Genomic DNA, 72089 nt, shown 5'->3' with positions numbered 1-72089 from the left:
TATTCACTAAAGGTCGAAAGCACATCCATACTGCTTGATTGTCCTTCACCGAGGAGGGGGCAGTGAAACAGTCACCTTTATACAGGAGTCTGTGGGAGGGGCTACAGGTGCAGCCAGCCGTTGGGTGTGCCCAACCAGACAAATACATACAACAGTGGTTTACCGCATTGTGGTGATGAACTAAGTAAGAAAACAGAAAGCATATCACCTGAAAACCCCACCAATCTCAGCTGTTGTTTTGTGCTCTTTATAATTTAATTCTTCATGTTTCTTCCAATCATTCTACAATACTCTGGACAAAGCCTTAGGTAGAAATGTCAGATACTAAAAGCATTATTATTTTCAAAACCGTTTCTTTGTTCAGTATTAACACAAGCATCTTTCCAATTCAGAAAGGTAGTTCACAATTCAAAGTTAAATAGGTTTTTTTTCTCTATTCATTTTGACTGATCTGCCATCTACTTCCATTATTTTCTATTTTTATTGCTACATTTCCAAATACCACTTAGGTAAATTAAAATATCCACTAAACCAGAAAACAATATACTGAACGTTGAATTCAGCTAAATAACATCAACATATATTTATTGTACTCAATTTTACACGTGTTTCATTATGAAGTAATTTTGCATAGACTTTATGCAACTTTAAATAAGTTTACAGCAAAACAGCAAACAGGGAGATGGATTTTGGATCAGTCCATTAATAATTGTTTCAATCTAATTGGTTCTGCTCAGCATTCATTCAACACAATTTGAGAAGTTACAGGTGGAGTTTGCATGGGGAAATTTTTTGTTGTTAAAATAACATGCAAAAAATGCAAGGTGCAACTTATCCAGCAATTTACCATCAAGAATAATCCATTTTAAATTTATTTTTTTTTTTTTTCATTTCCTCTTATTTTTCTTTCTGTAACACCTCAACTATTTCCTATCCCTTTTTACTGTACTTGATTCAACCCAATAATTCAATTTTCATGAACTTTCCTCTGTTTAATCATCAATGCTTTGAACTCATTAGTTAAGGCACTTTTTCCCATTTGATTTCCATGGTCCTTGATGGCCTGATGCCTTCACCCTATTATCACCTCAGCCGGAAAAATATAAAACATAACGGGCATAAATACTCTCCAGTTGCTAAGATGGATAGCATTCAAAAAGATCAACAACATTCAGGAAAAGTAATGCAGCTCAATGCATTGGAATTTCATCCACCACCTCAAAGTGTTCACTCCTTTCCCCACCAAAATACTGAGATTACAATGCGTATCAAGGACAAGAAGCATTCAAAACTAAATTTATGACCTTAACCTACAATAAGGACAAGGGCATGAGAATCCTTACCTGCAAGTACAGTCATTTACTTAACATTGTATTCCAACTGTAAATGACATTTGGGAGCAGGGGCATAGAGTAGCTGGTGGGAAGAATGCTGGTTTTGGGAAGTGCCACAGTAAGCTTCATTGTATATAGAAGATCCTAAGAACAGGATATTCAATAAATCTTAATGCCCATCCTTACTGCGGACATGATGTGATTAATGTCAAGGAAAGAGGAGAAACAAAATGTGATGTCTGAATCTGCTGGCTACACATTCCTAAAATCTGACCATCAAACTTCAGATTTCAGCGTACACAGGTTGAATTGAAATGCAATGGTACTCTAAATTTTGCACAGAAAAAAAAACTGGCAAATTAAAACATATTATAGCTAATAATGATGAAATCCTTCAACTTTCTCCAACTGTCAGGGCAAATATGAAAGTCAAAACATGGTCAATTATCTAGTTTGTAGTCGATTGTCAGATCATCAATCCAACACTGAATAAGTTTGGACTGTTCTCTGAAAACAAGAGGGCATAGTAACTGACGGTGTCTGTTGAGAAGTAACAGGGGAGTTATGACAGGAAAGCAGAGAGCACAACATAAACCTCACTATCCCGACGATGATCATAGCTCCAGGATATTTCAGGAGGGAGACACATTGGAAAGTCAGGTAAGAAGGAAATAGTTTCAAATCTGCGTCAGGAGTCAGAGGAAGTGACTCAGTCCATATGCAAAGTTCCAACCTGAAATGACAACCATCTTTTTGCCTCCGCTGCTTGACCTGCTGAGCATTTTACATTTTCAGCATCTTCAGTTTAATTGAAATTGGTGTTGGTAGAGATTATACGAGGTGTATATCGTCAGGTGCAAAACCAATCTCAGCCAGAGGTTGATGGTTTAAGCAGTTTAAGGTCTGTGATAATATTTGACCTGAACTTCAGGATTTCTCCAACAGGTAAAGGGAAGTGTAGTCTTACTAACACACCAAGTTCTACACCAGAAGCAGGATCGCTCATGGCAAAACATGATGACCAGGCTGACCCCTTCTAAATTAACTGATTTGAAAATTTAATGTCACACCTTGCTCCACAGATGCTATTTGACAAGCTGAGGTCTTCCTGCATTGCTGTTTTTCCTTCAGATTCCACTAAAAGGTTTACTTTTTAAATAAAAAGATACTGCAGAACCTACAGAGTATTCCAGCATTTTGGTTCTGTGCAGAAATTGGATTGATGTCTTCCATTATGGCCTGGTCACAGTATTCAATGTTTCATTCTTACCTCTGCCACTTTGTGCTCTGGGCCCCAGTAACTTTATTTCTGACCTCCTTTCCAGCTCTACAATTGAGAGAACAATTTTGACATGGCCATGTGCTTTTACTGACATGAACAGCAGCCAGAGTTCTTACATAGCAACCTGTACATCATTGATTCCTTGTGAAGAAAACCAGCAAATGACTGTGTGCGATTCCCTGCTACTGATCAATGAGATTGTGACCAAATGCAAGTGTCGGAATCACACTTGTGGAAATGAGGTAGTGCACTTTAACCACAAAACCATTCAATGCCCTCTGAGAGAAGGTATATATCTGGTGTTACTGCTGTCACACTGTTTGTTTCATCACATGGGCAATCTGATCCACATTTGATCCATGGAACTCATTGGCCTAATTGGTATCAAGGAGACCATCACAATTTCTCTCAAAGGAACTGGTTATATATAGATTTCTAGAAGAGGCATGGAGTTCACTCCCCAGTCTGTATCAACATTAATGAGGTGGAAATGTAGATATGTCTAAGTTCCGAGGAGTAAACATCTCCAGTGAAATATCCTGGTCCTGCCACACCAATGCAACAGCCAAGAAAGTGCACTAGTCTCTCCATTTCCTCAGATCCCAGAGGAAACTTGGCATGAATCCCTCAACAACTTCTGCAGGAGCGCCATTGAGAGTATCCTATCAGGCTATATCACTGTGTGGTACAGAAAGTGCTCTGCCCAAGACTGCAAGAAACTAAAGAGGGATGTAAACATGGCTCAGTCTGTCACGTTTACTGAGTCTAACTATTATTCCTGCTACCTTAGAAAAGCAACCAACATATTAAAAGACTCAGCCGCGCCCCCCCCCCCCGCCCCATAGCCAAATTCATCCACCCCTACCCCTACCTGCCTCCTGTGGGGAAGAAGATTCACAACCACCACTGGATTTGTGACTCCTGAAAGTAACTTACAATAGGTGAATAGTGGTTTTCTCTACATAGAAGAGACTGGATGCAGACTAAAAGATTGGAAGGTGCTTGATTGAACATCTTCGCTCTGACTGCTGCAATAGTAGAAATCTCCCAGTGTCAACCCATTACAATTTGCTGCTCCTTTCCCATGAGGAAATGTCTGTCTGTGGTCTCATGCACTGCCAGACTGAGACCAACCACAAAGTGGAGGCTCAACACCTCACATTCTGTCTTGGCACCCCCCCCCCCCCCAAGCAGATGGCATTAACTTTGATTTTTGGAGTTTTTCTCCCTTTCCCTCAATCTCCTTTTATCCACCTCTACATTCACAGAGCTACCCCTTCCCCAATCAAGTTCTAAACTTTCCTCTCCTGGCCTCCTATCCATGTCCAATTATAATATGTTGTCTGTTGGCCTGTGCTGGTCCCCCTGCCCCTTCCTCCCTCCTCCCCCAACCTTTTAATTCAGGTGCTTGCCTGCTTTTTTGCTTATACCTTGAAGGGCTGAGGCCCAAATGTTGTTAATATATCTTTACCTCCTATGGATGCTACAAGACCTGCTGCATTTTTACTATGTTCATGTGGTCTACAGCCTTTCAAGTTTGATGCACCATCAAGTGCCACAAAAGACTGAGGTTGTGAAACTGATAGGCTTTTACTGACTATAGAATGGAGCAGCCATCAACCTCATCGACTGATCATGACAGGAAGTGTGGGGAGAATGCAAAGGGGTAATGGGTAGGTTTGGTTTTGGGAGGCACATCCAGCCAATCACAGTATAACATTGGTGTACCACATTCACCCCTCCTTTTTAAGAGATCTACAGGATGGGAGAAAAAAAACCAATGCAAATATATACCCATAGACATATTTTACAAGGGTCAAGTCTGTCAAGTGTCTTCTCTGCTGCAGCAAATGACGTGGTAATGATTGGGGCACCACCGTGGCCCCCTGGACATTGTGTGGCTGGTATGTCATCACCAGTAACAGTTTGCCGGGGTGGGGGAAGGGACAGGTGAAGGGAAAAGGGAGTGTGGTGCTGTAGCATCATGGGAAACAACAGTTGCTGGGTGTGGAGTGTGGTCAGTAGCAGGTTCAGGGTCCCTCAAGATTGCGGGGAGTGGAGAGCGTCTATAGGGGATTGATCGCAGATGGAAGGGCGCCCAATGGTGCCAAATTCCAGATGGAGACAGTGTCCTCTCAACTATCGGGGAAGCATACTGGAAATTTGTGTGGCGGTGGTGGACCCTCTCAATGAGTGGATCAATCTTAGATTGCCTGGTATGCTTCTGAAACAGGACCAGTCCCGGAGAGGTCAGCCAGTGTAGTCCCTGACATAGACTTCCTAGGGAAGGCAAACATATGTGCATGAGGCAAATTGTTAGTGGCCATACATGGGAGCACTCATATGGACTAGAGTGTTTCTGGGAAGAACTCTTGCCATTGGGAGATAGGGAGGTCCCAAGACCTCAGGACCAGCAGGATGGTTTTCCAGACCATGGCATTTTCCATTTCCACCTGTCCATTCCCTCTGTTGTACCTGGTGGCCTTGCTCATTGAAATGCCCCTAGACAGTAGGTACCACCGCAGCTCATTGCTCATAAATGAGGTCCCCTGGTCACTATGGATGAAGCAGGGATTCCCAAAGAACATGATGATATTGTGGAGGGCCTTGATGACTGTAGTCAGGGTCATGTCCAGGCAGGAGAGTAGTGGGAGAAGGCGGCAACGGATCTGTCCCCTTGCTTGAGTGTGGCAGCCAGGGTGAAGATGGACACATCGCTCTTCACCTGTCCATCAGGAAAGGCATGGACTTATCTATCATGTGCATTGCCACCTTGGAGATAACATCCTTGATACAGCTGAAGGTTGCATGGGCCTCTGCTGACAAGGGAAAATAGGTGGCTTTTACTAATGGGTGAACCTTGTCCACAAGTTGGGCCCCATTGAACAAAGTATAAGAAGAAACCCAGGCATCTCTTCAGGGCTCTGAATGTGTGGGGGAGGGGCAGCACTATTAGGTGGCACATATGGTTGGGGTCAGGGCCAATGATGCTATTACTGACCAAGCTGCCAAGAATGGCTAATCGAGTTGTCCGGAACACACATTTCTGACTGTTATAAGTAAGGTTCAGGAAATTCGCGACCCGGAGGAAATTTCGATGGTTGGTGTCATGGTCGTACAGGTCATGGCCGCAGATGGTCACATTGTCAAGATAGGGAAAAGTGGCCTGAAGTTTATAGTGGACCACCATATGGTCCATCTCCCACTGGAAAACGGAGACCCAGTTGGTGTCGCCGAAGGGGACCCAGAAAAAGTGGTAGAGACAGCCATCTACCTCGATGGCAGTATACTGGTGGGCCTCTGGGGGGATTGGGAGCTAGTGACAGGCCAATTTGAGATCGATCGTGGAGAATACCCAATATTGTGCAATCTGGTTAACCATTTTGGATATGCGGGGGAGGGGGTATGCGTCGAGCTGCATACCCACATCTAGCATATACTGCCTCCTTGGCAGGACAATGTTTCCTCAGGAGCTTGCCCTGCCCACAGAAGTAGCATTTGGGGTGATCACTCGTCAAGGCAGCCAAGGTCAGGTCGCGAGAGGAGTGTGATGATATCTGTGACCAATTGCTCATGGTGCAAGACACTCCCCTGTCCCAAGATAGTGATCCCCGCAGTGGCCAAGTAGTCATCCAAGCTTTAGAGGCCACCTCTAGCGTTTCTGTTAATTCAACCGCCTCTTGCAGGTTGAGTACCTTCTGCTCCAGGAGTCGCTGTCTTATGCATCTGGACAGATGTCGGCCGCATAGGCGTCCTGGATGAGGTCCTCCATATTCTGAGTGACTGTTACAGGTTTGCAGTTGCACACCCTACAGAGGCCCCAGAGGGCTCATAGGTACTCAGCGCTCGACTCACCGGGTCACTGCCTCCTGGTGGCCAGGAGATGCAATGCATAGACCTCATTCATCCTTCTGAGATACTGGACCTTCAGTGCACTCATGGCCTCCACATATGATTTGGTGTCATTGATCATTGGGAAGACCAAGGGGCTGACTTATGAGAAGAAGAGTTTCAGTCTGTTCTTGTCCACTTTAACAACATTCACGGTTGCCCTCAGGAAGTCCTCAAAGCAGTGCACCCAGAGTTCAAACGTGTATGGGGCATCAGATGATCAAGGGTCTGATTAATCTTTCTGGTTTCAGGCATTGCTCCATTTTCATTGAAAAAATAGTCAATAAAATTGATGTCTCTTCCATTACCACAATAGACTGAGGTTGTGAAACTGACAGGCTTTTATTGACTATACACTGGAGCAACAACCAACCTCATCGACTGTTCATGGAAGAAAGAATGGGGAGCACGCAGGGGCAAAGAATAAGATTGGTCTTGGTAGGCATGCTCAGCCAGCAAGTAGCCAATCACAGTATAACAGTGGTTTATCACAATGTTGCCTTTACTCTGTACAAACTGATCTCTCTTCAACTCTGCACTTCTATGTACACTTTTGCTGTACAAGTTCAGCTTAATTTCTCACATAGCAAACTATCACTGAAACTTAGTACACGTGACAATAAGCTTGAATTAACAATGAACTGTGCCATTAACCACAATGAAGATTATTGCTGTCAGTCTCAGAAGTCAATTCAAATTTGTCAGCCCAATCGTGAGGTTCTCTGGTTCTGGACCACGTAATTGGCTAAAATCTAACTTTTGATGTGGGCCAAGATATCAGAAAATCCTATTATGATGGACCACAAATTAATATGATGGGCCTACCAATTCCCACTGTAATATTGAATAGGTCTTGAGGCCTCAGGACTTTGGGTTGAGGTAAAACTATTTTCATGCTTTCAGTGTTAAAAATGTACTGTTTGGTGCAACTTCCAAGAAGAGTCAGTGTTTGTAGAACCAACTAGAGAAGCAGCATCAATGTAAGTGGTAGCTGTGGAAGTGTGGCATCGTGCACTGGTCAGAAGCCCAAGAGGGCCTCCACTGAAGTTAGAATCGAGGTTTTTATGGCAATTTTGGTCACAGGCACTCTTTGAGTGACCACCGCCTCAGGGATAATGGACATGACTGGGGGAGATTGGTGAGAATGTGGAACGGGCTGCCAGCTGAAGTGGTGAATGTTGGCTCAATTTTAACTTAAGAAAAATTTGGACAGGTATATGGATGGGAAAGCTACATCCAGGTGCTGATCATTTAGACAAGGCAGAATAACAGTTAGGCACAGACTAGATGAGCCAAAGGGCGTGTTTCTTTGCTGTAGTTGTTAAAGGCACACTTCCTGTCAAGTTACAAAAAATACCACAAAACCACAAAGTAGCAAACATAGATTTTATTGAGTCATGCCAGCGGGAATGAGCAGTATTAAAAGACAGGTAGACAAGGTCACTTCACTAATACTGTTGAACCTTATTCAAAGAATCCAGTCAAGAATCCATTCTTGCATACAAATTAGAGTTATCCCTTTGAAAATAGTATTACAAATTAAGGCATTACAGTCAGTATTTGCCCATTTCTAAAGACAGAAAAATAGTTGACGTCAATTTTGCTTTTTATATGTACATGTTATAATTAAAAGATATTAATTTGTAGCATATACAATGGAAGTAGTCTGGAAAGCTGCTTGCAATATATAGTGATTTCCTTGCTCTATGTGCCTTAGCTCCTGTTGGCACTTTCAATGTGACTATACTCATCCTACAGCTTTTGACATCCAGATCACATCTGACAAGTAGTAGAGTTAATCAGCTGCATTTGAGTGGGAAGCCAATTTATGAATGGGGTCTGTTTGACAAGTAGTGACATTGGTCGGCAAGGCATTTAGCGCCTTTGTTCTACAGACATTATAGAGCCCAGGGGTACAGTGATTATTTGTGATATGATCAGGGCAAAAGAGATAATCAAATCTAATTTCCTCTCAGGAATGTTCATTGACTTGCAACTTATCTTTTCCTTTCAGCCTGTTCTCTGGAAGTCTGTGACTTTATTTCTGTATCAGAGGAAAATCTGTGCTGGTTTTCTCATTATTGATATTTCTAGATATCCTATAAACTCAAATTTCTACATAGTCTTCTCTGGGTCTATGGGAGGGGTGGTGTGTTGAGAAGAAACAAGAATCAGTGGAGGGATCAAAGTGACAGCGGTTCAAAGGGAATGTTGCAAATGAATTCACATCACTGAAGTACAGTGATCTCTTGATCCTTACAAGTATCCTATGAAATTAGAAATACCTGCTCAAATTTCAGGAAATATAAAAAGTACTAAAAAAGTTTGAAATACTTCATTCCAATATTTCTCAAGACTCAGATGTCCAGAACTTACAAATTAATGAAGCATCTCTGTTGTTCCATTTATCACAATGAGGAGATACATTCGCATAAAAATGAGATCATTTGACTTTGGACATGTGATCCCTAAGGACTATTGTAATTGTAGGTGAGAGTGGCAGGCACTCTCATAAAGTACATAAAGAAGAGGCATTAACCAATTTGAAAATTATATTCTAAGCTTCTTCAGAAATTAAAAGCTGTGCCCAGGCTTTTTTTGAATTTTATCTGAGGAAGCCTCCCTTATTCCATTATAGAAAGGTTGCAAATTAAAAATTACATCAATTAAATTTTTATCAGTCCTCTTAGGAAATGTATGTAATGGAGGTCATAAAAACTCTCCAATTTGCAGATAACAAAAAATGCGTATTTGGTAGACTATTTCATTGAAAGTTGTTTAAAGGAAGTAAAACTTCCCTCAACAAATAACTCTTTAAAACATTTAATGGCCAATCTATACCATTCTTTAAAAGTTTAATCAATCATGTGATGTTTAAAGAAATAAATAGAAAAAATAGGACAAGAGAGAGAAAATATCATTAAACCAAAATGTTTTCTAAATTGTATCCATATCCTCAAGGTATGTTTTACCATCGGATTATTAGATAATTTATTTAGAGATACAGGAAGTGAGGATCCAAAAGAGAGATGAGAGAAAATTTTGTAACAGAATTAGATACCAAAGGGACTCATATTGGACAGTCTTCACAGTTAATATAGTATAATCAACACATAAGGTACCGTATATTGACTGCCCAATAATAAAATAAAGTTTGGCAAGGCTAAACCTCCATTCTTTTCAAGTTTTTGTAAATGGACTTTAATTAGGCAAGGATGTTTATTCTTCCATATACAAGATTGAGTCAAGGGAATAAAAAAATAAGACAGGAATATAAACAGGCAAAGCCTGAAAAAGGTACAAAAATTTAGGCAATATATGCATTTTAATAGAGTTGATTTATCCAGTTTCATAGCACCCCTTTTGCGTGTTTGATTATGGTGAGAAAATTTTATCTGAAGAAGTTTTTATGGTTTTTAGTCTTTGTTACACTTAAATAGGAAAATTGATTTCTTACAATTTTAAAAAGTTAGTATTTATTGGTGCCAAATTGTTCAAAGGAAAATGTTCACTCTTATGAAGATTATAATCTGAAAATTAAAGAAAGCATAGAAGGCAATGAAGTCTGAGGATTAGAAATATAAAGTAATAAATCATTATCATAAAGTGAAACTTTGTGGACTGTGCCCTTCCTTAAAATACCAGTAATATAAATAGATTCTTGAAGAACAATAGCTAATTGTTCTAAAGCCAGGTTAAAAACAAGCAATGGACTTGGAAGGCATCCTTGTCTGGTTCCACGCTGAAGCCCAAATGGTTTAGAAATCTGAAAATTAAGAAGAACACAGAGAGAAGGGATAAATACAAAAACTTAAGTTAATTTTAAACCTAATCCCTTAACTGCTTTATTTGGTATTGTTGGAGAGAGTAATAATGTTAACAACATTTGAGCTACATGTATTTGCTTTTATTTCTAATGGCTGGGTGGGTAGTGTTGCACAGATGAAAGGATGTTACACCACCTAATCATGCTCACTGGCTGGGTGACGTCATATTTAAACTTAGAGAAGATTACATGCTCAATTTCTGATTTGAATGTAAATTTTCAAACACTGTGGGGTCCTTTTTGAGTTACTTTCATAATCTTTGATTTGTTATGAATGTAGAAATGTTCACTAATGAGATAATTTATCTCTCTGATAAGAATTCGGTCTTTTTTAGACCAAACAACTTCTTTCTTGGCAGTAGGTTTGTTTTCCCTTTTATATGATAAAATAAGGAAATGTCAATACAATATAATCTGTTTGATTAAAATGTGGAGTAACTTGGATGAAATTATATGACATAAGTGTCATGTAACTTTTTGAATTTTAGCACACATATGTACTCTGTATTTTTGGATGTGAAATTTCAATGTTAATAAAAATACTAAAAAAAGAAAGAAATTTCAGGAAAGATATGGTGACAGGATTGAATAAATAGAACATAGCCCCCAATGTTGTGTCGAACTATATATTCATACCAAAAAACCTTCCTTCTTTATAACCCTTTATTGTTCATTCATCCATGTGCCCCTAATGTGTCAGCCTTCACCCCCACCTCTGGCAAAGCATTCTAAGCATTCACAACTCTGTGTAAGAAACGTACCTCTGATGTCTCCCCTAAACTTGACTCCTTTCACTTTGTACAGCTGTCCTCTGGTGTTTGCTATTCCTGTCTGGGGTGGGGGGGGGGGGTGGGGGAGGCGCTGGCTGTCCATTTTATCTATGGCTCTCAGGCCTCACGTTTAGTTTCACTTTTTACTAGAACTCTCATTACAACATCCCCACCATAAGAATGACTATGCTTCACTTCATTCTGGATAAATTCCAGTAAGTTGCACAAAGTAATTGTTCAACATTCAGTACACCTTTTAATATTATTTTAAAATACTTTTGCAAGTGAAGGAAAGGTACTCATTAATATGATCCCTGGTACTTGTAACAATGACCAGGAATTATCAAGACAAATAAAATAAATTTGGAAATGAGTGCATGAAGGTGTCATCCTGAGGCACTTCTAACTGCTTCAATTAAGTTCCAACGTTCATACAGTTACAGGATTAATTTTGAACATGATAATTATATCACATTATGGTATAAATTATTTTTGACTATTCTGAAAGAACTACAAAAGTGCATCCATAGTCAGGCTGTTTTATTCATTTCGAGTAAGTATATGAAAATGGCAAGGCCTAAATTTATTGCTGGCCCACATCTGCCCCTGAAGTATATAGCTAGCTGAGCATTTTAAAGAGCAGTTTAGAGTCCACCACATTGGTGGACGTGGAGGTGCCAAAAGGGTAGACCTGAAATGTTGGTAGATTTCCTCCCCTGGATGGCAAGAATAATCATGAGAAATAATAATCAGTAAAAATCCAGTGTTTTCAATATTCCTGGCTTTTTACTTCCAAACAAGTTCAATTTGATCTCCCCAAATGGCGGATTGACACTCGTCTCTCCCGGTCCATAGTCCATGCCTCTGGATACTAGACCAACAACTTAACCACAATACTACCCTCTCATCAGCTGAACAGATGACTAGAGCAGTTTAGGAGTCAGTTGTTCTCACAATCAAGTAAGCTTTTGTCACAGTTATGATGTCCAGTTAAAAGGGAAAGACAACATCATTTTACCACCATCCACAAGCTGAAGAATATCAAACAGACTTGATGAACCATCACACTCAAAATCACTGCATCTCAAGTTCAAGTTCAAATTATCCAAGAATGCATACTGTGACATTTGAACAAAACTGGTCAATCTGATAAAATACATGCTTTATTAGAAACATCCTGAACAAGCTTATCCCACAGACATTTCAACAGATAGCAAAGCTGTCTATTCCTGTGTCAGATTAATTAGAAATCTCTAAGAACATTGTTCATTGTCCCAGTTCAAATGTGAACTATTCAGGACAGACTATGAAGCAAATTGTGAATACCGTTGCAATCTTACTCAAAATGTCCATTCACTGAGAGTGGAATGAATCCCTGTTTATCTATCCACAGTTACGATGGTCAAATAAATCTCCATGTTCGAGGGTAGTGGATTTCATTATGATTTTAGCATTGGTAGAATCTGTCCTTCCTCTGTGCCACAGGAAGAATTTACTCTGCTTTTACTAGTCAATCTGTTATGAGATGAATTTGTTAATTATTTTATTGAGAATTTAAGACTTCATTCTGGCAACATGCAATTTTTATTAGTCCAGATTTCAGTGGTAAGCATTAATTGAATTTTCACCATTTATCCAGGGTCAACTTGTCACACATAGACCTTTTGGTTCAAAATGAGGGACCCTTAACATTCACATTAGGGAAAGCCATTGTGCAGGTGTGCTAATCTTGGAGTTGTTAAAAGAGCGAGCAAGACCCCAGACCCAAATCTAATGTCAAACCAACCAAGGATTAAGAATGTTTTTTTTATGTTTGCTGACTTCTAAACAATCAAAGAATTTAAAACATTTAAAATGATGAAGAAATAATTTTTTTAAAATGCAACACTCAAAATACATTATAAACCATTAAAAGTTAATTATTTTAAAAATAAGAAGAATCATGAACATGGATGAGTTGTTTTTTTTTGCTCTAAAATGAATAGCCTGTCAGCTTCTGTGTGGGGTGAGTCATAGTGATGGACAATTATGATGCGACCAATGTCAGAGTGCAGTCGGAGAAGCCAAGAGGAGCCGCAAGTTCAGGTCTCAGATCAGGCAGAGAACTGGAAACATTACCCACTTGCAGATCACTTGTGTATTGTTATTTGAACACTAGATGTCTCCCCTGAGGTGTAATCATTTTTAGCAATCATGCTTCAAAGATTTCTCTTTCATTGCTTTTGTTATTCTTTGTCAGATCATTCCAGTGGGCCTGTTGATAAGAATAGTAATGTGAGTATTCATTCAGATATGACAATGTCATCTATCTGCAGTATTATTAATAATAACAATATTTCTTCTGAGAAGGAGCAACAAAAGATTTCTTCCCACTTCCCCATCCCAATGCTTCCCACCAACTCCACCTGGTATATAATTGGACTACTGCATACCATAGTCTCAAGGTCAAGAGTTCCTACCTATAGTTGCAGTGTGGTGAAGTTGGAATCTTATATCATTATTCATGTGATTCTGTCTGCTGTTTAGATTTTTTCAGTTCAGAAAGAGGTCCTTCAGCACACTACATCCATTTTGCTTATTTGCCTATTTGCATGTCTGTCTAAGTGGTTCTGAAACATAACACAGTAAAATCTTCATTATCTGGAATTCAAGGAACCAGCAGCCTCAAGCAACCACTACAAAAAAATAATTTAAAAAATTTAAAAAATTTTAAAAATCACAGAAAATAAATAGGTAAAAATACAAACATTTGTGATTGGTGACCCTAGCAGCCAGTTCACCAATCCAAGCAACACACAGTCTCAAGCAACTGGCAAATTCACTTATTCAGCATCTACCAATCGCCATAGATGTTGGATACTGCGGGCTTTTACTGCAATTGGATCTGAGTCCATCACCTCCTCTTGCAGTGTAACCAACAACTTTCCATGTGAAAAATAATCTTACCCCAGATCTCCTCTGAAACTCTTTTCTATTACCTTAAACCTCTCGTTCATGATACTCTGACTACATGAAAATATATTTTCACCATCTCTGCCTCTCATAAATATAAATAATATATCCCCTTTCCCACTAGCCAAACAAGCCCAGCCTATCCAATCTCCTCCATGGCCAAAGCTCTTCAGTCCAGGCCAAATTCCAGTGAATCTCCTCCACACTCTTTCCAGCAGCATTTGAAACAGCGGAGTCTCACAAATCAAAGAACAGGAGAAACATTCGGTGAATACATTATCACACACCTGTTTTGAAATTCCTGATACTCTTGAGAGATTATTACTGCAGAACTGAGATAAGTGCCAGTAAAAGGAGAATGAAACACACAGCTGAGCCCCAGCAGAGCTGAGCCTCAGGGCATATTTTAAGTGAGAGGTGAGAGGCAGAACAAAATTGCTGCTCAAGCACAGATGGGATATCCACGTATATAATCGTGTAAAAGTTGATCTCATATAAAAGTCAACTCCCTATTTTTGGCCCAAAATGTTTCCATACATTTTGGAGAAAGGTTTACCCTAATCTCCACCTCAGCCCCGGCCACCCACAGGCCGGAGCACCCGAGTTCTTGGTCACAAACTCCTACCTCAGCCATCCAGCCATTGGAGCTCCCGACTCCAGTCTCAGCCCCGGCGGTCCGCCCATCAGTGCTGCTGCCACTCCGAATGTGGACTCTCACCTTGGCCCCGTCCTCCCGTTCATTGGAACTCCTGACACCTTCGATAACGCAGGTTCAGACTGTGGTCCTGTCCTCACCCATGGGTAGGATGTGTGTTTTGATATGCAGACTCCATATTATTACTTTAATTCATTGTGTCTTTGTTCTTTATTCATTTAGAAATCATTAGGACTTCTGCTACTGACATTGTACTTTGGATTCTAGCCCCACAAAATGAGTATGCATATAATAGTTAATCCCATACATTTAAGATTAAAAATGTCTAAAAAATTTGACATTTAGAAGAGTACACAATGAAGCATGAGAATTTTTTTCTCAGTTCACAAGTGGAGAATGAAATTAATCTTTACTGCCTATTCTTGCCAGTGAGTACAGGACCATGTTGAGGTTCTGAAATCAAACTCTGACAATCCAGCATCCAGTGATTCAGAAATTGGATCACCCATCAATTCAAGCACCTAGCTCACTCATAAGTCTGGAGTGTGCCCTGAGGGTCCAGGATGCCAAGCAAGCTCTGTGGTCAGTGCCAGGAGTCAGGGTTAGGGCTGGACCACCATGGCTCAGGTACATGGCTAGGTTTGTGAGCAGAGCTGGAATCTAAAGGGCTTATACATTTCCTGCCATCTTTAATTTCACCAGATCTACTGGAACATTTATTATACTGTTGAAAAAGGCTGGTTCTGCAATCTATGGCATGGCTACCGCAGCTTTGCAGACAGCCAATTTTTTTTCCTTTCTTTGAATTAGGGTAGAAATTGAAGGATTATTGAACTTCGCAACTATTTGAAATCTTGGAGTACCATGATTCAAATAGAAGGAGAAGCATTCAGTGAGTACATTGTTACATTAAGATTTTTACAGACATTTTAACAATGATGAATTTTTTAAACCGTTGTGGTGGGTTAGAACTGTATATGATTTAAATGAATAGATTACATTCAAATTGCTGACAACACTGAATCTTCTGTTTCACCTGGCTTGCGGAACTTTGATAGAAATTGCAAGGAGTGATCTCAAGGAATCACCAGACACATCTTCAGAAAGCAATGGCAAAAGCTTCAGCGAAGCAATAATGTTAACACTTGCTAAAAATGCAATAGCTGCCGTTGATGGCAGTTCTGCTTGTTTAAAGAAGATGGTTTCATGTGTCACCAAGCAAAGGTGTTAAACTGCAAAGGATGCAAAAAAAAATGACGAAGCACGTTACCAATGACAAGCAGGCCTGAGAGAATGGACTCCTCATTTAAGAAAGGATGTGCTTATATTGAAGGGGGTTCAGAGGAGATTCACAAGGATGATTCCAAGAATGAAAGGGTTATCATATGAGGAGCATTTGACAGTTTTAGCCTGTACTCATTTTAATTAAGGCAAATGCTGGGGGGGGGGAAATCTAATTTAAACATTTTGAATGTTGAAAGGAGGGGCAAAAGGTTTGAGAGAGCAGTGGTTTTCAAGGAATATTGGAAACTTGGTTCGAAGAAAAAGGGAGGCATACATTAGATATAAGAAGCATGGAGTTAAGGGGATGTTTGAAAGATACATTGAATGTAAGAGGAATCTTAAGAGAGGAATTAGGAAAGCTAAAAGAAGGTACGAGGAAACTATGGCAAGCAGGGTGAGAACTAATCCAAAAGAGTTCTACAAATATGTTAATGGTAAAAGGAAAGCTAGAGACAAAATTGGTCCCTTAGAAAATCAGAGTGGAAAACTGTGTGTGGAACCTAGAGAAATGGGGGAGATATTGAACAGTTTCTTTTCTTCGGTATTCACTAAGGAGAAGGATATTGGGAGATGTGGGATAAAAAAAGCAAATTGGGTAAATATGGGGAATATAGAGATTACAAAAGGTGTAGTTTTAAGGCTTTTGAAGAATATAAAGGTGGATAAGTCTCCAGGACCAGACGGGATCTTCCCCAGGACATTGAGAGAAGTGAAGGAGGAAATAGCAGAGGCTCTGGCGGTAATTTTTCGAATGTCATTAGATATGGGGATAGTGCCGGAGGATTGGCGCATTGCGCATGTGGTTCCGTTATTTAAAAAGGGTTCAAGGAGGAAGCCTGGCAACGTTCGGCCTGTAAGTTTGGCGTCTGTGGTAGGTAAATTAATGGAGAAAATTCTTAGAGATAGTACTTATAAACATCTGGATAGACAGGGTCTGATCAGGAGCACTCAATATGGATTTGTGGGAGGAAGGTCATGTTTGACCAATCTGATTGAATTTTTTGAAGAGGTGACTAGGAATGTGGATGAGGGTAGCGCAGTGGATGTTGTCTATATGGACTTCAGTAAGGCCTTCGATAAGGTACCACATGGAAGGTTAGTTAAGAAGGTGCAGTCTTTAGGTATAAATTTTGAGATAGTCAAATGGATTGAACATTGGCTGAAATGGAGAGGCCAGAGAGTGGTAGTGGATAATTGTCTGTCAGGTTGGAGGCCGGTGACCAGTGGTGTGCCTCAAGGATCTGTATTGGGCCCATTGTTGTTCGTTATATACATTAATGATCTAGATGATGGGGTGGTAAATTGGATTAGTAAATATGCAGACGATACTAAGATAGGTGGAATAGTGGATAATGAAGAAGGTTTTCAAGGATTGCAGAGGGATTTGGGCTGCTTAGAAAAGCGGGGTGAAAAATGGCAGATGGAATTTAATGCTGATAAGTGTGAGGTGCTTCATTTTGGTAAGAAGAATCAGAACAGGACATACGTAGTAAATGGGAGAGCAATGATGAATACAGAAGAGCAGAAATATTTAGGAGTGACGGTACATCATTCCCTGAAGGTAGAAACTCACGTGAATAGGGCGGTGAAGAAGGCTTTTAGTATGCTGGCCTTTATCAATCATTGCATGGAATATAGGGGTTGGGAGGTGATGTTGAGACTGTATAAGACGTAGGTGCGGCCTAATTTGGAGTTCTGTGTGCAGTTCTGGTCGCCTAATTATAGGAAGGATATAAACAGAGTGGAGAGAGTGCAGAGAAGTTTTACCAGAATGTTACCTGGGTTTAAGCATCTAGAGTATAGGGAGAGATTGGACAGATTAGGTCTTTATTCTTTGGAGCGTAGAAGGTTGAGAGGGGATTTGATAGAAGTATTTAAGATTATGAAAGGGATAGACAGAGTGGATGTGGATAGACTATTTCCGTTAAGAGGAGGAAAGATTAAAACAAGAGGACATGAGTTAAGAATTAAAGGGCAGAGGTTTAGAGGTAACATGAGGGGGAACTTCTTTACTCAGAGAGTGGTAGACGTTTGGAATGAGCTTCCGGGAGAAATAGTGGCGGCGGAGAAAAGGTTGGACAGGTATATGGATGAGAAGAAGATGGAGGGTTATGGGCATTGTGCAGGGAGGTGGGACTAGAGAGGGATGTTTGGTTCGGTGCGGACTAGAAGGGCCTAATGGCCTGTTTCCGTGCTGTAAATTGTTATGTTATGTTATGTTAGACAGAGTAGATGTAGATAGGTTGCTTCCAGTGGTAGAAGAATCTAGGACAAGAGAGCACAACTTCAGGATTGAAGGATGGGCACTTAGAAAATTCTTCAGTCAAACAGTGGAAAGTTTATGAAATTTGTTGCCTCAGGCTGTGGTGGAGTCAAGGTCTTTGGGTGCATTTGAGAGATACATTGATAAGTTCTTGATTAGCCAGTCCATCCAAGGTTATAGGGTTGAGTGGGAAAATTAATCAGCTCATGATTGATTGGCAAAACAGACTTGATGGGCTGAAATAGCCAATTTCTGCTCATATGTCTTATGTCATGGACAAATTGGGGTGAAGTGTCTGTTTCCATGTTGGAAAGCTCTACAAATCCATGATTCTAAAGAACAATGCTACTTTGAGTTAATTAAAGAAAACCTTTCCAGAGAGAAAGACCAGTTGTGACTAACATTGACAGAGAAAGTTTGGTAAAGAGAATGTAATGGATGCTGTCAATATGAATATTCAGAAGCAATTTTTAATGGATCATATTAATGACTGGTTAGCACAATCAAGGGTAAATGAACAGAAGGATCAACCTAAATTTGGGATAAAGTGGCTTGAATTTGGAAAGCTGAAAATTGTGATAGATAATTTCCTTTATACTGAAGGAAGATAGAACAGAATGTTCCCAAAGATTCATGAATATCTATAGGGTATAACATAATTTAGATATGGAATGCAGAACAAAGTTATAATATAATTCAGTGATACCAAATTTGGATATGTGGCAAAAATTGAGTATTGGCAAATGTAACTTTCTGTAGAGAAATGAGAGGGCATATTTTTGGGTAAAGTGTGGGAGAGGCAATACGGACAATGGCACAGTTCTAACAATTTGCAAAGGGACCTTGAAAGGGATCTTTGAAAGTGGCCAGGCATACTGAGAGGATATGTGAATAAAACATATGGGTTATTAAAATATTTTAAATTTTAATTAAAAAAAATATATTTTAACACTTAGCACATTAACAGGACCACTATCACATTCTCCACCTCCCCCCCCCCCCCCCACACCACTACCAAGTACACCAATTAACCTACAATCCTCATATGTTTTGTGTGGGTGGGAAGAAACCAGAACACCTGTAAAAAAGATATGTCCAAACTCCTTACAGACAGTGCTGGATTCGAATCTGGGTCACTGGCATTGTAATAGCCTTGCACTAACTGCAGTGCCAACTGTGCCACTCATGAGCTTCATAAATTGCAACACTGGATAATTGTATAGGAAATTAACCAGGCCAGAACTTTTGTACTGTCCAAGTGAGCAGATGCAGGATCAATGTGAAGGTACTTGAGAGATTGTGGAGTAATTACTACAAATAATTCTAGTGATGAAGGGGTACAACTATAAGATTAGGTGGAAGAAACTGCGGTTATTCTCCTCAGAGTAAGCTCCAATAGAGTATATTAGATTATGATAGGTCTAGGTAAGGAAGTCAAAACTTTCCCATTCATTTAAGGCAAAAGATAATGGTATATTTAAGATTTTGGATAAGTAGACTAGGGATGTGTGTACAAATAAGCAGTGTTGGCAATGAGGTGGGATCTGCTGCCCTTGAGGATAATAGATATGCAGGAGGGAATAAATTTTACAAGGATACAGGGAGCTAGTAAGGACTCAATGGGCCAAGTGGCTTCCTTCTGTGTCATAATGAAACCATGGCTCACTACAAATTGGCACATTAATCTAAAGACAGAGCAACTACCAAGAACAAAGCTTTCACTTGAACGCCTGAAAAGGAACTATGTCCAACACTAAGATTGTAGGGGGAAAAAAAGCTAGTTAGTTGTAAATTTCCTTCTCACTGCTGCACATACTGTGTGAAACTCCAGTCCAAAAAATAAAGTACCATCACTCTAGACTGCTGAGTTGAAGTGAATTAATACCACCCTGTGTCACATGTCCCTTAATCTCTATTGCCGAATCATTTTCCTGCTAATTTGAGGTGTTCAAATCCAACTGCCTAAATCACCTGACCCTAATTGCTCGGTGCAGCCTTCAGATAAAATCTCTGTTGAAGTCTGCTACAAGATAGAGACCAACTGCCAAACAATGAAATTAAATCATGTCAAAAACACTAAACTTGTATACTGCCATTATTAATGGAGGGAACGATGGGATTTCAAAATGTGAACTTGCAGACAAGTCACACAGTTGTCCTTAATTACATGTAGATAAAGAAAGACAATATTACCCCAGCATAAAAATACCTGTATTTGTATTTTGTACCAAAAAATTCATGTAAAATCATTACTGTAAGACAATGGCCAACATAACCAGCATATTCTCATCATTTGCCTTACTGGTGAGAATGACTACGGTGACATTTTTAAAACTCTTCTCAAATTATTTCAATGCCATAATATTAAAATGAAGCAAACTAATTGCACTGTTATCTAACCATAGATAACTATTGTAGACTGAAGTTGGGAACCAATTGTTTAAAGACAATTTTAAACTCTAACAATGCTTCTACTTCACAGCACCAGTTTTCCAGGTTTAGTTCAGATTTAATCCTACCTGTTGGGTCTGTCTGGTGTGGTTTAGACGTGACTGTGCGAGAATCTCACAAGTCCACCATCTTCCTCCTATATACCAAAGACTTGCAGGTTGGAGAGTTCTTGGCCACTCTGGATCATCTGTAGCGTATAAGTGAGTGGTAGAATCTGGAGGGGGTTCAGGGTTGATGTGAACAGAGAGAGACTTGGTTTTGCAGAACCTTAGTGGATGGATGGGATTGTTCTGTGAGCCAGAACAGATTAAGTGCCCTTTTTCAATGTCCTAAAGAAACTGTAAAGGCAAAGGGGCCAAAAAAGTATGACAGAACTTGCAAGGTAACACTTGGTAAATCGGAAGCCTTTGAGGGTGAAATTTTGAGAGTAGAGAGTTTGCCTACTCCTCTCAGAATTAAAGGCAAGAATAATAAGCATAAGGAACCTTGGTTTTTGACTAAAAATGGAGTTTCTGGTCAAGAAAAAGAAGGTGCCTTGCAGGTACAGGTAACAAGTATCAAACAGGGTACTTGAGGACTATAATAAATGGAAGAAAAAACTGGAAAAAAAGCATCAAGAAGGTTAAAATAAGGCATGAGATTCATCTGGCTGACAAGGTGAAGGAAAATAGTTTCTATGATTATGTTGAGAGCAAAAGGATAGCAAAGTATAAAATTGGTCTTCTTGAAGATTACAGCAGCCTTCTAAATATGGAGCCATAAAGATTAGAGGAGATCTTAAATGATTGGTTTTGCATCTGTAATTACTTGAAAGACAGACACTGAGTCAAGAGAAGTGAGGCAAAAGAGCAAAAAGGTCATGGGCCTTGCACAGATTACAGAGGAGGAGGTGCTTGCTGAATTGAGGAAAATAAGAGTGGAAAAATCCCTAGGCCCTGACAAAATATTCTCTTGGATCTTGAGGGAGGCTAGTGTAGAAATGGCAGGGTCCCTAGTGGAGGTATTTAAAATGTCCTTCGCCATGTGTGAGGTGCCAGAGGACTGGAGCATAGTGAAAGTTGTTCCATTGTTTAAGAAATGCTCTGAGAATAATTTGGGAAATTATAGGTTGGTGAGTCTGATATCAGTAGAGGGTAAATTACTGGAAGGTATCCTAAAAAAAAACTGAACATCTAAGTATTCAGATAACTGATTTGGATAGTCAACAGTTCTTTGTGCATGGGATTGGTGTGAAGTCCATTGTTGTTTGTCATTTATATCAATGATCTGGATTATACCGTGGTAAATTGGTTCAGCAAGTTTACAGTTGGGACTAAGACTAACAGCATGGTGGACAGTGAGAAAGGTTCTCAAAGCTTGCAGTGTAAGCTAGAAAAATGGTAGATGGAATTTTATGCAGACAAGGGAGAGATGTTGCATTTTGGGAAGATAAATCAGAGTAGGATTCATTGTAAATGGTTAAATGCAGCAGAAGAGAGGAATTTGGGAATACATACACAATTTCTTGAAAGTGATGTTACAGGTGGATAGCATTGACCTTCATTAATCAAGAATTGGGATATTATATTGAAGTTGTATAAGTGAAGTCAAATTTGTAGTATTGTCTGCAGTTTTTTTTGTCAGGAAAGATTCAAGATTCAATTTATTATCATAGTAAATAAAACCGTGTCATATTATATGAAATTTCTTTTTGCCTGCTGCAAGACAGACAGATTTACCACCAGCAAGAATTGCCTAAGCACCTCTTACATTGTGTTTTACATTCAATCTTACGGTCAGACTTGCAGTCAGAGAGAGAGAAGCAAAAGAGAGTCCCCCCAGAGTCACCGAGTGTCTGTAGATTCACCTCCAGTGTTTCCACAGACCCTGTAGCCACACAGAGTCCAGTCCAAACCATTGGCAACCCGAGCTCCAGATCCAAGCCTCTGTCAGGAACCCTTCAGTGTCCTCGGCATCTCCTCACATCCTGAATCTGATATGTGACACCTCTCCAGCTAGTTTGAACTGGCTTCCAGCAGCCCGCAGCCTACAGATTCTGTGGGTTCCTTGTCTCTAGTCACCAGCATGCATTGGTCCCTCAGCTGCAGAGCCCCCTCACTGGTCTACTGCTTTGGTCACCATCCCCATAGGTTGTCTCCTCCACTTCTCCCTCTCAGATGGGGGAGGGGGGGGTGTGACTTTTCAATAGGATTGAAAGAGTGCAGGGAAAATATACATGGAGGTCCATTTGGCAAGGAGCGAAGAGGCGGGAGCATGCTGTGCTGAACGGACGTGAGTAGAGTGGTCCTAATTTATCTATTTATTTAAAAAGTCAGGTGTGTATTTATTTATTTAAATTGTAAGGGGAAGGGTTTGTTGGTGTAAATTTAAAGTAGTTAATTTAATTTTAAGTTAAAATTTAAAAGGGGGAGGGGGCTAGTGCGCAGGCGTGTGGTGACATCAGCAGGGAGGGAGTTTTAAAAACAAAGAAAACCTTACCTCAGTTGAGGTTCAGTTGGCAAGGAGCGAAGAGGCGGGAGCGTGCTGTGCTGAACAGACGTGAGTAGAGTGGTCATTTAGTCTTAATTAAGAGTTAATAATTTAGGTGGGGATTGCTGTTCAGTGCAGAGACAGTAATTGAATAGGGAGTGCAGGTGGGAGTAATTAAAGGAAACTGGTTAGGATTGGACAGTGCTAGTGGTCACATTGGGTAATGTATTAAAGTAAAGGAAAGGTTTTTGGGAGCAGCAGTGAGTGAGTGAGAGGGAGCACAGGTTGAGGACGAGTCATTGCACATTAAGGTAAGATAGTCTTTATTACTACTTCATTGGGGTAAAGGATGAGTGTTAGGGCTGTGTGTTGTTGGGAGTGCCAGATGTGGGAGGTCCTGGAGTCTTCCAGACTCCTGGATGTCCATATCTGCACTAGGTGTGTCAAGCTGCAGATTCTTAGGGACTGTGTTAGGGAACTAGAGCTGCAGCTCGATGACCTCAGGCTGGTTAGGGAAACAGAGGAAGTCATAGACAGGAGTTACAGCCAGGTGCTCACGCCAGGGCCACGGGAGGAGGAAAGGTGGGTAACAGTTAGGAGAGGGACAGAAAAATGTAAGGTGCCAGAGAGGAGCCCTATGACTGTAACCCTCAGCAATAAGTACACCTCTTTGAGTACTGTTGAGGAGGACATCAAAGTTGGGGGGAGCAGCAGTGGCTGTGCCTCTGGCATGGGGTCAGCCCCTGTAGCTCAGAAAGGTAGGGAAAGGAAGAGGAGGGCAATAGTGGTAGGGGACTCCATAGTTAAGAGGACAGATAGTGGATTCTGTGGACGCAGCAAGGGGAACCAGATGGTGGTTTCCCTCCCTGGTGCTAGGGTCCGGGATGTTGATGCTCGTGTCCCGGATATCCTAAAGTGGGAGGGACAGGTACATGTAGGTACCAATGACATAGGGAGGAATAGAGAAGAGGTCCTAAAAAGTGAATACAGGCAGTTAGGTAGGGAGTTAAAAAGAAGGACCACAAAGGGGGTAATTTCTGGATTACTCCCTGTGCCACGTGACAGTGGGAATAGAAATAGAATGAGGTGGAGGATTAACACATGGCTAAAGGGATGGAGTAAGGGGCAGGGTTTCAAGTTTCTGGATCACTGGGACCTTTTTTGAGGAAGATGTGACCTGTACAGTAAGGACGGGTTACACTTAAATCCCAGGGGGAGCAGAATCCTGGCAGGGGTATTTGCTAGGGCTACTCAGGATCCTTTAAACTAGAATGGTTGGGAGGAGAGAGCAAAATAGTACAGAGCAGTATGGAGAAGGTTAGAATGCAAACAAAGAAAGTTTGTAGTAAGTATTTGAATATGGATGGGCAGGTGATAGAGAAAGGAAATGCTCTGGAAGAAGATGAAGGGCAATTGGCAGGAAAAGGAAATAATGTTGTTATTAAAGATGAGGGAAAACAGGGATTAAGAATTGGGAAATTTCTGAAATTCATATATTTTAATGCCAGGAGTATTGTAAAAAAGGTGGATGAGCTGAAGGTGTGGATTGATACTTGGAAGTATGATGTGGTAGCGATTAGTGAGACATGGCTGCAGGAGGGATGTGATTGGCAGCTGAATATCCCTGGGTTTCGTTGCTTTAGGTGTGATAGAGTCTGAGGGGCAAGAGGAGGTGGGGTTGCATTGCTTGTCAGGTAGAATATTACAGCAGTGCTTAGGCAGGATAGATTAGAGGGCTCGTCCACGGAGGCTATTTGGGTGGAACTGAGGAGTGGGAAAGGAGAGGTTACACTTGTAGGGGTGTATTATAGACCACCCGGAGGGGACCGAGACCTAGAGGAGGAAATCTGTAGGGAGATGGTGGATATTTGTGATAAGCACAGGGTTGTAATTATGGGAGATTTTAATTTTCCACATATAGATTGGGAAACACATTCTGTGAAAGGGCTGGATGGGTTAGAGTTTGTGAAATGTGTGCAAGATAGTTTTTTACAACAATATGTAGAGGTGCCGACCAGAGAAGGAGCAGTGTTAGATCTACTGTTGGCAAATGGGATGGGTCAAGTGCCGGAGGCTAGTGTTGGCAAGCACTTTGGGTCCAGTGATCATAATGCCATCAGCTTCAATGTCATTATGGAAAGAGATAAGTCAGGGCCAAGGGTTGAGGTTTTTGATTGGGGAAAAGCTAGATTTGAGGAGATGCGAAAGGACTTGCAGGGTGTGCACTGGGACAATTTGTTTTATAGGCAGAATGTAGTAGAGAGATGGAAGTCTTTTAAAGATCAGATTTTGAGAGTGCAAAAGCTTTATGTTCCTGTTAGGCTAAAAGGAGGGGCAAAAGGTTTGAGAGAGCCGTGGTTTTCAAGGAATATTGGAAACTTGGTTCGAAGAAAAAGGGAGGCGTACATTAGGTATAAGAAGCATGGAATTAAGGAGATGTTTGAAAAATACATTGAATATAAGAGGAATCTTAAGAGAGGAATTAGGAAAGCTAAAAGAAGGTACGAGGAGACTATAGCAAGCAAGGTGAAAATTAATCCAAAAGGGTTCTACAAATATGTTAATGGTAAAAGGAAAGCGAGACACAAAATTGGTCCCTTAGAGCACACATGTCAAACTCTGGCCCGCGGGCCAAATTTGGCCCGCGATATAATTATATTTGGCCCGCAAGATCATATTAAATATATATTAGAATTGGCCCGCTGGCCGCCGCGCCAGTATAGCGCATGCACACTGAAGGTGAAAATGAAGATGCCGGAGGTGTGGAGGGATCTCAGAGTCCCATGGATTGGAGTGCTGCACTCAGCCCGCCCGGCTCCCAGACACACAGACGCGGCTGGAGTTGGAGACCATCCTCGCTGGGTCTGCGCTTCAGCGGCGACGCCGGACCGAAAGTCTCGTTGGCGATGCCTTCCCCCTCGCTCCGTGTGCGGCGGACCCTGCATCCCGCTCCTTTTGTTGGAGACGAGCCCGGCGCCGTGAGATCGCAGTTTAATCCCTCTCCAACGATGGGAGGGGGATGGGAGCAACGCGCTCTTCTCAGCCAATTCCTCCACCGCCCCGGACGCCAGCGTTTCAATGGGGGGTTCGGGTGCCTTCATCAGGCGACCGACCTGTTGGTCCAAGACAAGGGGAGAGCGTACAAACTCCACACAGACAGCACCTGAACTCGGGTGAACATGGAGCTGCGACCCCACATTCCACATCAGGACTGTGTGTGAGATTGGGAGCAGTGAGACAGAAGCTTATTTTGTTCCTGTGATTTGAACCTTTCTTGGGGTGGGGGGGGGGGTCCTTCTCTGACCACTTGCCTAACAATTACCTAATCAGATGTGGAGTTACCACAATACAACAGTTCTCAACCTTTTTTCTTTCCACTCGCGTCCCTGTGCCATTGGTGCTCTGTGATTAGTAAGGGATTGCTTAAGGTGGTCTGTGGGTGGAAAGAAAATGTTTGAAGACCACTGCTTTAATCATCCCTCATTGACTCGTCATGTGCACAGTTTCAGACGCTAAAGGAAATGGGCCAATGACAATGAAAGAGTTTATCCAAAACTATTATTAAACATTAATTTTAATAAGAAAAAGTTTAACATTACATATGTTGAAGGAAGAGAAAACATGCAGATGTTGTTGAAAATTTTCAATAAATATTTAGTTCGGCCCTTGACTTAGTCCAAGTTTTTAAATTTGGCCCTCCGTGAATTTGAGTTTGACACCCCTGCCTTAGAGAATCAGAGTGGAAAACTGTGTGTGGAGCCTATAGAAATGGGGGAGATATTGTACAGTTTTGTTTCTTCGGTATTCACCAAGGAGAAGGATATTGGGATATGTGAGATTTTTAAAAAAAAAAAGCAAATTGGGTAATTATGGAGAATATAGTGATTACGAAAGATGTAATGTTAGGGCTTTTGAGGAATATAAGGTGGATAAGTCTCCGGGACCAGACGGGATCTTCCCCAGGACATTGAGAGAAGTAAAGGAGGAAATAGCAGAGGCTCTGATGGTAATTTTCCAAATGTCATTAGAGATGGGGATAGTGCTGGAGGATTGGCGTATTGTGCATGTGGTTCCATTATTTAAAAAGGGTTCAAGGAGGAAGCCTGGCAATTATCGGCCTGTAAGTTTGGCGTCTGTGGTAGGTAAATTAATGGAGAAAGTTCTTAGAGATAGTACTTATAAATATCTGGATAGACAGGGTCTGATCAGGAGCACTCAACACGGATTTGTGAGCGGAAGGTCCTGTTTGACCAATCTGATTGAATTTTTTGAAGAGGTGACTAGGAATGTGGATGAGGGTAGCGCAGTGGATGTTGTCTATATGGACTTCAGTAAGGCCTTCGATAAGGTACCACATGGAAGGTTAGTTAGGAAGGTGCAGTCTTTAGGTATAAATTTTGAGATAGTCAAATGGATTGAACATTGGCTGAAAGGGAGAGGCCAGAGAGTGGTAGTGGAAAAATGTCTGTCAGGTTGGAGGCCCGTGACCAGTGGTGTGCCTCAAGGATCTGTATTGGGCCCATTGTTGTTCGTTATATACATTAATGATCTAGATGATGGGGTGGTGAATTGGATTAGTAAATGTGCAGACGATACTAAGATAGGTGGAATGGTGGATAACGAAGAAGGTTTTCAAGGATTGCAGAGGGATTTGGGCTGCTTAGAAAAGCGGGGTGAAAAATGGCAGATGGAATTTAATGCTGATAAGTGTGAGGTGCTTCATTTTGGTAAGAAGAATCAGAACAGGACATGCGTAGTAAATGGGAGAGCAATGATGAATACAGAAGAGCAGAAGGATTTGGGAATAACGGTACATCATTCCCTGAAGGTAGAAACTCATGTGAATAGGGTGGTGAAGAAGGCTTTTAGTATGCTGGCCTTTATCAATCATTGCATGGAATATAGGAGTTGGGAAGTGATGTTGAGATTGTATAAGGTGTTGGTGCGGCCTAATTTAGAGTTCTGTGTGCAGTTCTGGTCGCCTAATTATAGGAAGGATATAAACAGAGTGGAGAGAGTGCAGAGAAGATTTACCAGAATGTTACCTGGGTTTAAGCATCTAGAGTATAGGGAGAGATTGGGCAGATTAGGTCTTTATTCTTTGGAGCGTAGAAGGTTGAGAGGGGATTTGATAGAGGTATTTAAGATTATGAAAGGGATAGACAGAGTGGATGTGGATAGACTATTTCTGTTAAGAGTAGGAGAGATTGAAAGAAGAGGACATGAGTTAAGAGTTGAGGGGCAGAGGTTTAGAGGTAACATGAGGGGGATCTTCTTTACTCGGTGTGGAATGAGCTTCCGGGAGAAATAGTGGCGGCGGAGTCAATTTTATTATTTAAGAAAAAGCTGGACAGGTATATGGATGAGAAGAAGGTGGAGGGTTATGGTCATTGTGCAGGTAGGTGGGACTAGAGAGGAGTGTTTGGTTCGGTGCGGACTAGAAGGGCCTAAAGGCCTGTTTCTGTGCTGTAATTGTTATGTTAAATTATTATGTTAAATGTTGCTGGGACCTGAGGAGCTGAGTCAAAGAGAAAGGTTGAATAGGTTAGTACTTTATTCCCTTGAGCATCAGAGAATGAAGAAAGATTTGATGGATATATATCAATTGAGGGGTGAGACTGGAACTGGAGGATACATATTTAAAGTGAAATGTTTAAAGGGAACATTAGATGGAACTTTTTCACTCAGATGGTGGAATGAGCTGTCATTGGAGGTGGTTCAATTAGGACATTTAGGAGAAATTTGGATCGGTAAATGGATGAGAGGGGTATGGAGGCCTCTGGTCTGGCTGCATGAAAATTGGCAGTAAAATAGTTTGGCATTGACTAGATTGGCCAAAGAGCCTGTTCCTGTACTATATGTTCAATGGTTCTAATCAGATCACTTCTATGTCTGCTAAACACAACTTGCTGGAGGGATTTTGCAGGTCAAGCAACATCAGCGGGGGATAAAGAGGAATGGTCAATGTTTCAGATCAAAACCATTCCTTGAGGTTTTCAATGCCATTTGACCTGCTACGTTCATGAAGCAGATTGTGCTTAGCTTCAGATTCCAGCATCTGATGCATCAATTGTACCTCCACCTTTTCACTTGTTTCAGTACCAGACTAAATTTTTACTAGATTTAGCAATAGTGCTTACCCCCTAATACATTAGCTGATTTCGAGAGTAATAAATGAAATGGAACATGTCTCAGCAGGGACACCAGCGCAGAAGTTTGATTTCCCTCTTGGTACATTATGATCCAAAGAGGATAGTGAAACTCATTTGCGATGGCTCAAATCTATATCTGACATTTTAAATAAGAAGGATGGAATGATGTGCACAGACACAGAAAAGTGCCGGACATCACTTTTCATCAGTTTCAGATGAGAAAACCCATTTGTCTTTGCGTTATGAAAAAAACTAACTGCAGTTCACTGGGTCTTTCATCCAAGTCATTAATATAGATGGTAAGAGCTGAGCCCCCACCACAGATCACTAGGGCACTCACTAATTACTGATGGTCAACCTGAAAATAATCCTTGTTACCTAACTCTATCTTTGCCATTTGGCATCCAATCCCTTTTCCATACCCAGAATCCTTTATGAGTATTGAGTCGAGTCTCTGGAATGCTTCTTCAAAGAGAAATGGAAACAGACCCTTTAAACATTTTTCAGGAAGAGGTCAAAAGACTTTTGGTAGACAAGAGAGTGAAAGGGGTTATAAAAGTATGCAGGAATGCAAAATTGACCAGATTTGAGAACCCAAGTAACTACTCCTGCTTCTGATTTGCATATTCATCACATCAGGTGTAAAAGGTGAAAGTACTTTTTCCCCCAGCTGGGAGAGAGTGAAGACAGAGAGAGCTGACATAAATTGAGGAGTATATATGCTGTTCTGGAGGACCGAGTATTAAAGTTATGCAGTGAAGCTTGACTTTTTGTTTAACTTGTATTAAATTCACACATATAGCACGGTAACAGGTCATTTCACCCCACAAACCCGTGCTGCCCAATTACACCCAATTGACCTACACCCCCGGTACATTTTGAATGGTGGGAGGAAACCGAAGCCTCCAGGGAAAACCCACACAGACATGGGGAGAGCATACAAACTCCTCACTGAATGCGCGGGATTCGAATCCAAGTCGCTGGCGTTGTAACAGTATTGCACTAACAGCTATGCTAACAGATTTTGGGGGAGGAGGTGGACTGGAGGGAGGAAGGTATTAAAACTGCAATGGTTCACTGCAATTCCTAGGCCAATGTTTGCAACTGGTTCTAAGATAGTTAACAGACAAACAAAAGAACTAAAACAATAAACTACTGTGACAAATGGATAATAAGGAATCAAAGAACTTCCTAACATCCCTGTTATGACATAGGTAATGGATTAGTATATGGTAAATGGCAGAAACTGCTAACATAATTCTCGTTGCACAGATCTGCAATTCAATCTCAATGATGAACATAAATATACTGTAGGTACTGCTCATTCCACATTGTACGCTGAAATAGTCCATGTCAGTGCAGATAATGGGAAGCTCAACAGGGAATTAATTAAGGAAAATCACAATGTAGGAAATAATACTCCATGAGGATCTGGAGAGTTTCATATGGAGCTGGTGTCAAATTTGTGGCCCGAAATGTGAAGTTAATAACACTAATAACGCCGGTTTTACCAGTTAAACATCTCCGTGTCTTTATTCTCCAGTTTTCATTGTTCTTCCATTTCGCGCTCTTCTCTCTTCCTCATACCATGTGACTTCCGGTCAGGTGAATACATCTCATGCATATTTATTATCATGACATCCCTCCTTTTACCAGAAATAAACTTTACACCTTAAACACCGTCACCTTATCAATATCCCTCGGAACCAACAAACAATGTCTAACAAACAAACAAACAAGTTCAAACTCCTTCTGCACACAATGTAACATGAACATGTCGTAACTAACTGTAATACAATAACTCAACTCAATAAAATGTACTTCATACAGCACTCATACACACACTTTATGATATATGATCTAATGCGGGCACAATTTATCGTTTAGGCGCTTTCCTCTCTCGTTTTGGCCTTCCTGCGATACCATCGTCGCTACTCGGTTGTTCACTCTCAGCATCGGAAACACTGCTCGCCACGGCCTCGGGTACTTCTGGCACTCTAGTCACTTCATCAGAAATGCTGGTAACCGCCTCGGGAACATCATCTGGTCTCTCTGGTTGACTTTCAACCACCTCGCTCGATGTCTCTCTGGACTGGTACCTTTTTACACCTGACACATTTCTTTTATACAGGACTCCAGCTGGAGACTTGACTGTTACCATACTGCCCCTTCTGGATACGACAGTGTAGGGTAATTGGTAATAAGGTGTGTCTAGCTTACCACCATTCTCATGCCTCACCAGAACATTATCTCCAGGCATGATGTCTGAGTACCTGGCTCCACGTCTCGAATCTGTGTACAGCTTTGCTGCTCCTTTCTTTTCAGCATCGTGGTCCCTCATCTCCTGGTCGTCCCAGATTTCCTTTATTTCGGGCATTTTTGTGCGGATTTTTCTCCCAAAAAGTGCTTCTGCAGGACTTTTTCCTGTGGCTGCATGAGGCATTGCCCAATAGACAGCCACATAAGATAGTAATGCTTCTCGCCAATTTTGTCCTTCTGCGTGAGCAATCCGTAATCGTTTTTCAATGGACTGATTTTGTCTCTCTACTTCCCCGTTGGCTTGCGGCCATTTCGGAGTTACTTTATGATGGTGGATACCTGTGGTCCTCATGTATTCAGCAAATGTCTCTGAAATGAACTGTGGACCATTGTCAGAGTATAGCGTAACAGGCAATCCATATCTTGCGAAGATCTCTGCTAATGCTTGTATTGTCTTTTCAGTGGTTGTGGACCTCATCACAACGTACTCATAGTATCTGCTGTAGTAATCTATCACTACCATGATTGATTCACCAGTCGGTAAAGGTCCAAGAAAATCAATGGCTACGTCGATCCACGGTCCTGTCGGGAGTTGCGTACTCCGGATCGGCTCTGGAGGATTACTCCTACTTGTGATTTGACATCCATGGCAAGTTTTGACGAATTTCTCTGCGTCTTTATCACAACCTGGCCACCATACTTTACTCCTGAGGTTTTGCTTGTTACCAACAATACCTAGGTGTCCTTCATGAGCTAAGGATACGATCTTCGGTCTCAACCTCTGTGATATCACCAATCTACAACCTCTCAATACACACTGTCCGATGCAACAAAGTTCGTCTCTAGTGGGAATGTAAGCCTTGTGAGTACACTTGTCCCATTGTCCACTCTGGATACATTCTCTCACTTCCATGAGTTCTGGGTCATGTTCGGACTCTCTCTCGACTTCCTTCGTGGTCACAGCTTTCGGTGTCGACTGAATAGCTACGAAGCGTACAAAGCTCTCTGCTTCTGTCCCCAATTCTGACTTGGATTGTGGGCATCCATCCTTCACCAATCTGGACAGCGGATCAGCAATGTTTGCTTTCCCGGCAATGTGAACTACTTTATATTTGTAGGGTTGGACTCTGAGTACCCATCGCTCTATTCTGGCACACGGTTTGGATCTAGCGGCATAGATCACCTCTAATGGCTTATGATCTGTGATGAGTTCAAATTCAATGCCATACAAATACGCACGGAACCTCTCACAGGCCCATACAAGTCCGAGTGCTTCTTTCTCTGTCTGAGAATATCTTCTTTCCACATCTGACAACGATCTGCTGGGGTAGGCAATAATTCTTCGTCCAACATCATGCATCTGGACCAACACGGCTCCTAAACCAACAGGACTAGCATCCGCTATGACTTTGGTTGGTGCAGCCGGATCATAATATCCAAGAGTATCAGCATCTGTCAGACTTTGCTTCAGTGTTGTGAATGCTTTCTTCTTCTCCGATCCAAAATGAAATGGTACACCTTTCCTGGTTAGTTTCCTTAGTGGTTCTGCCACTGTAGCAAAATTAGGGATAAACTTTGCGCAATAATTGACCAATCCCAGGAAACTCCTCACCTCCGTTGCGTTCTGGGGTGCACGTGCATCTGCAATAGCCTTCACCTTGGCCTCTGCTGGGTTTAGTCCTTCCCGTGTAAGTCTGTGTCCCATGAAGTCCATTTCTGACACACCGAACTGGCACTTGTTTCCATTCACGGTAAGGCCTGCCTCCTGTAGTCTAGATAGTACACGCCTCAACCGTCTGTCATGCTCTTCCTTTGTAGGTGCATGGACTATGATGTCGTCAGAAATGTTGGCAACTCCAGGAATGCCTTGAATCACTCGATGGATTTCATACTGGTAGATCTCAGAAGCTGCATTAATGCTGAACGATGGTCTCTTGTATCGGTATAATCCACAGTGAGTCACAAATGCTGTTACGTCTCGGGATTCTGGGTCCAGCTCTAATTGATGATAGCCCCATTTAAAATCAATTTTTGAGAATATCTTACTGGTAGTTAACTCCTGAAGTATTTCCTCCACTGTTGGTATAGGGTGTCGTTCTCGAATTATAGCTTCATTGGCCATCCTCATATCAACACACAGTCTTATGTCACCATTTGGTTTGGGCACAATCACTACTGGGCTGACCCATTGTGTCGAATGTTCCACAGGTTCAATAATGTCTTGCTCGATCAACTCTTTAATTTTGGCTTTGACTTTCCCACGAAGTCCAAACGGAGTTCTGCGCACTGGTTGCGCCTTGGGTTTGACCATTTCGTCCACTGCTAGCTTTAGTTGTCGACCTTTCAGCTTTCCTACTCCTTGGAAGACTGGGGAATTCTTGCTTCATATCCTCGTATGACTGAACTGAATTGACACGAGCTCCAATATGAAGTATTGCCAGGTCTTGCGCTGTGCGTCTACTCAGCAATGGTTCTCCCCTCTCGTCTATGACAACAAACTCTGCTTCGGTGTACTTATCTCCAGCTTCAACAGTTGCAGTAAAACATCCAATGGTCTGCAATGGCTTGGTTGCTGTGTATGGATACAGTTTCTTGGAGCACTTCTTTGAGGTACAGATGATCTTTTTCCTTTTCAATTTCTCCCATAAATGTCGATCAATTACATTACTGTCACTGCCTGAGTCTACAATGACCTGAACTGTCACACCACCAATGATCACTGGGACCTTCTCATGACATACATCATTCAATGTAAATTGATAATATCTCTGTCCATCCTGGTTATCATCATCATCGTCACTTTCTGGGTCACCGTCTATATGGCGAATAGTGTCTTTCTTTCCAGGATACTTTCCTTTCCCCCAAGCTTTGCCTTTGGAAGCTGTGCTCTTCCCCTTCTGGTCTGCATTGGACTTGTTTTTGCACTTCTTTGCAAAGTGGTCCTTACCTCCGCACTTTCTGCAAACTTTGCCTTTTGCTGGGCAGCATGGGTCTTTTCCAAAATGACCTCTGTTTCCACATCGATAACACTCCACGTCATGTGTCGACGTATATCTTGGCTGGTTATGGCGATGCGAGAGCCTCTTAACTTGCTGGCTTGAGTTGTCCTTCAGGGTCATGGTATGAAATTGCCCCTCAACAGCCTCTAATGGAGCAGCAATGGCTAAAGCATCGGTGAGCTTCAACTCACTCCCTTCTTCCAGTAGACGTCTCCTGAGCTTGTCTGATCTGCAATGCTGCGTGACTTGATCCAATAATTGGTTGTCCAAATCAGCTGCCATGTAATTGCATCCAACAGCCAGCTGGCGCAATCTCGTCACGTACTGAGCAATTGTTTGTCCATCATCTTGTCTCATTCTCCAAAACAAATGGCATTGAAATGTGGCATTCGGTGTCACTACATAGTGTGCATTCAATGCATCGACCGTTTTCTGGTATTCATCCTTCCTTCCTGTATTCAAAAGTGTCTTAAAAGTTTCCCGAACTGCGGGTCCTGCGGTGAAAAGAAGTAATGCCCTCTGCGCTTTTTGTTCCACCGTACCGGTATCGAGAAATAGGCCACGACTGTCGGCGTAGGCTTCAAATTCTTCCAGCCACTCCTTCCACTTCACACTTACAGTGCCTGCATCACCCGTCGGGTCAAAATGAGGAACACCTTGAAGTGTTAGAAAGTCAGCTTCTGCGCCTGCCATGAGGAAACTTTTTTCAGCAAAGCCACCGAAACAAAGATCAAAATTCTTATCACATTGAAGTTCCAAAATGTTATTTTAATCCTCGTCGCCAATGTCACATTTGTGGCCCGAAATGTGAAGTTAATAACACTAATAACGCCGGTTTTACCAGTTAAACATCTCCGTGTCTTTATTCTCCAGTTTTCATTGTTCTTCCATTTCGCGCTCTTCTCTCTTCCTCATACCATGTGACTTCCGGTCAGGTGAATACATCTCATGTATATTCATTATCATGACATCTGGCACTTAAAAAGGGCACCAAGCCAAATTGATCTTGGTTATGGACAAGTTAGCAAAAATGATGGTAAGATGAGAATGAATGGCGATTGCATTAATAATGTCAGCCCTGAAACGCCAAGCACCATTTTGAGAAGATCGTGATGCTGTGTTATCATTACTCTCTTTCATCTCATTTCCATTGTTTTCTTTTTCTGTCACACTGAAATTACCAACTCATGCTGTGTAGACTACACCTTTTACCCCCAGCAGATCCAAACCTGCACATTTTCTGATGTGTGCTTCCCTTTGAAACACACATTGGAGGCAGATGATTATTCTGATACAAATGGTCTTGAGCATCTTTGACAGATCAAGTACATTAGGAATTATTAAATATTTTGGATTACAAGTTACCCAAACTTATTTTGATATATAAGGATTATCAGTTTGTCCCAGTTGTAGGCTGTTGTAGTCGATGATAAATATCCATATTTTTGTCCATCAACTTCTTTGGGTGATACAGTTAACTTAATGGTAAGTGCAACACTATTACAGTACCCATGATCTGGTTTTGAACCTGGTGCTGTCTGTAAGGAGTTCTGTATATCCAGTGGATTTCCTCCAGGTGCTCCAGATTCCTCCCATGTTCTAAAGACTTGCAGGGTTTGTAGGTTAATTGGTTATCAGGGGCCAAAAGGGCTTGTTACTGCACTGTGTCTCTAAATTAAAACAAAATTAACTATGCTCACTGAAACGTTGAACGTATAGAGCAACACCAAAAGCTGGGAAAGACTTCAGCCACAAGGCAGTTCTGAGAAAGTTTGCGTTATGTTAGAGAGAGAGAAGAATGGATGCAGAGGAAGCAGCTGGGAATCCAAACAGCCCAATATTCCCTGCAGCCCAGAAGCAACTCCTGCAGCCACCCTGACCTTGTAAAGTTGATGTTATTTTTCTCTGTGGGCCCAACTGCCTGCCTGAGGCCAAAGCAAGCTTTCAAGAGGGATCTTGAGCATTTGTCAATAAGGGCCCTAAAGCCTGCTCCAGGCATAGGTGAAATTTGCTTCATATTTGTTCTTACCTAATGTTAATTGTGATACACTTCTGGGATTAGGTCCAGGGGAAATTTTCAGCTGCAAGTCTCCTTAATCATACCTGGAGTTCTTTTGTGATATTAATAACTTTCAATTCTTCAGTGTTATCATTAGACTGTTGGTTCTTATTAATTTAATGTGGAATATTTTCATCATATGATCTGATTGAAAGCACCTGTTCTTCACTGGTCTCTCCATCAAAGAAAGTGTACTGGCCTCTGGACAGTAAGTAATTGCAAAATTGCTTGAATCTGTGAAGAAAACATTACCATGTGAGAATTTCCATGGATTTAATGAGGATAAATATGACTTGAATTGTATTCTTAAGCATAGAAGAAAAATAACAGAGCTCTCTTCCTGCAGCTAATAAACAATCCTGTTAAACCCAGTCTAATAAATCAACATGGTAAAGATTCCAATATTGTCAAGTAATACAACATTTAGAATGTAACATGTATGAAATTCTTAACTTTTGTCTATCGTAAGGCAGACAGAGAGTCACCACTTTGTCCAGCGCTCCTCACATAAACCTGGTGCTCCTAGGTCCCCTACAAATACTGGCCAGGCCTGAGCCTGCATAACTTCCAAGATCAGATAATCTCAGGCCTATTCAGGCTATTAGGCTTCTGTATTGTGCTGTATAACAATGATCAAATGTTAAAATCAGTCATTAACAGTAGTCTTTGCTTGGATCCAGTTTTAGATAGAACTGTTTGAGGAATGTCAAGAGCAAAAGCAGCAAAACTACATTGGTAAGGGACTTGAACTTAATAGATGTATGGTGAATTAATCCCAGAGAAAGTGATTATTCTTTTTATTCAAATAGGCATGATTCCTATTCCAGATTTGATTTATTTTTAATTTCAGCACAATTACAAAGTAGAATTTTAGAAATAGAATATAAAGTGAGAATTTTGTCTGTCATTCATCTCTATTAATGACTATTGTAATGCATGATAAAGAGAAATCAGTTTATAGATAAAGATAGAACTCATTATTATTAAAAAAAATATTTTTGTGATGTTATTAGAGAACAAATACAGTTATTTTCTGCTGTAAACTTGAACACTGTGAATTATAAATTTGTAAAATGGGATGCTTTGAATGCATACTTAAGAGCCCAAATTATAAGCTTTATTTCTAAAATCAATGAGGGGTATATGTAAGATGTATTCAGCATTGGATACTGCTGGGGGGAACAGCCTACCAGGGATGAGTCATGGGGGTCAGGTCTCTGGCACAGGGACTGCCCCTGAGGTTCAGAAGGGAAGGAGAGATAAGAACAGGATACTTGTAGTTGGGGACTCATTAGTCTGAGGGACAGATAGAAGGTTTGTGGGATGAGATCAGGGATCCAGGTTGGTCTGTTGCCTCCCTGGTGCCAGGGTCAGGGATATCTCTGATCGAGTTCATAGCATTCTGCAAGGGGAAGGAGAACAGCCAGAAGTTGTGGTCCATGTGGGGACCAATGACTTAGTTAGAAGTGGGGATGAGGTCCTGAAACAGGATTATGTGGGATTAGGTAGGAAGTTTAAAAAACAGGACCTCCAAGGTAGTAATCTCTGGATTGCTGCCGGTGCCACACGCTAGTGAGGGTAGAAATAGGAGGATGTGGAGGATGAATGCGTGGCTAAAGAGATGGTGTAGGGGACAAGGGATAAGACTTCTGGATCATTGTGATCTCTTCTGGGGAAGGACAGACCTGTACAAAAGGGACGGACTCCACTTGAACTGGAGGGGGACCAATGTGCTGGCAAGCAGATTTGCTAGAGCTGTGGGGGAAGGTTTAAACTAGTTTGGCAGGAGGGTGGGGAACAGAATGTGAGTGTAGTGTCAAGGGAGCATGGCCACCTAGATAGGAATAATAATGATAACAAAGGTAGGATGAAGATTAGGGTAAAAGGTAGAAAAGAGAATATAGGTGAGGGTCATTCTCTGAAATGCATACATTTTAATGCAAGAAGCATAGTGAACAAGGTAGATAAGCTTAGAGCATGGACAGATACTTGGGGTCATGATATTGTGGCAATTAGTGAGACCTGGCTACAGGAGGGGCAGGACTGGCAACTTAATATTCCAGGATACATTTGTTTTAGATGTGATAGAGCAGGGGTAAAAAAGGGGGAGGAGTTGTTCTGCTTGCCACCGTGAAGGGATCGTCCAGTGAGCCTGTTTAGGTGGAATTGAGCGGTGAAGGAGGCATGAGGGTGCTAATAGGGGTGTATTACAGACCAGCAAATGGGCCAAGAAAATTAGAGGAACAAATTTGCAGGGAGATAACGTATATGTGTGAGAATCATAAGGTTGTGATCATGGGAGATTTTAACTTACCTCACATTGATTGGGATACCCATACAGTTAGAAGGCTGGATGGGCTAAAGTTCGTTAAATGTGTTAAAGATTGTTTTCTAAATCAATTAGTAGAAGGACCGACTCGGGACGGTGTAATACTAGATCTCCTGTTAGGGAATGAGCTTGGTCAGGTATCAGACATTAATGTTGCAGAACAAATTGGGTCTAGTGATCATAACTCTGTTAGTTTTCGGGTAGTTTTAGGGAAGAGCAAGGAGGGGCCTAAAGTTGAGGTTCTGGATTGGAGAAGAGCAAATTTCGAAGGAATAAGAAGGAATTTGGGGAGTATTGAGTGGGACAGGATATTTTCAGGTAAGGATGTAAATGAAAAATGAAGGATATTCAAAAAAGAAATTTTGCACATACAGAGTCGATATGTCCCAGTGAGGATCAAAGGAAAGGCTGGGAGTCATAGGGAGGCTTGGTTTTCAAGGAATATTGGAAATTTGGTTAGGAGAAAAAGGGAGGTGTACAAGAGGTATAAAGAGCAGGGAGCTGAGAGTTTGAAGGAAGACTACAAGGAGTGTAGAAGGTATCTTAAAGAAATTAGAAAGGCCAAAAAAAGGCATGAAGAGGCTTTGGCAGACAGAGTAAAAATAAATCCAAAGGGTTTCTATAGGTACATTAAAAGTAAAAGATTAGTGAGGGATAAAATTGGACCCCTTGTAAATAGCGAGGGTAGGCTGAGTGAGAAGTCAGAGGAAATGGGGGAAATTTTGAAAGATTTCTTTGCCTCGGTATTCACTAGGGAAAAAAATATTGAAGCAGTTGAAGTAAAGAAAAATAGTGGGGAGGTCATGAAGCATACAAGGATAACCGAGGAGCTAGTGATGGCTGTGTTGAAAAAGATAAAGGTGGATAAATCTCCAGGACCGGACAAAATATTCCCTAGGACACTCAGGGAGGCTTGTGGACAGTTAGTGGGGCCATTAACAGAGATATTTAGGATGTCACTGGTCACAGGGGTAGTGTCAAAGGATTGGAGGGTGGCGCATGTGGTTCCACTGTTTAAGAAAGGGTCCAAATGTAAACCTGGGAATTATAGGCCCGTGAGTCTGATGTGTGTGGTGGGTAAGTTGATGGAAAGTGTTCTGAGGGATGGTATTTACAAATATTTGGAGGTACAGGGATTGATAGGGAGTAATCAGCATGGTTTTGCCAGGGGTAGATCATGCTTGACAAACCTGATTCAGTTTTTCGAGGGGGTTACAGAAAAGGTTAATGAAGGGAAAGTTGTGGATGTTGTCTATTTAGACTTTAGTAAAGCTTTTGACAAAGTTCCCCACAGGAGGTTAGGAAAAAAGGTAGAGGCATTAGGTATAAATAAGGAGGTAGTGCAATGGATTCAGCAATGGTTGGATGGGAGATGTCAGAAAGTAGCGGTGGAAAATTGTTTGTCCAATTGGAGGCCGGTGACTAGTGGAGTTCCTCAGGGATCGGTCCTGGGTCCACTATTGTTTATTATATAAACGATCTGGAAGTAGGGGTGGAGAATTGGATAAGCAAGTTTGCGGATGACACAAAGATTGGTGGTGTTGTGGACAGTGAGGAAGATTTCTTCTTTGGCTTGGCTTCGCGGACGAAGATTTATGGAGGGGGTAAAAGTCCACGTCAGCTGCAGGCTCGTTTGTGGCTGACAAGTCCGATGCGGGACAGGCAGACACGGTTGCAGCGGCTGCAGGGGAAAATTGGTTGGTTGGGGTTGGGTGTTGGGTTTTTCCTTCTTTGCCTTTTGTCAGTGAGGTGGGCTCTGCGGTCGTCTTCAAAGGAGGTTGCTGCCCGCCAAACTGTGAGGCGCCAAGATGCACGGTTTGAGGCGATATCAGCCCACTGGCGGTGGTCAATGTGGCAGGCAACAAGAGGTTTCTTTAGGCAGTCCTTGTACCTTTTCTTTGGTGCACCTCTGTCACGGTGGCCAGTGGAGAGCTCGCCATATAACACGATCTTGGGAAGGCGATGGTCCTCCATTCTGGAGACGTGACCCATCCAGCGCAGCTGGATCTTCAGCAGCGTGGACTCGATGCTGTCGACCTCTGCCATCTCGAGTACTTCGACGTTAGGTGTGTAAGCGCTCCAATGGATGTTGAGGATGGAGCGGAGACAATGCTGGTGGAAGCGTTCTAGGAGCCGTAGGTGGTGCCGGTAGAGGACCCATGATTCGGAGCCGAACAGGAGTGTGGGTATGACAACAGCTCTGTATACGCTTATCTTTGTGAGGTTTTTCAGTTGGTTGTTTTTCCAGACTCTTTTGTGTAGTCTTCCAAAGGCGCTATTTGCCTTGGCGAGTCTGTTGTCTATCTCATTGTCGATCCATGCATCTGATGAAATGGTGCAGCCGAGATAGGTAAACTGGTTGACCGTTTTGAGTTTTGTGTGCCCGATGGAGATGTGGTGGGGCTGGTAGTCGTGGTGGGGAGCTGGCTGATGGAGGACTTCAGTTTTCTTCAGGCTGACTTCCAGGCCAAACATTTTGGCAGTTTCCACAAAGCAGGACGTCAAGCGCTGAAGAGCTGGCTCTGAATGGGCAACTAAAGCGGCATCGTCTGCAAAGAATAGTTCACGGACAAGTTTCTCTTGTGTCTTGGTGTGAGCTTGCAGGCGCCTCAGATTGAAGAGACACTGTTGTGGACAGTGAGGAAGATTACCGTAGATTAAAAGGTGATTTAGGAAGGCTGGAGGTGTGGGCAGAGAAATGGCTGATGGAATTTAATACAGATAAGTGTGAGGTGTCACATTTTGGAAAGGCAAATCTAAATAGGTCATATGCATTAAATGGTAGGCTATTGAGATGTGCAGAGCAACAAAGGGATTTAGGGCTGATGGTAAATAGTACCCTCAAGGCTGATACTCAGGTAGATGGTGTGGTGAAGAAGGCATTTGGAATGTTGGCCTTCATAAATCTGAGTATTGAATCCAAGAGTAGGGAGGTTATGGTGAAATTGTACAAGGCATTGGTGAGGCCAAATTTGGAGTACTGTGTACAGTTTTGGTCACCAAATTATAGGAAAGATATAAACAAAATAGAGAGAGTACAGAGAAGGTTCACAAGAATGTTGACAGGATTTCAAGGTTTGAGTTATAGGGAAAGGTTGTGCAGACTAGGGCTTTTTTTCTCTGGAGCGTAGAAGATTGAGGGGGGGACTTGATAGAGGTGTTTAAGATTTTAAAAGAGACAGACAGTAAATGTGGATAGGCTTTTTCAATTAAGAGTTGGGGGAGATTCAAACTAGAGGGCATGGCTTAAGATTGAAGGGGGAAAATTATAAAGGGAACATGAGGGGAAATTTCTTTATGCAAAGGGTGGTAGGGATGTGGAATGCGCTTCTGACAGACGTGGTTGAGGCGGGATTATTGGTTACATTTAACGATAGACTGGATAGTTACATGGAGAGGAGAGGACTGGAGGGGTTTGGACCAGGTGCTGGTCAGTGGGACTAGGAGGGTGGGGATTTGTTACGCCAAGGACTAGTAGGGCCGAACTGGCCTGTTCTGTGCTGTGTGGTTATATGGTTAAGAGGTAGACTGATTAGAACAGCAAATAATGGTTTTTGAAAAAAATCTTCAAAAGAGAAGTTCTGAGGATAAACATAGGCAACCAATTAAATAAAAAATTCAATATTATACATTACAAATTTATAGAACAGAAAATGTGATTACAAGAACTAAACTGAGGTACTGTGAGTTAAGTCATAGATTCTCAAGGCAGGGCGTACGCCCCAATGGTGGAGTGTGGGGCTTAAGAATATTTTAGTGGGGTGTAGGAATATGTTGGGAAATAATTAAAAAGTTGGTTTGGAAAAAATAAAGTAATTATGTTGGTGTGAAAGATATGATTTGACAACACTGTCAGTACAGGATAATTGTGGTAACTTCCAAGTAAAATCACTTGGTTCGTTTTATATTTATGATGTGTTTTTGCTCTTCCAGGGTTTCTCTTGTTTTAACTGTTGTTATCCTTGGTAAACATTATAATTATATTTTTTCTGACCAGTCTTCCATTTCAAAATGTCTCATTGGTGACGAGGATTCTAAATGATCTCAACAATCACTTCTCTGTCCATGCACCTTTACTCTTTCAGTTCAGTAGTGAGTGAGACTTGTATCTGTATGTATCTTTTGCATTAGCGTATTGATTGGTGGGGGGGGGGGGTCCCTGCCAAAATCAGAAAAAAATAGGGACCCTGGAAGTAAAGCACGAGGTTAGCACAGTTTTGATGCACTCTCTGTGAAGAAAAAATGTCAGAAAGAGCACTAGTTTTTAAAGAAATTTAGGTTCAGTATTCTTCCTTTGATTCGATCATTACTTTTATTACATCTTTCAATTCTAAGACATAATAAAATATTGATTTATCTGTTCCAGGGAGCTCGTGTTGTTGTATGTTCAAAATGAGCAGACCAAGCAAGCAAAATGTTCCTTGATATTCAGTGGAGTTCTTGAAGTTTGGCTATAAACCTGCACCTTTTTGCCTGTGATGCCAACAGACTTTGACAAATTAATCAATGTAAGTAGGTCATCTTGAAGTTAATTTGATGGTAAAACATCCTCGTCATTGAAATTGGAATATTTTAAATCACTGGAAGAGAAGTTTGAAAATAAATAAAAAATCATTTCATTATTTGCTGCGCAAACTACAGCCCTGAATCATACCTTTACAGCTAGCTATGAAATTTCACTGCTAATAGCAAAACATAGAAAGACTCAAGATTAGGAAGGAACTGATTAAACCCGCAATATCATTGTTTCTCAAAACATTTCTGCAAAAGGATGACAGATGTCCGAGCAAAGTCATTGAGTAATAGTACTGCCTGCAACAGAATAAATGACATGGGTCAACATGTTGAAATCACAAAAGTTCTCAATACAACTGGATGTATCTACTGTATGGGACAGTGAGGCTCTGTTATTGGCATATGTGAGATATATTGATCAGGAAGAGTTTCAAGAAGTGATATTTTGTGAATCATTAGAAACAATCATACTGCAGTTGATATAGACAGCAAATTCAAAAATTATTTGGATGAAAATGAAATACTAAAAGGAAAAATGGTATCTTGTGCTGCAGATGGTGCACCTGCTATGGTGGGTGAAAATACCTGGATGTTTAAAATTAATGAAGGATGAAAATCCAAACATTTTGGTTGTGCATTGTGTTATCCATCAAGAAAACTTAGTTGCCAAGAAAGTTTCCCCTGTTCTACATGAGATACTGCATTCTGTGGTCAAGTGTATCAATGCCATCAAAATTAATGCTATATGTGAACATCTTCTTAAGCAGTTTTGTGTCGATTTAAAAATGCAGAACATTTGAGATTATTGCTTCACACTAAAGTAAGGTGGTTGTCAAAAGGAAACTGCCTTAAAAGGTTTATGGAAAGCTTTGATCTCCTCAGCAACATTTTGAAGGACAAACCTGAAATGAAGCTCCTGCTAACAACAGATGTCAAAGCTTATGTGAGTTAGTTGACAGACATTTTTGAGAAACTAAAGAATATTAAAGAAAAAGTTAAATATACATATTAAAATCTAATAAATATAAATTGAAATGTAAATATTCTGAGTATAACAGCCACTTATTAATAAAAAAAATTATAATTATCATGAGAAACATATGTAATTTTTTCCATTATTAAACAATATTTCATCTCATTATGCCATCTATTAATATTAATCATATTTGTATCTTTCCATATACTAGCAATACATTAAATATAATGCTTGTTGATCCAAAAACAAAGATATTTGGATTCATGACACTTCTAGAATTATGCCAAAGGAATATTTCTGCAAGAAATTTCAGTCAATTCTATTGGGTGAATATGTGTGTGGTAATTAAACTGCTACAAATGTCATTGTTGACCATTTGAAAATGTTGGTTACTGACTTCAATGATAGATTTTGCAATTTAAAGGCAATAGATTTTCCCTCTTGGTTAACTCAGCCATTGCTGGAGAACTTGTCTGAAATTCCAGTGCAATATTAAGAGGAGTTATCTGAGTTGCAACATGATAAATCTGTGAAAACTCTATTCAAAGTGAAAGGAACCATAATGTGGCTGTCTAATAAGATTGAAAAGAAATACCCAAACTTGACTACTTTAGCAAGGGAACTATTGATACATTTTCCATTATTTTATTTAGTAGAATGTTGCTTCAGTGTTGTTAGTGATTTGCTAAAAGCTAAGAGAAACCGACTGGAAATTACAAAATGTTGAGATTTAATGTTGAAACTAACAAAACGAGTCCCTCAAATCAAAAAAATCTGCAGCCATTGTCAGGGGAAAGATTCCCACTGAAGTGATGACAATTGTTGAATGTGTGTTTGAGATGGTTGACATATTGAAGTAATAGATGAATATGAAATACATCTTCCAGTGTATTCCTGACCTTAATTGCATTGAAATACACTTGCAGTAAATGGTTTAATTAAAACATCTTTTGAATATATAACTTTTTTTCTGCTAATGGTGGGGTGTACACCCCACCTTGAGAATCTATGGTGTAGATATTAATCTTAAAAATTATATAAATTGAATTATGCCATTATTCAAAAAGATTGAAAAATATTTTTAAAAATAGATGATTTTACCTACAACATTAGTAGGAAGCATTAACTGTATTAAAATGAATATATTCCCAAGAATACAGTATATTTTTCATACCTCACTTATTTTATTTGGAAAAGTAAAATGTCAAGTGTTTCTATAGAAAGATTAACATGGAAATATGAACTGGGAGGCCTACAGCTTCCTAACTTTAAGAATTATTACCATGCGGCTCCAATGAGATTCCTTACTTCTTTTTGTGGAGTAGTAAAACCAGTGTGGGTTAAAATAGAATTGGATAAAATAGGAGAGAGGTTAGCAGAGAAATTTGTATACAAATGGGATTCAAAAATATTGACTGTTGTTAAAGAGACACCATTGTTGAAACACTTGATCACTGTTTGGAATAAGATAAATGACAATATTGGAACTAATGGAAGCATGTCACAAGATGCCTGTTTCAAAGCTATCTTGTACCTTTTTCAAAAGACAATTGATTTTTAAAATCTTGGTTTAGTAAAGGTATTAAAAATTTCAAAGAATTTTATGAACAAGGCCCATTGATGTCATTTGAGCAACGTAGGAATAAATATGGAATAACTCATAACTCTTTTCTGTTATTTTCAATTGAGAGGATATTTAAGGGAAAAGTTATGTCCGGTGATGCTGTTATATACTTGTAGTGAGGTGGAAACTCTTATTAGTAAAGGAAATACTAAGAAATTTACTTCTGTAATGTACATTTTATTGCAAACAGGAACTATGAAACAGGGAGTACATAAATCTAAACAAATGGGAGTTAAATTTGAATATTAAAATTGATGAGCAAAGATGGCCAGATCTACATTGAGATTATATGACAAATATTATTAATGTAAGTTAGATTAGTCCAATATATTTTTACATCAATTATATTTGACGCCACAAAATTTTTGAACATTTTTTAGTTTTCACAGACTTACAAACTCCAATAAACAAAGCCATTCATATACATATTCATACACAAAGTCTGTATTTGACCCTAAACACTCCTTCCCCCCCCCCACCCACCTCAGCAAATACATTCCAAAAACTAATTTTGATCCCAATCGTTGTGGGGCACATGACCCCTATCAAAACTTGTAAAGAAATAATGGTGGAAATGCTATTTGAAAGAAAATACTAAAAAGGAAAAGGAACTCAAAAGAAAAAAGAAAACTAAAGACCTGAAATAAAAACAGAGGGTGCATCATCTGTGCCAAGTCCCATTTTGATAATCACACCTCTGGCTGTACTGGGATAATTTAACTTTATCCCCATTTAAAAGGGGGTGGGGGGGATGAATCTATTGGAGAACCAATGTACTGCAAGTAAGATTACCATACTCTACCGAATATGTCATGTTTCCTTCATAGGTTATATGTGATTTTCTCCAGGGGAATGAAACTCTGCATTTTCATATTCCATTGTGTGGCATTTAGCTGGGAGTTAGACTTCCTAGTGACTGCAATCTTCATAAACCAAATTTGGAATTTAGTCAGTCTAAACTGCACCTCCACTATCCCCAAGAGGAACAGCTCTGGATCCTTTGTGAAATCCACTTCTGTCATTTTTTTGTTAGAATATCCTCTAGGTCTTCCCAAAAATATCTCACCTTTAAACACAGCCAGGTAGAGTGGATAAAGGTTTCCACTTCCACATCACATCTGAAACACATTTCTGAAATCTCTGACTTTGATTTACATAGTCCCTAAGGTGTAAGGTACAACTGGTGCAGGAGGTTATACTGCACCATCCTGTATCTGGCGTTGACGACCCCTGTCATGCTATCCAGACACAGGTCCTGCCACCACTCTTAAATGACTGTTGTACCCAAGTCAGACTCCCGTCTCTCCCTCAACTTTTGTAGGCCCAGTTTCGGGCCCTCACTTTGGAATATCTAATATATCTTAGAAATAAAATTACAAACTTTTGAATTAGAATCTCCACGTCACTACATTCAGGTAGTGTCATAGAAGGTCCTGATTTTTCCCTCAAAAAAGATCTTATTCGCAGAGAGCAGAAGAATGTTCTGTTGGACAAATTATACTTGTTTCTCATTTGCTCGAATGACACTTTGTAAGAATCCTCAATACCTCTGACCCCACTGACACCAGGATATTATTACCCAAAATCAAGGGTATTAAATTATTCCAAGTTAGGGGCACTTTGAGGGATATTTCCACCTTCCATCCAATACTTTGTTTTATCCATTTCCACATCTGAAGTATATGTTTTAGGATGGCGTTATCCATTTACTTTAAGAGTTCTTAAATTCTTTGGCCATCTCTTCACCTAACAAATGCAGGCCAATCTGCATCCATGTTGGGACCCCTTCTCCCACAAAGAGCGAGGTGATAAATCTCACCTGGGATGCCCAGTAATACTTTGTAAAATCAGGTAATTTAAAACCCCTCCAATTTATAATCCCATGTTAACTTTTCCATGGAGTTTCTAGCCACTTTCCCATTCCACAGAAACTTCCTGACGCATTCATTAAACACCATAAAAAAAAACCCAAGGAAATGCAATGGGCAACGACTGAATCACCTTCATTTTGACAAAGTTGACTCTGCCCATCAATGTAATGTGCTCTGGGCTCTTTACAGGCAGGCAAGTCTATCTGGCCAGGTTTTCCTCAATCTTCCAGAGCAAAGAGATATAATTAAGCTTTTACAAATTATGTAAATATTTATCTATGTCTCCCTCCCTCCCCCCAAGTACGTTATGACTTCTTTCGGCCAATCAAACTCACTGTTACATTGATTCTGATCGTAATCCCCATTTGTCAGAGGCATAACTTCGCTCTTATCCAAATTTACTCTGTACCCTGAAACTTTCCCATAATCCTCCATTATAGTCTTCAGCCCAGCCAACGCCACCCCATCCCCCGGAATTTGTCAAATATACTAACACATCATCATCAATAAAGTTGATTTTGTGTTCCACGTGGCCCACATTGAAAACCCTTATGCCTGGATCTCGCCAAATGGCTTCCACCAGTGGCTCCATAGCTAGTATGATTAGTGCTGGGGGAAAAGGACAACCCTGACTACTTGACCTGTTCAAAGAAAACACCAGAAATATCTACTTGTTTGTAGTAATCTTGGATTGAGGTTTATGGTAAAGGGTCTTGACCCAATTGATAAATGTTTGTCCCAAACCAAATTTCTCCAGCACCTTGAACAGAAAAATCCCACTCCAATATTTTGAAGGCTTTCTTTGCATCCAAAGTTGCATCCACTCCCGGATCTGCCTTTGACTGTGCTAGATATACAACACTTAGCAGTCTAGCTATATTAATTTCAATTAAACTCAACTGAACTGGGTGCATTAACTTCAGCAGGTGATTTGTCAGCCTGTTCCCCAATGCTTTTTCAATAATTTTGTAATTTGCATTCAACAACAAGATAGGCCTACATGAGGCGGGTTTCAGGGGATCCCTGCCTTTATTTTTGGTATTACTGTAATGATAGCTGTTGAGAAAGTTTCCAGAAGGGTATGTGTCTATGCCGCCTGATTCACCACCTTCATAAGAAGGGGCAACAAGAGGTTATTGAACTCCCTTGTAAAATTTGACAGGGAAGACTGGGGACTTGCCTGCCTGTAAAGAGCCCAGAGCACATTCCATTTCATCCATAATAAATGGGGCACTCAGCCGCTCTAGCTCCTTCTGTCCTACATTTGACAAGTCCAATGGGCACAAGAACTCGTCTTTTTTGGTGGGGTCTCTCTCTCTCTGATTACAATTTATAAAATTATTCATAGAATTCTTTAAATAAGTCATTTACTTCTTTTGGCTTGTATGAGATCTTGCCTTACCTTGTCCGAATAGCGTTAATTGTTCTGGAGGTCTCCTCCACCCTCACTTGCCAGGACAAGACAAGGGCCTTCTCTCCCAGCTCATAGTGATGCAGACTAGATCTTAGAATTAACTTTTCCATCCTATATGTTTACAGTGTATTGTACTCTAGTTTCTTATTCATCGTTTCTATACTTCTCTTCCATGCCCACCCTCTGATAGTCCAATCCAGATCATTAACCTTTTTCAGATAGTCTTTTTTTTTTGGACATTCTTGGTGTACACAATTGTCTGGCCCCTTAAATAAGCCTTCAATATGTCCCATTATCAGAAAGTTATCCTCCGTAGAGGGGCAGTTTGCCTCACAGAACAAATCTATCTGAGCTCTCACTAAGATACAAAATTTGTAATCTTCAGGCACCATCTATACACTGGGACCTGCATTAAGATCGATACCACCAAAGCCAAATGGTCCAATAACAGCCACACCCTGTACTGAGCTTCCACTATCCTACCCTCCATTTGGGATGATGCCAAGAAAAAAATTCATCAGTGTTGGAGTCGTGTTGCCGCGATCTCTACCGAGACACTCATCTTACACCTTCCCCTCCCGCGTCACCCCTGAATCCTCTCACGTATACATCCCCAAATAACATTATCACTTTAGACAGAACTTAATAGGCAATACAGTACATTTACAGTAAAATAAATATACATGCATAATCCCCCAACCATTAACCCTCTCCCCCGGCTTATTGCCTCTCCTTCCAGTTGGCCTGAAGGGATTTGGTGAATTTCATTGCCTATTTTTCCTCTGTATAAAACTTTTTATTCCCCCCAGGCAATATCACCTTCAACATCATTGAGTGTAATACCCTATATTCCACCCCCTTGTCTCGCAAGGTCCTTTTCACCTCCTCGAACCGTTTCCTTCACGTCAGCAGCATCACGTTGATTTCTCAAAAGAAAAAGGTCACATTTAGGTGTGGGAAGATGGAATTCATAAATTCAAAGCTGTATCCCCTTAGAGAAAAATCAAATGATTAGAGAAATAAATATTGTATATTTTTGCAAATTTGGAGCCTGTATATGCAAATTTTAGGTATAAATTTTTAAAATTTCAGCCTGTAACGAACCCAGGAGTCCCCAAAACCCAGCAGCAATAGATATTCACCAAGCCAAATGGTTAAACAAAAGTTGCTTTTAATTATCTTTAAACATGAAAACAGGATCACACTTTAACTTATTACTATTAATTTAACTAACCTAACTTAACCCCTTTCTAATTCTAAGCGCACATGCATGTAATGTGTGTGTGTAAGTTCAGAAAAGTTCTTTAATTCACAGTCATTCCTCAAAGTTCACTGTTTGCAGGCATTTCTTATACTGTGCACAGAATTTAACATTTGTGAATTTCACCAGGCTTTGGTGTTTGAAAGGTAAATGGTTACCGCTCAGGAAGGTTCTTGTCAGTTTTCAGAGAGAGACTTGTTGATCCTGAACACAAACTGATCCCTTCTAATCAGCCATGTCAGTGTCTTGCTAAAGAAACTTGCCCCATTAGGGTTTTCCAGATGATAACCTCTTTCTTTCAGGTCATCACAGAGTTCCTTTTGGTTTCTCTTACTTCAAGTGAAATGTTAGGCAGCCAGCCCGCTCCTCTTTATGGACCACAAGGGCTTTGACCAGGCTGAACTAAGCACTCACAATCCATCTTCAAATTTGGGTTTTTCCACAAGCTTGCCAGCTTGTTCTGTTCCAGTTCCAACTGTTGAACTGTAAAAATAACAGAACTGATTTTTTTCTCTCTCTCTCTCTCTCTCTCACACACACACACACACACACACACACACACACACACACACACACACACACACACACACACACACACACACACACACACACACACACACCATATTCTGTCATACCGCCTCTTAAGGTCTGTGACAACCTTCTTCCCTAAATTGATCATATAAACTTTGTTGGTGTCCTGTGTTGGAAAGCGATTCTCTGAGCAATCCATGATGCTATCTTTCTTTTTCTTCATTTTATATTACTATATTTTTTTTGGGGGGAGGGAGGGAAGGGGGAGAAGTTATAACCATCATGTAACTAATGAAATTTTCTTAAATTTAAACATTGTTTTGTATAATGGTTTATTAATTACATGTATGGAATTTAAAAAGGTACAAAATTACTTTTGAGAGGGAAAAGTAATTTCATTTCAATTTCAGTCAGTGACATTTGCAGATTTCCCACCTTTCATCCAAAGTTCTGACCACTTTGCTGCTAAGAAAACATTTAGTTCCAGCAGCAAGAAATGCAGTTTGTTTCATGCTCCAATTGATTTCAATTAGGAAAAAACAGATGGTTTTATTATATTGAAGACAAGCTGTAGTTGATAGGTAGCAGGGGGAACAAAATGACTTTGATGCTAATGCACTTTTAACCAGACCAAATGAAAATGAAGATGCAGTATTCATTTTATTATCTATTCGGCTGAATAATTCCTGGTCATCTAAACAATGCAAAGAATTAGAATGGGACAGACTAAATAGCTCCTTATGCCTGGGTTCACTATTTAATAAGATTGTGGATGATCTGACCTTGGCTTGGGCTGCACTATCCAGCACGTTCTTATAACCCTTAATTTCCCTATAGGCAAGTACAGGCAATTCTCGGGTTGAAAATGCCCGATTTTCGAACAACTGATGCTTGCATTCTGAGAAGTCGACTGGAAGTAGAATTCCATGAACTTCTGGTTTGAGCATGGTTATACTGCCCTCACTCAACAGGGAGGGAGGGGGAAGTGAGCATGCAGGGGAAACGGGAGGGAAGGAGGGGGAGCGGGCAGGAGGGGGAGATTGAAGATGCGGGAGGGCCTTGTGGTTGGGAGTGCTGCCATCACCCAGCATCATGAGAATAGCCATCTCTCCATCTTCTCTGGTGAGTGTTAACTTTTAATCATGATGTCATGACCTTGTGTACTTACAGTACTTTTATTATTATGTACTGATTTATTGTGTTTAAGATGTTTTAGTGTTTTGGGAAGTGTTTTATATTCATATAAATGTAAAATATATATTATATATACCATATACTAAGATAAACATTTGACTAACTGACATTAAATAAGGATCGTATGTAGGTATTCTGACTTGCATACAAATCAGAATTAAAGACAGACCTAAGTAACAGAACTTGTTTTTAACCTGGGACTGCCTGTACCTGTCTATCTTGATACTCTTTGCATTCAATGAGAATGTTTCCACAACTTTGAGGTATAGAATTCCAAATATTGTCCTAGGATTGGGAGGGGTTCAAAATAGGATCAGACAGTCAAACATGTGATGATTGTACAATCCATCATAACAAATTCAATTAGTTTATCCTTTGATTTAATATTCCAAATAATTAATATCACATTTACAATCGTATGTGATTTTGCATCCACTCTTCAAAATTCTTCATCTGGGATTGTAGCATACTATAAAGTTCAAGCCAACATACACAGGCCATTTGTACTCATAGATATCTTCAACCTCTCACTCCAGTAGGGCATGGTTAAAACAGGCCTCAAATGTACCGGTGGCCAAGAAGAGTGTGGTAACCTGCCTAAATGATTATCGATCAGTGGTAATCACATCCACAGGGAAGTATTTTGAGAGACTGGTGAAGCATATCAGCTGTTTATGTGGCAATGTAGATCTGTTCCAATTTGCCTACGACAGCAACAGATCTATGGCAGATGCCATCTCATGAGCTCTACACCTGGACAGGATGCTCTTTATCAACTGCAGTTCGGCATTTAACACCATCATCCCTCAAAATTGATCAGCAAACTCCAAGATCTGGGCCTCAACACCCCACTGTGTTATTGGATCATGGATTTCCTCACCTCCAGACCACAATCAGTGAGGATTGGTAAGAACATCTCCTCCATCAGTACTGAAGCATCATAGGACTGCATTCTTAGCGCCCTGCTCTACTCACTTTACACTTACAACTATGTGGTTCTGTATGACAATAACACCATCTACAAATTTGCTGAAGATAGCAGGGTTTTATAAAAAGGACAATGAGTCAGCATAAGTAAGGGAGATTGAAAACTTGGCTGAATGGTGCAATGACAACAACAACTTTGCACTCATGTCATCAAAACCAAGGAGCTGATTATTGACTTCATGAAGGGAAAACCAGAGATGTACAATCCAGTGATCATTGGGGGATCAGAGGTGGAGAGAGTGAGTAACTTGAATATTAAATTATGTATTTTTTTTAATTTAGACATACAGCACGGAACAAACCCTGGTACATTTCCAATGGTGGGAGGTAACCGGACCCACGGGGAAAACCCACGCAGTCACGTGGAGAATGTACCAAGTCCTGTCAGACAGCGTGGGATTCCAACCCTGGTCCCAATTGCTGGTACTATAAACAATGATGTGCAAACTGCTACACTAAGTGCGCCACCCATTTAAGTTCTTGGGAGTCACTATCTCGGAGGATCTTTCAACACACCAATGGCATCATGAAGAAAGCACATCAGCGGCTCTACTACCTCAAGAGTTTGTGGAGGTTTGGTATGATATTGGAAATCCCAGAAAATTTCTACAAATGTGTGGTGGAAAGTGTGCTGACAAGCTGCATCGCAGTCTGGGATGATGACACCAATATCCCTGAGTGCAAAGCCCTGCAAAAGGTAGTTGTCATGGCCCAGGACATCACAGGCAAAATCCTTTCCACTATCGAGAACATCTATAGGGAATGCGGCCTTCAGGGATCAACAGCAATCAACAAAGAACCCCACTACACAGCACACGCTCAGTCCTCGTTGCTACCATCAGGAAAGAGGTATGGGTGCTACAGGACTCGCACCACCAAGTTCAGGAACAGCTGCTACCCCTCCACCATCAGACTTGTCAACTATAAATTCAGAGTCCCATTTAAGGACTCTTACTTTTGCACTTTATTGATTTCTTCTCTCTGTATCGCACCGTTTGTTGACATCTCTTTATTTGTTCACATATATATGCATCTTTATGCGTATAGGGTCTTACATTGCCAATAAGTAGTCATTCTGCCTTGCCCACAGGGAAAAGAATCTCAGGGTTGTATGTGATGTCACATATATTCTCTAGACCAGGGGTGGCCAATGTTTTAATATTTAATTTTTAATTTAGACATAGCACAGACCATTTGGCCCATGAGTACGTACCAGGGGTGTAGGTTAATTGGGCAGCATGGAAATATGAGCCAAAATGGCATGCTGTATGTCTAAATTAAAAGGTTGGCCAGCCCTGCTCTAGACCATAAATCTGAAATTTGAAAGTTAAATTATTGAACATAGTATAGGCATGCAAAAAAAAATTAATATTCAAGCCAAATGTACTTTAAAGAATCATATTTGTTCTGTGAAATGCTAAATGACCATGAATGAATTCAATATGCAAATCATGTTCAAGTAGAGATCAACTTTGCAACTTCAAGAATAATTACTGCTAATCCTGCTGAAAAATAAAATTTCTCCAATTGATTCATTGTGTTGCAAATTTGCTATTTTACCTTCTAGCATAATTCACAACAGCAGCGATCTGTACAACTACATCAAACATGTAAATGACTGGAAGATAGATGTGAATCAGATACAAATATTGCTGAGGACAGTTAAAAGTATGATGTATTGTGGACTGCTAAACGATTTCAAAAAAAAGCAGTTGTCAATGCTTTACAGAAGCCATCAGATCATAAGTAAGGAAACCGTTGAATATAAAAATGGATTCAAGGACAAATTGTGCATAGTATTTCAAGGATATTTTCAAACAAAATCAATGTTGGGTCACAGATTACCTATAATTGAGAAAGGACTACTGCATAAGATCAGAACTACAGCATTATCAGCATCAGTATCTTGGGAGAATCTGAATATTATAAAACCATTCAGTACTATACATGAGGGCCAAGAATACAAAAAACGTGAAATTAATCAATAAAAAGTGGGGACTGAGTTCACCAGCCCCCTGAAAACCACAATGCAGTTGCTAAATAATCCTGATATTGTTCTAACCTCTACTTGCCTGCTCAATTGACTGATTTTTGTGCCTACTGGTACAAATTGTGCAACTTGGGGTGTCCGCAAGGAGCGAGCCAAGTCTGCAATTTGTAAATTGAAGGTGTTCTGTGGATGCAGAGTGTACTGGCAGTTGTGTAAAATGTAAATCTGGCCTGGGAAACAATGAGAAAAGACATAACTTGTACTTGTGTACTAGAGGCAGATAAACAAGCAGAAAAATAAAGGGAAAGGTAGAGAAGAGGAACCATGATGGTGAGAGGGAGTCAAACAGGAAGTGAGTGAGGGGAACATAGAGCAGAGAGATAGCAAGTGAGAAGAAAGAGATAATGGGATGATCATTTTCAGACGATTCAATTAAATTTTCAGTGGAGATGGAAAATGTTTAGTGTCCTTCATCCAACAAAGGGCAGAGGCTCCTCTGTATCCAAATGCCAGTAATATCAGATATCCTGAGAAACTATTACAGGTCTGAAAATGAGGATGTACTTTTCCAAGAATTCCTTCCACCAGTAGTAAAAGTCACTGGATCACCAGACTCCATTTACTGCCCCTGCAGCATTAGGGTCAAACACTGTCCAACACTTCAGGCCTTAATTATGCACTTACCTCCCATCTCCATCAGTCAATGTTTATAAATTATGTTCTGCAGGGGAGAACAATCCTAATGAAGACCCAATCATTTGTTACATATTTAGAGTCTCCAGGGCAAATACTGGCACCTTGCATAATGTACAGGTACACAATAGCATAGAGGTGGGATCCGTGCAAAATGAAACAGCAGGCATCATCACGAGCAGGGGCGTATCTGGGGTAAACTCCGCATTAGGTGAAGTTGCATTCAAGGCATCCTACCGAAGAAAGTCAAATGTGCACAAAGAAGCAAATGATATATATTGCCAGGCCTATCATTATTTGACAACAGCTCCCTTTTTACAGGAGAAAAGCAAAGTTTATGAGGAATTGTTTTCCTGTTCACTTGGAAAGATAAGGTCACTTTAAAGGTAAGTCAGCCTACTCAGCCATGAAGGAGATCATGCCAATCTGAAAGTTGATAAGTATTCTTTGAGTTATCTTTCAATCTGCTCTGCCTCTCTAATCAAATGCCACTCAGTGCACAATTTTTAGCACACTTAAGGCAATCCCATTGATAAGCAGATATTTGTATTAAGAAAGGCAAGCTGAAAAATTTAATTCTCAGCACTTCAACATGAATAATGAATAATGCTGAACAGGACATGTGGAATTAACTCCCACTGAAAGAAAATAACTTTTTTGGATCTCACTACTCCAATAGACATTTCTTTGCATCTATTAAAGTTGCCAAAGTGTTGGGCATGGTGAAGTACTGTGTCTTAATTTGAATGCTTCTTCACTAACAAATTTTTTTCCAGACAAAAGTGCATTTATTGATGCGCTTTGAAGACAGAATATCAGGGGATAAATTATCAGAGAACAAGTACAGTATGGCAAGTTACAGAAGGATGGAAATGTCAGCTGAAGGAAAGTGTCTGCGTGAATCCTTTGAATTTTATAGAGGATGACAGAGAGATTATAAGAAAACAGGAGAAGGGAAAAAATGGGCCAATAGAGTTAAAGAGAATTCCAAAACCTTTTTATCCATTGAATGCATTAATGTGAGGTGAAGCCTCAAGAAGGCAGCCAATATCATACAAGACCCTCATCGTCCTGGTCACAACATTTTCTCACTGCTACCTTCAGGAAGAAGATGCAGAAGAAATAAAAACCAGCACCTCTATCACAAAAGAACGGTATGGACCAAGGCTAAGTCATTTTTGAACAGGAAAACTGTGAACATTTTTTCTAATTCAGTGAAGTCTGTTGTTGCAGTTTTTTTTAGGTTTTTCATTTTTTTTTCAAAAACTACCTGTTCAGCTGCAGCAAGTAAGAATATTGGTGCAATGCATACAACAATAAACTCATTTTCATTAATATCATGATGTTAGAAGGATAGCTTGGAAGAGTAGGTCCCCTCAGGGTCCAAAATGGAAACCTTTATGTGAAACCAAAGGGTATTCATGAGGGAGAAGGTTGGGAGGATGGTGAGAGAGCAAAAGTAATATGCTAATAGCCTAGAAACTGTGTGTATTGGGAAAAAGGATATGTTAGAGATGCACATTAAGGTGCACAGATCCTCAGGGCCTGATTAAATCTATCTCAGGGTATTATGGAAAACAAGGGAGGAAATTCCAGGGAATCCATTGGAGATTTTTGCATCTTCTTCAGCCATGGTTGAGGGACCAGAAGACAGGCATCTTATGTTATTCCCATTTTTTTTTTAAAGAAAGCCAAAAGACCACAGGCTGGTGACCCTTGCATCAGTAGTGGGAAAGCTATTTGTAACGGATGTGTTGATAACATTTGAAGTTAATATTGAATTAAATATCTGCATAGCAGTTGGAAAAGGATTTGTCACTATCCAGAGCAAAATTAAGAGAAAAATAAAGTGAAGATAGTGATCTTGCTAAAGTTTGAGATAGGCCATTCTCTGATAAGGCAATTAAGAAAGTATCAGTTGGATATTATTTCAAAGGTGGTTTATTAATTAGAAATGGAGGTTACAAGAGGATTTTGTTAACAAAGAATGGTCAGTAGTTCACCAGGTTGTAGTTCCTTGAGCCTTTAGAGGTGAGATTTTGAACATGGTCATTAAACAGCTATAGGTGGGCACCTTGGGGAAAAGGAAACTACCTATAAAATTATGAAACAATTTTATTGGGCAAATTTAAAAGATGTTAAGAGATTTTTTTAAAGACCCTTCACATTTGTCAAGTTGCAGAGAAACCTAATAAATGTCCTGCAGTTGCACATTTAATACCATATTAGAGTCCATCAGTTGCACTTTAAAATGCATTCCTGTTTTTGGAGAACTTTTTTTTCTCAAGTAATTGTAGACTGAGTTGGTCCAATGCCCAAAACAAAAGCTGTAAATGAACATCTGTTGACCATTATGTGTTCCAGGTTTACTTAAGCAATACCACTCAGGAAAATTAAAGCAAAAACTGTGTCTGGGGCTCTAGAAGAAATGTTCAGTTCATTTCGTTTGCCTAAAGAAACACACTCAGATAAGGGAAGGAGGTATATGTCAGGGAGCAAGGTTTATTCTCCGAGGATACAGAGGGACATCAGATTTCAGATTTAATGTCAGAATACAATACAATCTCTTCAATCTGAGGCGCCTGCAAGCTCACACCAAGACACAAGAGAAACTTGTCCGTGAACTACTCTTTGCAGACGATGCCGCTTTAGTTGCCCATTCAGAGCCAGCTCTTCAGCGCTTGACGTCCTGCTTTGCGGAAACTGCCAAAATGTTTGGCCTAGAAGTCAGCCTGAAGAAAACTGAGGTCCTCCATCAGCCAGCTCCCCACCATGACTACCAGCCCCCCCACATCTCCATCGGGCACACAAAACTCAAAACGGTCAACCAGTTTACCTATCTTGGCTGCACCATTTCATCAGATGCAAGGATCGACAATGAGATAGACAACAGACTCGCCAAGGCAAATAGCGCCTTTGGAAGACTACACAAAAGAGTCTGGAAAAACAACCAACTGAAAAACCTCACAAAGATTAGCGTATACAGAGCCGTTGTCATACCCACACTCCTGTTCGGCTCCGAATCATGGGTCCTCTACCGGCATCACCTACGGCTCCTAGAACGCTTCCACCAGCGTTGTCTCCGCTCCATCCTCAACATCCATTGGAGCGCTTTCATCCCTAACGTCAAAGTACTCGAGATGGCAGAGACCAACAGCATCGAGTCCACACTGCTGAAGATCCAGCTGTGCTGGATGGGTCACGTCTCCAGAATGGAGGACCATCGCCTTCCCAAGATCGTGTTATATGGCGAGCTCTCCACTGGCCACCGTGACAGAGGTGCACCAAAGAAAAGGTACAAGGACTGCCTAAAGAAATCTCTTGGTGCCTGCCACATTGACCACCGCCAGTGGGCTGATATCGCCTCAAACCGTGCATCTTGGCGCCTCACAGTTTGGCGGGCAGCAACCTCCTTTGAAGAAGACCGCAGAGCCCACCTCATTGACAAAAGGCAAAGGAGGAAAAACCCAACACCCAACCCCAACCAACCAATTTTCCCCTGCAGCCGCTGCAACCGTGTCTGCCTGTCCCGCATCGGACTTGTCAGCCACAAACGAGCCTGCAGCTGACGTGGACTTTTACCCCCTCCATAAATCTTCGTCCGCGAAGCCAAGCCAAAGAAAAAAAAGAAACATACATAACATAACATACAACTCTGAAATTCTTTTTCTGTGGGTGAGGCAGAATTACCACTTATTGGTAGTGCAAAAAAAAATGTATACAGCGTGTACTGTAACTTAACTGGGAAGATGGCAGAGCAGTGGCAACCTAATTTGTAATTCCAAGTTAATTTATCAATAGAGACTCTGGAAGGCTTATGTTTCCACAGAAACTTCCTAATACATTTATTAAGGTTTTGGAAGAATTTGAGGTATAGAAACAAGCAAACTTTGGAAAAAAATATTGTTCTCATTCATTTTAATACAGTTGACTCTTCCAACCAAAGTTATTGGGAGGGTCACCCATTTATTAAGATATCTTCAATTTTCAAAAACAACTTGTATAAATTCTGCAGGTTGTTATATACCTTAATACCTAATATTTAATCCCACTGAGTGACTATTACATTGAGATTTTCTCTTAATTTATTCATAACTTTGCATAACTTGGCATAACTTTGCTCTTGTCCCAATTGACTTTATAACCTGATATAATCCCATAATCTTCCAATATAAACTGCAATTTTTGTAATGAATTGACTGGTTTTGTCAGATATATCAGAACATCATCAGCAAATAAATTGAATTTATGTTCTTCTGGATTGATTCTGAAACCCTTCTGGATCTAGATGGATGGTTTCTGCTAACAATTCAATAGCCAGAAGGAAAAGAGCTGGAAATAATGGATGACCTTGTATCCTAGACCTGGACAGTGGGAATGGTGATGAAATTTGACCATTAGTTATTACTTTAGGCTCAGAATATAGAGCTCTAACCCAATTTTAAAATGTTAGCCCTAGTCCAAATTTTTCCAACCCTTTGAATAAAAAAAATTACACTCCAGTGTGTCAAAGGCTTTCTCCTCATCTAGAGGCATGGTGATACAAGTCAACTCATGTTTGCACCATCTTGGCGCCCCACAGTTCGGCGGGCAGCAACCTCCTTTGAAGAAGACTGCAGAGCCCACCTCACTGACAAAAGACAAAGGAGGAAAAACCCATCACCCAACCCCAACCAACCAATTTTCCCTTGCAACCGCTGCAACCGTGTCTGCCTGTCCTGCATCGGACTTGTCAGCCACAAACGAGCCTGCAGCTGACGTGGACATTACCCCTCCATAAATCTTCGTCCGCGAAGCCAAGCCAAAGAAGAAGATAGTACTGAGCAATCTGTATGTATTGTCCACTGATTGCCTCCCCTGCACAAAGCCAGTTTGATCAGTGTTTATTAATTTAGGCAAATAGGTAGCCCATCTATTTGCCAAGGCTTTGGCAATAATCTTATAGTCTGTTTTCAAAAGCGATATGTGGCTCTAAGACGCATATTTTTTGGGAATCACCATAACTGCTGTCAAAAAGGACTCCAGAAGAGTGTGGGTCACAACTGCTTGATCTAATACCTCCGTAAAAAGAGGTATTAATAAATCTTTCAATTGGTTATAAAATTTCAGTGAAAATCCATCCTGTCCCGGGGATTTATTAATTTGCAAGGAGACCAATGCTTCCTTATCTCAATTTTAGTAAAGGGAGTGTTTAACCCCTCGCTTTCTTCTAAATTCAAATTTGGGAGCTCTAATTATGACAGGAAACTCAATTTTATTCAAATCCCCCAGAAATTGTGATTTCTATAAATTAGAATAAATTGCTTGAAATCTTTTATTTATATCCTCTGGTTTGTAAGAGGTCCTGTCCAAATCTAGATTAATCCCATTTATTGTTCCAGAGGCTTGTTCTGCAATCAATAACCAGGAGACGACATTATGGATTCTTTCCTTGAGCTCATAGTATTCCTCTTTAGTTCTTGTTATCATTTTTTCCATTTTAAGGTATTTAAGCAGAATGGAGAAAACTTTTAAGGAAGATGTCAAAGGTAGATATCATACACAATAGTAACACGTAACAGAATGCATTGCTGGCAGTAGTGGTAGAGGTCGGTACAATGGGAACACTTAAAAATTTTTTCGATAAAAACATGGATGTAAGAAAAATGATGAATTGTGGGGTGTAAGGGGGGAAGGGGTTAGATTGATGTGCCACGGGTTTACATAGATCCACACAATGTCGTGGGCTGACGGACCCATGCTGTGCTACACTGTTTTATGTTCCATGTTCTGTGAATTAGGATGTTATTTGGAATAATAGGTAATAGTAATTAAAATCTGCAAGTTCAGCAATAGGAAATTTCCAAATTGATATCATGTTTGAAATAACAAAATAATTCACTCTGGCAAAAGAAGAGCAGTCATTTCATTTGCTGGAGGTATCCACAACAAAAAGGCACAATCTTTAAATTTAGGGGTGACTTTTTTCTTATACACATCTAACATGGTAGGTAACAGACCCTTCAGCCTACAAGTCTGTGCTGCCAAAATTCTCCATTTTACCGACAACCCCCGGCTTATGTTTTTTAAATTTTTAAAATTTTTCACACTGTGCATCATATCAATCAAAATACACACAAACATTTCCCTCTTAAATATACACAGTTGCATTTTCTCCCCTTTTTTCCCCCTACCTTCCCTCCCCTCTTCCCACCCCCCTCCAAACCCATTAAATGTTCAACATATACAATACAATAAAACCATTACACAATGAAAATAAACAAGAAAAATGTGTCATCTACTTTTACACTCTGGATCAGGTCATTTTGTTTTCTTATCATTTTAGGGGGTGGAGGTCTAAGGCAAGTCCTCTCTGTTATGTTCCATGTATAGTTCCCAAATTTGTTCAAATAATGTGACTTTATTTTTTAAATTATATGTTATTTTTTCCATTGGAATACATTTATTCATTTCCATGTACCATTGCTGTACTCTTTGACATTATATTTTTTTTCTATAGCTAAGGCTATCATAATAAATCTTTTTTGCGCTATTTCCAGTTTAAGGCCTAATTCTTTACTTCTTATATTACTTACAAGAAAGATCTGTGGATTTTTTGGTATGTTGCTTTTTGTGATTTTATTTAATACCTGGTTTAGATCTTCCCAAAACATTTCAACTTTCTCACATGCCCAAATTGCATGTACTGTTGTTCCCATTTCCTTTTTGCAGTGAAAACATCTATCTGATAATGTTGGAACCCATTTATTTAACTTTTAGGGTGTGATATATAACCTGTGTAACCAATTATACTGTATCATGCATAACCTTGTGTTTATTATATTCTTCATAGTTCCAGAGCATAACTTTTCCCATATTTCATTTTTTATCTTTATGTTTAAATCTTTTTCCCACTTTTGTTTGGGTTTATAGCTTATTTCATCATTTTCCTTCTCTTGCAGCTTGATGTACATGTTCATTATAAATCTTGTTATTATCATTGTTTCTGTAATCACATATTCAAATCTGCTTCCTTCTGGCAATCTCAGTCTGTTTCCCAATTTATCCTTTAAGTAGGTTTTCAGTTGATGGTATGCAAACATTGTACCATGAGTTATTCCATATTTGTATTTCATCTGTTCAAATGTTAATAAATTATTTCCCAAAAAACAATTTTCTATTCTTTTAATTCCTTTTCTCTCCCATTCTCTAAAGGAAAGGGATTAGTTGATTTTGTGTCAATAATAATTTTGGTAGTTGGTCATTTGTTTTTTTTCCTTTCTAAGTGAATCTTCTTCCATATATTGAGTAAATGATGCAATACTGGTGAATTATCTAATTTACCCCCTTTCCAAAAGAATTTCCTTATTATTCTCTTTAATTCATTGAAGAATTTCTCTGTTAAGGAAATTGGTAATGATTGAAATAAGTACTGTATCCTTGGGAACACATTCATTTTAATGCAATTTACCCTCCCTATCAATGTTAGTGGCAATTCTTTCCAATGTTCTAAGTCTTCCTGTAATTTCTTCATTAATGGCTGATAATTTAATTTGTACAGGTGGCTTAAATTATTATCTAATCTAATACCTAGGTATCGGATTGCTTGTGTTTGCCATTTAAATGGTGATTCTTTTTTAAATTCTGTATAATCCACATTACTTATTGGCATCAGTTCACTTTTATTTGCATAGATCTTGTACCCCAATATTTCTCCATATTCCTTCAATTTCATATGTAGTTCTTTTATTGATATTTCTGGTTCTGTTAAGTATACTATGATGTCATCTGCAAACAAACTGATTTTATACTCCTTCTCTTTTATTTTTATCCCTCTCATTTTATTTTCTGTTCTTATCAGTTCTGCTAATGGTTCTATTGCTAAAGCGAACAGTGAGGGAGATAGTGGACATCCCTGTCTAGTTGACCTACTTAATTTACATTGGTTCGATATATATCCATTTACTGTCACCTTTGCCAATGGTCCATTATATAATGCTTTAATCCAATTAATATATTTTTAAGGGAGGTTGAACCTCTGTAATACTTTGAATAAATAATTCCATTCTACCCTGTCAAAGGCTTTTTCTGCATCTAACAAAACAGCCACTGTTGGCATTTTATTTCCTTGAACTGCATGAATTAAATTAATAAATTTACAGACATTATCCGCTGTTCATCTTTTCTTAATAAATTTAGTTTGATCTTGTTTTACTATTTTTGGCACGTAGTCGGCCAATCTGTTTGCTAATAATTTTGCTATTATCTTATAATTTGAGTTAAGTAGAGATATTGGTCTATATGATGCTGGTGTTAGTGGATCCTTCTCCATCTTTGGTATTACTGTAATTAATGCTGTCTTACATGAATCTGGCAAGTTTTGTGCTTCTTCTATCTGGTTCCTCACTTCCAGGAGAGGAGGAATTAATAACTCTTTAAATGTTTTATAGAATTCTAGTTGGAATCCATCCTCTCCAGGGGTTTTATTGTTTGGTAGTTTTTTTAATATATCCTGTATTTCTTCTATTTCAAATGGTTTTATCAGCTTGTTTTGCTCCTCTTCTTGCATTTTCAGCAGTTCAGTTTTAGCTAAAATCTCTTCTATTTTTTCTTCTTTCCCCTCATTCTCAGTCTGGTATAATTGTTCATAAAATTCCTTAAAGTTCTCATTAATTTCCATTGGATTATATGTAATTTATTTGTCCTTTTTCCTTGAAGCCAATACAATTCTTTTAGCTTGTTTTGTTTTAAGTTGCCAGGCTAATATTTTGTATGTTTTTTCTACTAACTCATAATACTTTTGCTTTATTTTCATTATGTTCTTCTCCACCATATACGTTTGTAATATTTCGTATATTATTTTTTTGTCTGCCAATTCCCTTCTTTTTGTTGTATCTTCCCTTGTTGCTAGTTCTTTTTCTGTACTTACTATCTCCCTTTCCAACTGTTCTATTTCCCGATTGTAGTCCTTTTTCATCTTAGTTACATAACTTATTATCTGCCCTCTAATGAAGGCTTTCATTGCATCCCATAATATAAATTTGTTTTTCACTGATTCCGTATTTATTTCAAAGTACATTTTAATTTGGCGTTCAATAAATTCCTGTCTTTTAAGTAGCATGGAGTTTAATCTCCATCTATATGTTCTTGATGGGATGTCCTCCAGTTCTATTGCTAATAACAGGGGTGAATGATCAGATAGCAATCTAGCTTTATATTCAGTTTTCCTAACTCTCCCTTGAATATGGGCTGACAACAAAAACATATCAATCCTTGAGTATGTTTTATGCCTACTCGAATAATATGAGTATTCCTTCTCCCTTGGGTGCTGCCTCATCCATATATCCATAAGTTTCATTTCCTGCATTGATTTAACCATAAATTTGGCCACTTTATTCTAAAAAGAATAGGAGAGTAGGGGCAAGTGCATTGAGAACAAAGGTGGAGGGAGAAAGGAGATATGGTATCAAGGTATTGTGTATGAATGCACAGAGTGTAAGGAATAAAATGGATGAGCTTGAGGCACAAATGGCAATGGGAGATTATGATATTGTCAGAGTAACGGAGACATGGCTGCGGGAAGGGCAGGATTGGGAAATAAATGTTCCAGGGTACACGTCCTATAGAAAAGACAGAAAGTTAGGAAGAGGAGGTGGGGTAGCTCTGTTGGTAAGAAATGAAATTCAGGCGTTTGAAAGGAAAGACATTGAAACAGGTGGGGTAGAGTCTGTTTGGATAGAATTAAGACATTGTAAAGGCATGAGGACCATAATGGGGGTCATTTACAGGCATCCGAAAAGTAGCTTAGATATCAGTAGAAGTATAAATTAGGAATTAAGAGTGGCATGCCAAAGTGGTAGCAATACAGTAATTATGGGGGACTTTAACATGAAGGTGGACTGGGATAATCAGATGGGGGCAGGAGCACAAGAGACTGAGCTTATTGAATGTCTACGAGATACTTTCTTGGAGCAGCTAGTGGAGGAACCTACCAGGGGGAAGTCGATTCTGGACTTGGTGCTGTGCAGTGACGCAGAGTTAATAAGTGACCTCGATGTAGGGGAGCCATTAGGGAATAGTGACCATGGTATGGTTACTTTTGAGCTGCAATTAGAAAGGGAAAAAGAAAGGAAGTCGGAAGCATCTGTACTGCAGTTAAATAAAGGGGATTATGCAGCTATGAGGGAGGAGCTAGCCAAAATAAAATGGAAAGATACACTAGCTGGGAGGACAACTGGGGAAAAATGGCAGGTATTTTTGGACATTTTTCACAGGTTTCAGGACAAATTTATTCCAAAGTGGAGGAAAGGCTCTAGGAGATGCAAATGGCAGCCGTGGCTAACTAATGAAATCAAGTGTAATATCAAATCCAAAGGGAGTAAGAATAGGATAGTGAAGCGGAGTGGGAAGTTAGAGGATTGGGAAACCTTCAAAGAGCATCAGAGGGTAACTAAGAAAGTCATAAGAGAGGGGAAAATGAAGTATGAGAGGAAATTAGCAAATAATATAATGGAGGATAGCAAAAGCTTTTTTAAATATGTGAAGAGGAAGAAATTGGTTCGGTCTAAAATTGGTCCATTAAGAATGGAAAAGGGTGAAATTATTACCGGAAACAAGGAGATGGCTGAGGAATTTAACAAATACTTTGCAACTGTCTTCACCAAGGAGGATATAGGTTATGGTCAGTTAGGGGGTAGTGGTCATGCGGTGTCAAGAGACTTGGGGAACTTTCCTGGAGAAGTAGGGGATCTAATGGATATCCGGATCCAGAAACAGGAGGTTGTGAGTAAATTGTTGGGACTGAGGGCTGATAAATCCCCAGGGCCTGATGGGCTGCATCCCAGGGTGCTTAAAGAAGTTGCTATGGAAATTGTGGATGCACTGGTTGACATTTTCCAAAGTTCCATAGATTCGGGGGAGGTCCCTGAGGATTGGAGAGTGGCTGATGTGGTGCCGATTTTTAAGAAGGGAGGGAGGGAGAAAACGGGAAATTATAGACCGGTCAGCCAGACGTCGGTGGTGTGGAAGATATTGGAGTCTATCATAAAAGGAGTAATAGCAGAACACTTAGGCAGAAATAATAGTATAAGGGCTAGTCAGCATGGATTCCTTAAGGGTAAGTCATGCTTGACTAACCTTCTGGCATTTTTTGAGGATGTGACAAAGAGGGTGGACTTGGGAGAGCCAGTGGATGTGGTGTATTTGGACTTCCAGAAGGCCTTTGATAAGGTACCGCACGGGAGACTATTGGGCAAGATCAGGGAGCATGGTATTGGAGGTAAGGTGCTGACATGGATAGGAAATTGGTTAAGAAATAGGAAACAAAGGGTTGGGGTAAGCAGGTCTTTTTCAGAATGGCAGGATGTGACGAGTGGAGTGCCGCAGAGATCGGTATTGGGTCCTCAGTTGTTTGTAATTTATGTAAATGATTTGGATGAGGGGATTATTAATAACTTGAGCAAATTTGCAGATGACACGAAACTGGGTGGCAGTGTGGGGTGTGAGGATGATGTCAGGAAAATGCAGAGGGACTTGGACAGGTTGGGGGAGTGGGCTGCTGAATGGAAGATGACGTTCAATGTAAGCAAATGTGAGGTTATCCAGTTTGGGGGCAATAATAGGAAAGCTGAGTATTATTTAAATGGAGACAAGCTAGGGAGTGGGGAGGAGCAAATGGATCTGGGAGTACTTGTTCACCAGTCACTGAAGACTAGCATGCAGGTTCAGAAAGCTGTGAAGAAGGCTAATGGCATGTTGGCTTTCATAAAGAGGGGATTGGAGTATAGGAACAGAGACGCCCTTCTGCAGTTGTACAGGGCCCTGGTGAGACCCCACCTGGAGTATTGCGTCCAGTTCTGGTCTCCAATTTTGAGGAAGGACATACTAGCTATAGAGGGTGTGCAGCGCAGATTTACAAGGTTAGTTCCAGGGATGGTGGGGTTGACATATGCTGAAAGGCTAGAAAAACTGGACTTGTATCCGATGGAGTTTAGAAGGATGAGGGGGGACATGATTGAGGTATACAAAATTATCAGGGGGATAGACAGGGTGAAGTCGAATGCCTTGTTCCCAATGATGGGGGAGACGAGGACTAGAGGGCATAGTTTAAGAATACATGGTAGGCCCTTTAGGACAGAGATGAGAAAACATTTTTTTAACCAGAGAAGTATGAATCTGTGGAATGCTCTGCTACAGAGGGTGGTAGAGGCAGATTCGCTGATTATGTTAGATAAGACTCTAGTGGGCAAAGGAGTTAAGGGTTATGGGGATAAGGCTGGAAAGGGGTACTGATGGTAGTGATCAGCCATGATCTGTAAAATGGCAGTGCTGGCTCGATGGGCTGAAGGGCCTACTCCAGCTCCTATTGTCTATTGTCTATTGTCTATTTGTCCAGTTTTACCCAACATTGGGTCTAAATTAAGGAATACAAAAGTTAGCCTTGCTGGAATCTGATAAATAAGGAAAGTCATAATGGGAAACATTAGGAAGGACACTGTTTCTTCTATTTGTCTATAGTTATGTGGCTGTTTCATGCAGTCAAAACAATGAGCAGTAGTTCCTTGACCCCACTCCCTTATGCTAAACTTAGTGAGTACAGATTCATAAAGTTATCCTCATATATTAACCCTTTGATCCCTGGGATCATTCTTGCAAACTTCCTCTGGAACCTCTCCAACACCAGCACATCTAACATTAGATATGGAGCGCAAAACTGCTTGCAATACCACAAATGTCATCTGACAATAGCTTGTAAAGTCTTAACATTAACATTTTTGTCTTTAGCATTGATTTTGAGATTTACTAGAATGTAATGTTGCATTTTCCTTCCTTACCATTGATTCAACCTGCAGTTAACCTTCAGGGAATCCTGAACTAGGACTTTGAAGTCCCTTTTGACCTCCACTTTCTGAATTCTGTTCTCATTTAGAAAATGGTCTATTTCTTTATTCCTTCTACTTAAGTGCATGACCCACAATGTATTCCATCTGCCACTTCTTTGCCCATTCTCTCAACTTGTCCAAGTCCCTCTGAAGACTCCCCATGTCCTCAACACAACCAACCCCTCTATCTATGATTGTGTCATCCACAAACTCGGCCACAAGTCCATCAATTCCATCATCTAAATCATTCACATACAATGTGAAAAGAAGCGTATCCAACTCTGATGTCTACAGATCAGTAATTACTGCAGCCAACCAGAAAATGCCCCCTTCAATCCCATTCTGCCTTCTACCAGTCAGACAATTTCTATATATGCCAGTACCTTTCCTACAATACCCAGCACCTCTAATGTTCAAAGTGAAGAGGGTGGAAATGGCAGAGGAGGAATGCGGAGGCTGATGGGATGGTTGGTGAAGAAAGGAAATCCTGTCCTTGTAGCACATGGGGGTGGAGGGCCAGAGTAGATATGTTGATAGTGAAGGATATGCGGGTGAGTGCCAGGTTGATGGTAGTAGAGGGAAAGCCATGTTATTTGAAGAAGGTCATCGCAGATGATCTGGAATGGAAGACTTCTGTCTCCTTTCCTCTACCTCTGTCTGGCCGTCTGTCAGTCTTTCTCTCTCTTTCTCTCTCTCTCTCTCCTTTGACAGAGCCAAAATCAACTCTTCCCTTTCCACTTATATCCAATTAGCACCTTTTGTTTGTTGATCTGTACTCCACACCTTCCCATTCATCCCCCTTTCTTTCCCCAGCCTTTTATCTGCCTATGTTTTCTCAATCATACCTTGGGGAAGGATTCGGGCCCAAACGTTGGTAATATTTCTGTGCTTGGACTCATGTATAAGCAAGGAGTATGTATCATGTGCAATAAGCAGAGTCTTAGTTTAACTTGGCATCATGTTTTATGAAGACACATGAACTAAAGAGGCTGTTCCTATACTGTGCTGTTCTGTTCTACATTGTATCAATTGCCGAGAGATACAAAATAAGTGTATGATTCATTCACATCCTAATTGGAGAGGATGGAGATGTATTTCAAGTTCCATTATATTCAGATACAGCAATGAGCTCTCTGAACCCTTCTCCATTAACAATGGCGTGAAGCAAGGCTGTGTTCTCGCACCAACCCTCTTTTCAATCTTCTTCAGCATGATGCTGAACCAAGCCATGAAAGACCCCAACAATGAAGACGCTGTTTACATCCGGTACCGCACGGATGGCAGTCTCTTCAATCTGAGGCGCCTGCAAGCTCACACCAAGACACAAGAGAAACTTGTCCGTGAACTACTCTTTGCAGATGATGCCGCTTTAGTTGCCCATTCAGAGCCAGCTCTTCAGCGCTTGACGTCCTGCTTTGCGGAAACTGCCAAAATGTTTGGCCTGGAAGTCAGCCTGAAGAAAACTGAGGTCCTCCATCAGCCAGCTCCCCACCATGACTACCAGCCCCCCCACATCTCCATCGGGCACACAAAACTCAAAACGGTCAACCAGTTTACCTATCTCGGCTGCACCATTTCATCAGATGCAAGGATCGACAATGAGATAGACAACAGACTCGCCAAGGCAAATAGCGCCTTTGGAAGACTACACAAAAGAGTCTGGAAAAACAACCAACTGAAAAACCTCACAAAGATAAGCGTATACAGAGCCGTTGTCATACCCACACTCCTGTTCGGCTCCGAATCATGGGTCCTCTACCGGCACCACCTACGGCTCCTAGAACGCTTCCACCAGCGTTGTCTCCGCTCCATCCTCAACATCCATTGGAGCGCTCACACCCCTAACGTCGAGGTACTCGAGATGGCAGAGGTCGACAGCATCGAGTCCACGCTGCTGAAGATCCAGCTGCGCTGGATGGGTCACGTCTCCAGAATGGAGGACCATCGCCTTCCCAAGATCGTATTATATGGCGAGCTCTCCACTGGCCACCGTGACAGAGGTGCACCAAAGAAAAGGTACAAGGACTGCCTAAAGAAATCTCTTGGTGCCTGCCACATTGACCACCGCCAGTGGGCTGATAACGCCTCAAACCGTGCATCTTGGCGCCTCACAGTTTGGCGGGCAGCAGCCTCCTTTGAAGAAGACCGCAGAGCCCACCTCACTGACAAAAGGCAAAGGAGGAAAAACCCAACACCCAACCCCAACCAACCAATTTTCCCTTGCAACCGCTGCAATCGTGTCTGCCTGTCCCGCATCGGACTGGTCAGCCACAAACGAGCCTGCAGCTGACGTGGACTTTTTTACCCCCTCCATAAATCTTCGTCCGCGAAGCCAAGCCAAAGAAAAAAATATTCCTGAGTTGGAAGGTACACCTGCAAATGTAAAGGCACTGAATGCTGGAATGAGGGATAGAAAGAAAGCAACATCAACTGAGCTTGTCTCCAAATTATTTTGCACACCCCCTGAACTAGTGTTTTCCCAGAAAGCTAAAGATATCTCACAAGCATTGGGCTTTTAAAGGTGGGAAGAATGCTTCAACCCACAGCCTTTTGTTTCCACAGGGCACTAGAAAATCAGCGCATGCATTCAAAAGCTGAGCACGCCACGGGTGAAACCGAAGCAGATAAAGACTAAAAACAATATTGCAAACTTCTAGATTTCAAGTTTCGTGTTCACTTCTGGATCATGTTCTCAAACCGTGTTGTCGGAGGATTCATTCAATGCTTTTAGGCACAAGTAGCATGATGTTTGAGTTGGCATGTGAGATTGTGACTTCCACGGAAACAGAAGCCAGTTACAGAGGCATTGACAGTCTAATCTCAAAGGATCAGTTCCAAAGACAATCCGAGAAAAAAAATGCTGGAACTATTCTGAATATCTCTGAAAAGAGAAACCGAGATTACCTTTTCAGTTCAAGACTCTTTGCCAGATCTACAAAGTCTTCCCAGTATCTTCTGTTTTAGTTTCAGATTTCCATCAGGTGAATTTTTTAAATGATTTTCTTCAGAAATACAAGATATAAGAGCAGAAGTAGGCCCACTGGTCCATCGAGTCTGCTCCACCATTCAAATCATGAGCTGAACCATCCTTCCACTCAGCTTTCTCCCTTTAGCCCTTGATACCCTGACTAATCAAATACCTGTCAGTCTCTACACCCAACGACATTGCTTCCACATCTGCTGGTGTCAACAAATTGC

General features: G+C 40.6%; 1 long non-coding RNA gene across 1 annotated transcript; it reads left to right on the top strand.

The window, feature by feature from the left end:
• Positions 1-13173: 13173 nt before the first annotated feature.
• On the top strand, positions 13174-44092 carry LOC138752359 (uncharacterized). The gene is made up of 3 exons (XR_011350557.1): positions 13174-13377; positions 37327-37381; positions 43342-44092. It is a non-coding gene; the product is annotated as an uncharacterized lncRNA (long non-coding RNA).
• The last annotated feature ends 27997 nt before the right edge of the window (positions 44093-72089 follow it).

This window comes from Narcine bancroftii, chromosome 2, assembly GCF_036971445.1.
Source record: "Narcine bancroftii isolate sNarBan1 chromosome 2, sNarBan1.hap1, whole genome shotgun sequence".
Lineage (NCBI taxonomy): Eukaryota > Metazoa > Chordata > Chondrichthyes > Torpediniformes > Narcinidae > Narcine > Narcine bancroftii.
The sequence above is the reverse complement of the archived record's forward strand: the minus strand, read 5'-3'. Positions and strand labels throughout refer to the sequence as shown.